The sequence below is a fragment of the Medicago sativa genome, chromosome 2 (genome assembly GCF_051527215.1).
Source record: "Medicago sativa cultivar Bolivia chromosome 2, Bolivia_mono, whole genome shotgun sequence".
Classification (NCBI taxonomy): Eukaryota; Viridiplantae; Streptophyta; class Magnoliopsida; order Fabales; family Fabaceae; genus Medicago; species Medicago sativa.
Genome location: NC_140750.1, coordinates 16,548,488 through 16,607,636, shown reverse-complemented (window position 1 = coordinate 16,607,636; position 59,149 = coordinate 16,548,488). Strand labels below are relative to the sequence as shown.

Genomic DNA, 59,149 nt, shown 5'->3' with positions numbered 1-59,149 from the left:
AAAGGACAATAAAGGAAAATAATGAGTTGTAATAATCAAAATATAAAATCTAATGGAGAATTGATTCTAGAAAAGCCAAAAGCTAAGAATTGTAGCTTTAAGGAGAATTACTTTTGAAGGATATAAGCAATTCTTAAGAGTTAAACCAAACACCATTGAAAACTCAATTTTTCACTTTTGAAGTTTGTAGAAGTGATTCTTGATTGTTAAAAGGCAAAACAAATAGGGGTAGCACTTTGTTTTTCTTCTCCTTTTCTTGCCACTCTTTTTCTCCACGTATCTTTTGTACCTAACAACAAGTCCTAAGTGGTGGAACCTGGCTATATAACTTAGATGCTAGAAAATGTGTTAAAATAATGCATTGACAATCAAGTAAGATATAATGCTAACCGGTGCGCTCCAAGGACATTGATTAAGAATCCAAAAGAAATAAATTTTAATGAAAAAATTGTGTGATCATTACTTGATCAAAAATAACCTCTTAAGACAAAATTTATACTCCATCCGTTTCAAAATGAGTGTCGTTTTAGGTGTTTACACATATATTAAGAAATGCAATGAGTAAAAGAAAGAGAATGGTTATTTTACCAAATTATCCTTATTAACTATTGATTAGTTTTAAAAGTAATATTTTGAAAGTAGTGTGCAGAGTATTAATTGGAGGGTACAATTGAAAAGAAAAAGTTATTATTGCATTGGAAACTGAAATTGACATTCATTTTGAAACAATTTTTTTTTACTAAAGCGACACTCATTTTGAAACGGAGAGAGTATTTGTAAATTCCTTAACCATTGTCCCGAGAGCATTTGTTAGCAACACCCTATAATTATTTATCTCGTAAACTATACATAAAAAATATGTATCCTATAAAATAGGGTTAATAGTGTTTGACCCCCTGTAAAATATATTTTTTTGGTTTACCCCTTGTAAAATATTTTTTTTCCAGAATACCTCCCTAATAGGCCATACAAAAACGAATTTATTTTTTTTTTCAGAAATTTTGGTTTTTGTATGGCCTATTAGGGGGGTATTCTGGAAAAAAATATTTTACAGGGGGTAAACCAAAAAAAATATTTTACAGGGGGTAAACCTGTAAATGATCTATATTACAGGGGATAAAACACCATTAACCCTATAAAATATTACCAAATTGTTACATTTATATAGAATATAGACTTCCATCAACGAAAGAAGAAAAAATATAGAATCTTGAAAGCAATATCTTAGCAGATAAACAGACATACAGTCCCATGGATATGCTTTAAAATAAGATAACTACACCACAAACATAAAGCAGATCTTAGTCAATTTATCTGTGAACCCAATATATTTTTCAAAGCAGATTAGTCAATATTAAACGACAATTGATACTTTATATAAGTAACATGTTCATAAGAAAAAGACAATAGAGACATATATCATACAACATGATAAGATTGAGATCACGTATCAATAAAAGAAAAGATAAAAGGATTTGTCCAAGCACTAAATCGGCGCAACAATGCAACCATTATCATAGTACTATTAAATTAAACAGCAATGATAACTCAAGTTGAGCTAGTTAATATGTTCTATGTATAAAATAATTAATGTATGAAATATTGGTAGCCATATATAGAAAGCCTCAGTGGCAAGTCAGAAACATATCATAACACATCACTAAAAAAACAATGAAATTTGTGGTGAGTGTTTACCTTATACTATGTTTTGCTTCTTCCATTTTCATTGTCATGGCCTTAGTACAAAGAACACATCATATTTTTGGCAGTGATGAATACTATGTTCGTGTGATTAATGGCTTCACAGATAATTCCTCAGTTCCTTTGGTCATTTGGTGTTCATCAGAGGAAATGGATCTTGGTGGTCGTGCTTTGCAAGAACATGATGAATTTAGCTGGACCAAGCAACTATATGAAGTGTACAATGAAATGGGATAGTATAAGGAAGATTTTTGATGCATTTGAGGCTTCTAGGGACATAGATCGTTGTGGCTTACATAAGTTGTGTTCTTGGAGGGTTACACAAGATGGGTTTTATTTTAGTAATGATGAAGTGAATTGGAGGAAGGATTTCATATGGTGAGTGAATGTGTGATGCCAAGGTTTTCTCCTATAGCTTGGATTCACCAAACCATGTTTGCTAGTTTTAGTAATATGTTTACAAGAGATGTGAGGAATTAATTTTGCATAATTATAAGCAGGGCCGTTCCTATGAAATAGGAGGCTCGGTTCTATTTTTAAAATAGGTCCCAGTAAAATAAAAATATAATTTTTTTTTGTGTAGTTAAACTTCATTAAAAAATTAGAATCAGAAGAACTTTTAAACATGAAACAAAACAAAATAAAATTAAGTGAAAGAGAGGTGAAATTTACCTAACAGTGTCGTTTGGAATGTCACTCCTACGTCGTAGGAAATGGGAAAACGAATGGTTTATGCGAAAAATAAATAATTGTTGTGATTCTTTCAATGAAATAGCTTTTTAAATTGACTGATTAAGTAATTATACAAATTGATGGTGGTTTGGTAGCATCAAATTTATGTTCAGAAAGTAGAACTAGAGTCCAGAAAAAACTCATACGTGTACTGAAGAAAAAAAAAAGTAACATGTGATTTTTTAATTTAACTGAGGGTGGGTATTATAATTCTTTTGAGGCCCATAGTTTTTAGAGACTCGGTTCAGTAGCGCTTCTTGCACTCCCTAAGATCCGGCCTTTATTATAAGAGAGTATATGCTTTTGTAAGATCACACTATGCACCTTTTATGTGTAGAATCATATAACATCTATTAAGGTGTATTTAGCGAAAGCAACTTAAATCAAGTTTTTGTTTGATAAATGCGTATTGTGCAGTTGCTTACACATAAACCAATATTGCTATCTATATAAAAAAAGAAGGCCAAATACCACTTTTGTTCCTTTTAGTTTGACAAAATTTTCAAATTAGTCCTTTAAGTTTTGAAAGTTTCAATTAGATCCTTTTAGTTTTACAGAATTCTCAAGTTAGTCCTTTAAGTTTCAAAAGTTTCAAATATGTCATTTTAGTTGATAAACTATTTCACTGTTACCCCTGCTGTCAGTCTCCGTTTAACTGATGTTGATGTAGCCGTTAAGTTGTTGACTTGGATCAAAATGCTGCCTTTTAAAAGCTCGAGAGTGTCAGAACATTACGTTTAATAGTCACAAATGATCATTTATAGTGCTAGAAAAACAACTATTTACAACAACAAATGTCATTCTAGCACTATTAAATGACATTTATAGTGCTAGAATGATCATTTGTGACGATTAAATGTAACATTTTGACACCCTGGAGCTTTTAAAAGGCAGCGTTTTGATCGTTTACAACTTAACATCTACATCAGCATCAGTTAATTATTAACTAACAGCAGGGGTAACGGTGAAATAGTTTATCAACTAAAAGGACCTATTAACTTTTGAAACTTAAAGGATTATCTTGGGAATTCTGTCAAACTAAAAGGACTTAATTGAAACTTTTGAAACTTAAATACTAACTTGGGAATTCTGTCAAATTAAAAAGACCAAACGTGGTATTTGGCCAAAAAGAAAACAAACCGCTTGCATTGCTCTAACTTTAGCCCAACTTTTCTCCCCCAAAATCAAAGGATCATCAACAAACTGAAGTTGAGAAATAATAATAGGGTCATTCCTACCAGCCTAATGGCCTCAAAAAATATTGTTCATAACCAGTGGCGGATCTTGAGTAAATTTGTAGGGGGTACCAAAATTGTATGTAATATAAATTAAATAGTTTCATGAAGAAACAGTGAGTAACCAACAGTCCAGTGGTTGTTCAATTTTGATTATGGTCTGAGGGAGCTGGTTTGATTCCCACGGGAATGCTTTTTTTGAATAAAAACATAAAAATTACAGTACCCACGGGAATGCTTTTTTTGAATAAAAACATAAAAATTACAGTAGAAATATTAAAAAACGACAGAGGCAGGACTCGAACCAGTGCAATTTCGCTGAAAGTATGGCACCCCCACCACTGCAACCAAGGGAAATTTGTGTTATAACTATCCCTAATATCATATATATAGCAATCTTGGGGGGTGCCATGGCACCTGGGGGTCTCCAAAGAGATCCGCCCCTGTTCATAACCATGGCCTCCATCATGACAAGCAAACCTTTATCTGTGAATCCAATATATTTTTCAAAGCAGATTAGTCAATATTAAACGACAATTGATACTTTATATAAGTAACATGTTCATAAGAAAAAGACAATAGGGACAAATATCATACAACATGATAAGATTGAGATCACGTATCAATAAAAGAAAAGATAAAAGGATTTGTCCAAGCACTAAATCGGCGCAACAATGCAACCATTATCATAGTACTATTAAATTAAACAGCAATGATAACTCAAGTTGAGCTAGTTAATATGTTCTATGTATAAAATAATTAATGTATGAAATATTGGTAGCCATATATAGAAAGCCTCAGTGGCAAGTCAGAAACATATCATATCATAACACATCACTAAAAAAAGAACAATGAAATTTGTGGTGAGTAGTGTTTATCTTATACTATGTTTTGCTTCTTCCATTTTCATTGTCATGGCCTTAGAACAAAGAACACATCATATTTTTGGCAGTGATGAATACTATGTTCGTGTGATTAATGGCTTCACAGATAATTCCTCAGTTCCTTTGGTCATTTGGTGTTCATCAAAGGAAATGGATCTTGGTGGTCGAGCTTTGCAAGTACATGATGAATTTAGCTGGACCATGAGACCTAATTTTTGGAGCAGCAACTATATGAAGTGTACAATGAAATGGGATAGTACAAGGAAGATTTTTGATGCATTTGAAACTTCTAGGGACATAGAACGTTGTGGCTTACATAGGTTGTGTTCTTGGAGGGTTACACAAGATGGGTTTCATTTTAGTAATGATGAAGTGAATTGGAGGAAGGATTTTATATGGTGAGTGAGTGTGTGATGCCAAGGTTTTCTCCTAGCTTGGATTCACCAAACCATGTTTGCTATTTTTAGTAATCTGTTTACAAGAGATGTGAGGAATTAATTTTACATAATTATAAGAGAGTATATTGCTTTTGTAAGATCACACTATGCACCTTTTATGTGTAGAATCATATAACATCTATTAAGGTGTATTTAGCGAAAACAACTTAATCAAGTGATTGTTTGATAAATGCGTATTGTGCAGGTGCTTACACATAAACCAATATTGCTATCTATATAAAAAAAAGGAAAAAAACAGCTCGCATTGCTCTAACATTAGCCCAACTTTTCTCCCCCAAAATCAAAGGATCATCGGCAAATTGAAGTTGGGAAATAATAATAGTGTCATTCCTACCAACTTGATAGCCTTAAAAAAATATTGTTCATAACCATGGCCTCCATCATGACAAGCAAACCTTTAGCAGCCAACAAGAACAAAAAAGGTGAGAGAGGGTCACCCTGCCTCAACCCTCTCTCCAACGGAAATTCTTCAGTAGGACTACCATTCACTAACATGGAAGTTGTTGACGTACTGATACTCTTCTTCATCCATTTCCGCACATTAACTAAATGATTTTGTGCCGAACTGTGATGACGAATGGAAGCCCTAAGGTTGCACAAATATTTGATATGTTAGAAGAAAGTAAACATTTTTACCTAAATTATGCGCATAGTGTCGGGTTTAGTTTGCGTTCATCATCGGAAACTATAGATAAAAATGGTGTGAAACGTTGGAAATACTTTGTTTGCTTGAAAGAAAGTTATTTACCAGATAAGAAGCGAAATGCTAACGACCACGTGTACGATTTTGTTCGCTATAGCAACACCACATATATTGGAAAATTAACAAAAAGCCTTGAACAATGTTTGTTTTGGCCAGTTTCGTGTGTCAGCTAAGGTGGCTCACTTCGATAGGTTTTCTAGTCATAGGCTTGGGGAGAGGGAGAGTGAGCCTCAGATGAGAGAGTTTGTGCAAGGAGAGAAAGGAGAACGTGGGAGGAAAAATTGTGAGCGTGGGGATTACCGTCGAGAAGGAGGAGAAGGGGTAATAGCAATAGGTGTTGGGAAGGAGGGGAACCGTGAAGGAGTTGATGAAGGGGGAAAGGTGGGTATAACGTCGGTGAGGGAAGAGGGAGTGGCGGATAAGAGATCTTAAGTCGATATGTTGGTTAATAATACGAGGAACTGAGTGTCAAATGAGAATCAACTTTTTAAGGAGGAGCAACCTTGTATGTTTGTTCGTAAATATCGGTTTGAGGAAAATGATTTAGCTTGGGCAAGAAATGGTTTAGTAGCAACATTGATTAATGTTGAGTCCATACCGTTACTGCAACAGTGCATCACTAATGTCAGGTTTGAGGAGCTGGATATTATTCCTATGGGAGAAGATAAGGTGTTCTTGTAGTGTTTAGTGAAATCAGATGTGACGACCGTTCTTAATGGCGCTAAGGATTTATTTTGTAATCTTTTCACTTCACCTGCATAATGGAATCATAAGGTTACAATTTTTGAAATAGGAGCTTGGGTTTGACTTTATGGTGTTACAATTTTTAAATTATGTGTTTTTGAATGTGGACCGTTTCTTAGAGAGGATAGTCGTACGGTGGACAAAGAAAAGTTAGATTACGCGCGTATTTTACTAGCTACTTCTTCTCTAAAGGTCGTTAATACGATTGATAATATTGTGGTTGATGGGGTTTTATTGGAAGTTAAAATTGTGGATGAGTGAGGTTTTCTCTAGGTGAAGATGAGTGTTTGTTTGATGATGAATCTGATTCGGTTTCCTCTCACTCGGAACTGGATGAGGTGTATGGCGAGAATGAAGACAGCCGTGATATTGATGCGTTGGTTTAAAAGATTAATGAGGATTGGGTCGAGGCAAAAAGGGGTAGGCAGCAACATGATGTCTTTTGTGAGCAGAGGGAGAGTGTAGTGTCCCCTCCTTCGAAGAAGGGTGTTAATAGTTCATCATCCTTTATACCGAGAGTGGATGAAGTGGATTTAAATGCAGCACATGAAATTAAATAATGTTGTTCAAGAATCACATTCATCTAGTAGAGTGGGAAGTGAGGAGTTACGGTCGGAACATGTTTCTCAAGAAGTGCCTTCGTTGAGTAGTTTTCCTCAAAAGGCTACTCCCAAAAAGGTTCAACGAACAAATTCATGTCCTCCAATTGTTACATATTTTCTGGTGTCCGTTTTCTGGTGTCCGACCTTTAAAGTCTAGAATGGTTGAATGACCATGTTGAATGACCATAATTATGGTAATTTCTGGTGTCCGTTTTCTGGTGTCCAGCCTTTAAAGTCTAGAATGGTTGAATGACCATAATTATGGTAATGTTGGTCCAATTGGATTCGAACTCAGGACCTTGGTTAAGCTAGAAGAGATCATCGCCATCTCATCTAATCGCTCTTGGTTTATTGATGTTCTATTACACTATCTTTTATGAGATTATCCATAGACATTTAAACAATAGAAATCTATATCATTAATTGTTATCTTTTATTTCTATCTTTCTTTCACTCCTTCATTAGTTAAGTCAATCAAAGATCTTTGAATAATTTTTAAAAATTAGGTAAAATTTTAGTTTTAGTCAATATTCTTTAATTATTTCCCCTAAAAAAGTATTCTTTAATTATTTATTTAGTTAATGTTTATTTTTTTTAAAAACAAACCAAAATGAAATATATTACCACCAAAAGGTATCCTACCTAGCATAAGATGTGCTAGAACATGACACAAAGTTTACAATTTACAAACACAGTGGTCCAAACTAACAAAATAATAAGAATCCATAAAATTAAGCAATGCGCAAACAGACAAGAGGGATAAGTCATTAGCTATGGTAACCACAAACAAAAGAAACATTTTTTTGCCTTAAGCCACCCAAAAAAAGGGGGCTTAATTTTGTTTATCAGAGAGTAGTGTTTTCCTTGTTCTTAAAAATCCTACTATTTTGTTCTTTCCATATAACCCAAGCGCAAGAAAATCAAATGAGAAGCATAATAGTGTGCCGCGCTTTAAACGTTCCTTCCAAGTTACCAAACTGAACAAATGATATGTAAAATAAACATAACAATTTATGATTGAGATAGAATAAAGACCCACTTTGATTGGTCTGGAGATGCTAGCTTGAGACTTTGGAGTATGCTTCTCTCAATATCTTAAATTTAATTTTTTTATAAAAACAATTTGGGTGAACTATTTTAACTTATTAAAAAAATATTGAGATAGAAGAAATTTATTTCTAGTGTTTTCGTAGCACTGCTTGTGTTTGTTCTTCTTAACATTCTACTAAGATAAATTTGCTAGCTTTCTAGTGTTTCTCGGTAGCACTACATGTGTTCCTTTCTAGATTTTATAATAAATTTTGCGATGTAGGAACAAAAAAGACAAGCCAATTTGGTAGGCCTAATGGTCAGTTATTATTAAAGGAAATATTAGCATATGCCACTCTATTGGCAAATATATTTACATGGAGATAAAAATCTAACACCAATAAGACATTAAATGAAATATTAGCATATGTCACTCTATTGGAAACTTTAATTTAACTATGCCACATGTCATTTTGTAAGAAACTTATGGTTGCCATGTGAAATGTTTTCTCATGTAAGAAACATACTATTTTAATCATTCATGTTAAATAATTTGAAAACCTTCTATCAAAAACATTATTATAGGATTTCTATAAAAAAAATATTTATAAATAACTTGAATAGACAACTATAGACGAAAACCAAATATATTTATATCTCGATAAAAATCTAACGCTAATAAGACAATATATGGGAATCCATAAAAAAAATACTATATTGGTGAAAAGATATTAATATCTCTATGAAAATGTATCCTAAAAAAAAAATCTTTATGAAAATGTATTATTGTTTAAATTTCAATCATATTTTGTCTTTATGAGAGGAATCATACCTTGTTTTTGTTAGATCAAACCTATATTGATCATTCTTTATTTTTGTATTTTTTCAAACGAATAAATACTTTTATTTTTTCAATAGGATATAATCATTATTAAAATAATAATGTTATAATAGAATTTCATATTGTAGCATAAAGTAATCTGTATCTCAATATATGATGAAAATTAACATGTGCTTGGAACAGGTCACCTATGCTAGTCTATGCCATTCACAATCAATATAATGTACCAAAATAAATTCCAAGTATTGTGACATGTCTTTTTAACATTCTCAACAAACTTTAAATGTGGTAGTATTGTCAATTGTTTAATCATGTGCAATACTTTAATAAAATTGTTTTAATTCATTGACGATTGTTACATTAACTCATTCATTTGTTTTAATTCATTCATTTAAAATGTTCATAAATTGATGTTGTGCGGCTGTGAGGCATGCTCTTCGTAGTGGCTGTGAAGTCATAATATATGCAATCCTATAACAGGGTTGGGAGAAAAATAAAATAAGGTTGGGTGTTGATCACACCAACCAACAAGGTTCATGGCTAGAAGTAATTTTATTATCATTTATTACTTTTGACTATATTTGTTCTTTGCGATTGTGAATTTGTGAAGACAAGAAATGAATTTTTGCTTGAAATCCATGCAAATTTATCTTTACTTCCAATAACTATCCGTGAACCTTGTTGTTGACATGTTGTGCGACGCGCTCTTCACAAGGGTAGTGAAGCCATAGTACATACAATCTAAAAATAAAGGTGGGAGAAAAATAAAATAGGGTTGGGTGTTGATCACACCAACCAACAAGGTTCACTGCTAGAAGTAATTTTCTTATCATTTTTTACTTTTGACTATATTTTCTCTTGTTCTTGTGAATTTGTGAAGCTTCCAAATTAATAGGGAGAGTTTTGTCATCTATTATAATTCTACCCAACTCAACAAATTAATTTGTGCAGCTGTGCGTAGAAGACACCAAATTTAAACACACATATTATTAGAGACACTAATCTATATCTCAAAAATGACTTTGGTGGAAGAAGATATTAATTAATGCAATTAAAAGTCTATTTTGGATGTGTTTTTGTAGTAAATAGTTGGGTCCTTGCTTTTTTTTGTGAATGGTTTACATTATCACAAAATTGTATACTTAAATTGTCTTGGTTGTCATTTTCATTATAGTTTATCATTCCTTGAAGAGGATATCAATCATTATAGCTATATGCATTACATAATCAAGACAAACACAAGCACGCACACACGTGTGCGCACCCACTCATAAAAAATAGAGCACTAAAATCATGATTTTCACATGACACTAAAAATCTATGGAATGGCTCAGAGTGCGACTATGTGTACCCTGCAAACATACCCAATTATGAACATTTTAAATGAATGAATTAAAACAAATGAATGAGTGAATGTAACATTTGTCAATGAATTAAAACAATTTTATCATAGTATTGCATGTAATCAAACAATTGTCAATGACTTCCATATGTAAAGTTTGTTGAGAATGTTAAAGAGACATGTCATGTATACTTAAAAAAATTGATGGTAGAAAAGACATTTTATTGATTGTGAATGGTATAGACTAGCATAGGTGATCTGTTCCAAGCACATGTTAATTTTCATCGTAGAGATGCAAATTACTTTATACTATGATATGAAATTCTATTTTTATAATTATTATTTTAATAATGATTATATTCTATTGCAAAAATAAAAGTATTTGTTTGTTTGTAAAAAACTACAAAAGAATGAATAGTTCAATATAGGTTTAATCTAACAAAAACAATGTATGATTGAAATTTAAACAATAATACATTTTTATATGGATATTAATCTCTTTTCATGTAAAAAAAAAAAAACCATTCTGGTGTATTGTCTTATTAGTCTTAGATTTTTATCTAGATATAAATATATTCAGGTCTTTCATAAATATATTTTTTTCATAGAAATCCTTTAATCATTTTTTTGATAGAAGGTCTTCAAATTATTTAACATGAATGCTTACGTAGTATGTTTCTTATACGAAGAAAACATTTAATTTGACATGTCAACCATAAGTTTCTTACAAAATGACATGTGACATAGTTTAAATAAAATTGCTAATAGAGTGACATATGCTAATATTTCCCTTAATGTCTTATCAATGCTAGATTTTTTATCTAGAAGACTAAGATGTATGACTTTTTTATGAGATGAAAATCAAAATTATGTAGGATAAAAAAATTTGCACCCCTTAACTCAGGGTCCTGGATATGTCACTGTTTAGGTATGCAGTTTTCAACTATTTAATAATTAGGTATGTTTAGGGGTATACATAGTCTTACTATCATATTCGTTCCTACAGTTTTGAGGGGGCCGTGCGAATTATGATTTTTGTGCCCTATTTTTATGAGCAAATGCGTGCGTGTGTGCGTGCGTGCAAGTGCGGTAATTTTTTTTGTAGATACAAGAATGGAAAGAGTGCAAGGCAGAGACATTATCACATGGATGAGTCTGCCAATGGTATGACTAACAATGTAAGACATCATGCTACTTTTTAGGTGAAAAATCCATTCTTAGATGTAGTAAACCCTGTTTTACAGTGATTCAATCTACATTTGATAATGGATCCACTTGGCAGCTTTGTGTAAATGTAAACACTGATTGAAATTAGCACTCATTGCACGAAGAATATTGCACCAATTGCATTAATAGAAATCAGTTTCCCAACACTACCTAATATATCTATAAATTATTTTGGAACAGACTCATCATAGAAATATGTGTAAAACAACAACACAAGAATAGAAAGCTACTCAAAGTTTACCTAAATATAGCTACCTATAGTTTAGTTTAACCAAGATATAATAATGCATTTGTTGAATTCATTTTACCTTTTATGTACATATTTACCCAATTGCATTAACAGAAATCAGTTCCCCAATTGTTCAGTCAATTAAGTTCAAAAGCAATTATGAAATCAAAATGAGATTTCAGCAACAAAAAACTAAAACTTAACAATTAAAAAGTGAACTTAAATCAACAAAAACTCACAAATATATGAAAAATGAAGAGTAGAATAGAACCTAAATGGATTTTGCTCTAATGATGGATCTACTTATTGGGGTCTGGGTATCATAGGAACCCCCAACGTCATCATCAGCCTGCATCTCATCAACGAATTCCTCATCCCTCATCCCGCGCCTTGTGGTCCAGATGATTCTCATAAGTGCAATTGATGCTGGTCGTCCATCAATAGAGCGACTTGAGTGATTGGTGTTGCTTTCGTGCATGCTTCCCATGCTTGACACTCCTAGTTCATCAGATGTTGATCTTTTCCTTGTTCCTGTGATCTGCAAAAGTTTTACAACCTTGAAATACTAGTAATGATGGTAAATAACTTCCAAAAACGAAAGTAATAGAAACGAAAGTGTGTACGGTACTTGTGTAACCAGAGCATACAAGGGCAGCGAAACGTAGCTGCAGATGAATATCTTGCCAAACCTTCAAAACATTCATCAAATTCATTTCAAGATTATAGTATAGATTTTGAAATGCATATTGCAGCATGCCATTTTATTGAAAAAAGAGAATTTGAAATCAAACATACCCCAAAGCTATTTTGAATATTGAAGGCGTAATACCAACATTAAGACAAGCAAGCCGACCGAATGAACTCTGCAAATTAAGATATCATCATTAATTATTAGCCAATTACCATACTACAAAATAACAAATTAACAATATTTAAGGTGTAAATATGGTCATTTACCCATAGCCATGTGCAATAAGCTATTTGAAAAGCACTCTGCAAGATTAGAGACTATTAGTTAGTTACAAATATTAACAACTCCAAAATTGAAAACGCCTCAAAATAATTTGCTCTCATTAATGCAAAGATTGAACTAGGAAATTTTCCCTACTTATTTGTCTGCATGTGCATTAGAATATTTTAAACCATGTAGCACTAACACATTATGTTGAAAGCATATCTTAAACTATGTAGCACACTAACAAAAGTAATACATATGGTTGCATTCAATTATTATGGTTTTTTGAAATTTATTATTTATGTCAATATATTAGTGTTAGTTTTGTGTTTTATCTTATTTTTAGATGAATTTAACAAATTGAATACCTCAAACAAGGAAAAATGGAGAAGATAAAGAACAAATCGAGGCTTCCCAAACCAAAAGTATTTGTCGGAGCCTTGAATGTGGGGATTCCTTTGGATTACTCCATGTCTCTGTGATTTCCAGAGACATGTTGGACAATATGGCTTGTCGAACGGGTGACAATTCATGGTCACGCGGTTCACAACTCTCTTTGATATGTGGTACAGGTTAGGGTATGCAACATGCAACTCTTTAATAAATAGGTATGTTTAGGGGTATACATAGTCGTACTCTCAAAGTCGTTCCTGAAAGTTTGAGTGCCTCTTGCGAATTATGATTTTGGTGCCCTCTTTTTTATGAGCGGGTTTGTGGGCACGTGCGTGCGTGCATGCTTGTATGTGTGCAAGTGTGTGTCTTTATTATTTAATGCATATATCTTAAGTATAAAACATGTGCAAGAAACTAATTATAAGTTGTTTTAATACAACTTCAAGTGAAATAAAATATTTTTAAAGACAATTTAATGGTCAAATCAATATCAATATTGAAAAGTTCACACCAAACCACAACTACAACATAGTTATAAATAACAAAAGTAAGTATACATGTATCTATCAATTCAAACATGTATTATTATTATCCAATAATCATAAATAATATATTTATGTGCTTTTTAAAAAACTTATTTTAATATAGTCTTTTTGTTTAGATATTCATATTTGGGCCAATATTGTTTTATTATTATGAGTCTAGCCTTTTTTTTTATTAGAATCTAAGACTAACCTAAAAAATATATTTATTGATTACATTATTTTTTATTTTAATATATATATAGACACAGCATAAGGTATAAAAAAAATAGCGCCACTTAAAATTTACGGCCTTGTGCGGTCGTTCCTCCCACACACCTTTGAAACCACCCATGAGCAATATCAAAGGTTCCTTTTGCTTATTTTACTTCCTAACCATATATATTAATTATAATAAAAAATATGAAATATAATTTATTTTTGAAATAAAAAAATATAAATATAATTTAAAAAACTAAAAAAAGAGAATACATAATGAAAGTAGTTATCACACTATTAACAGACAAATATTTGTCATCGATAAATATTAAAAAAAATTCGAGACAAATATTTTTCATTGATACATAAATAAAATACGCAACAAGCATTTATTAGGAAAGACTATAAAAAATTCATAAGACAAATATTTGTAATTTAAATAGGACCACAGTCTGTTGTTGGATTTAGCCAATAAACAATTGAATCGAGGACTTCAATATCAGGCACGGATCCAAGTAGTAAGAAATGGGGGCTCTTGACCCCACTTACTTCATTTTTTTTAAATTAATAATGTGCAATTTTTCTCTTTTTATCAACAATAATGAATATTCTTATACATCGACCCCACATGAAGTTTATTAATGACCCCACATTACATAAAAAAAAAAAAAAAAACTGTTTAATTTGGCTTAATTTTATCCTTCAATTTTTTTTTTGGAGTTTATGGGAACAATTTAGTGAACAATAAAATTTGCATGAAATTAGTGATATTACTAGAATGATAGTTGAAACTAAAAAACATTGCTTATGCAATGATGTGTTTACTTCTAAATTTAGCATTATTTTTTGCCTTGCATTAGTTGATTGGAGTTTTTTTCAAGTATGAATTTTGTGAAGAATCAAATGTGCAACCGTAAGAGGGATGAATTTTTGAATGATTGTTTAGTCATACTCGTAGAGAGTAATATGTTTGAAAACGAAAAAAAACCATACAACACTTTCAAAATATTTAAACATGTAGAGAACAAATACAATCCTTAGATATTAAGATGTTTTCAAGTTTTGGATATACAATGATATAATTTCGGTAATCTCTTATTTTGGATAATATTTGTAGATGCTTTTACTTTAAAGTTGAACGAAAAGTAAAAGAAAGAAGAAATTACTTGATTTAATTCTTCTGGGTGGCGCAACAATATTGTATTCTAGGAATTTTATTTTGCATGAATTTTTAGTTTAACTTTTTTTATATACAAAGTCATTTATGCATTTATATTTTTTTTATTAGTACTTGACCCCACTTATAGAAATTTCTGGATCCGTCCCTGTTCAATATATATTGCCTCATGACCGTGACTCACTAAATGAGTATGCATGCAATTTTTAGTGCTATTGTAGCTTACCAAGTTTTTTCTCATTTCCAAATATTCATAACATGAATTTTGTATAGGCCCTTGTATTACAATTATGAAAATGTTTGTTATTGGACTCGTGTGTAAGGGGATCAAAGGGAGTCCCATGGTATAAACTTAACTTACGTCAGTTAGTGTATGTATGTGCTTTGATGTGTGGTGAGTATTTAGTATTCAAAACTAGATGGCGAAGTACATGTTGGTTTTACTAAACATGTTTTTATTCTCCAAGGGAATTGCCACTAGGAATTGGTGTGTCATTGATTTTTCAGGTTTGGACCGACTGAGTCGCTCACTCAATGAGGATGAACACAATGCCGATAATTAAGAGCCTTTTTATTGGGTGTTGCAAACCAATTATACATTATCAACAAGTTTTTTTGTATGCATGTTTGTTACCTTGTAATTTTCTATTGGTTCATTTGTCTACAACCTAACAACCTGGTGGACAGGGCCGGCCTTGAGCCCACGCCGTTAGGGGCCCTAATTTTTTTTATGGAGGGGGTGTATATAGAAACATTTGGTTTTTGGGTGGTTTATATAGCAAAGTTCACTAAAAGGTCCGAAATACTGACACGGTGAAGGGCTGGGCTCAAATCTGTTAATGTTTTAGGCCCTTTAGGCGTGATTTGCTATATACACCCTCATATAACACAGATTCTTATATACACCCTCCCTATAAAAAATTTAATTTTTCTTAATAATGTGCCAAAAAAATTATTATCAAAGAAATTGACGATATTCTTACAGGTCCTTTGTTCGTAATAATGTGTCTCACTAATATTAAAAATATTGGTGATATTTATTATCCAAGAAATTGGGATAATTTTCATAACAAAACAAATTATATTTTAGTTGAAAATGAGCCGACGAAATTAATCTTAATCTTGTCTTTCTAAGGTTCCAAAAAAATTAATTATATAAATATCGTAATGTCAAATTTATTGAATTGATTGAAAGGATTGCAAAATTGAATTTAATATTGCAAGATCATGCGAGACGCATTCATGATCATGAAACCGATGTAAGACGTATTCATGATTTTTTTTGCAGGTGCTATTGTTCTCTTCTACGGTATTTTAGTTTGTTTTGGTGTCTATAAAGTATTTAATTTATTTATAGACGTTGCCTAAAAAATATTATTTGGTAGTGAAAAGCAGGAAAAAAAAATGAAGAGTTAATAAAATCACAACAACGAACTAAAAAAAACTTATGACGTGTTATATAAGGGGCCCTTTTTTCATATTATGCCTAAGACCCGTAAAACTCTAGGAACGACCCAGAAGACCATCTGAAGCAATCGAAGCTAAACCAAGCCACCCATGAACAAGTTGCCAAAGAGGGAAAAAACCTGACAATCCAAAAACGTGTTATGTTGATTCCAATCTACCACATCCGGCAATTACGGAGACATACACCATAGTAATATATTAGTATTTTTCTCATTAATATCCATATTGAGATTTAAAAAACAATTTTTGCATTAAAAAATCTTGAGGATTTTAAAAGAGTATGTAATATTATTTTATGTCATTTAAGATTTTAAAAGACTATCAAATTTTGCAATTCAAATGAAGGTATATATCCTAATAATATCGCTATTTGTCAACTGAACTAGGTCTTAGCGTAATCAACGTAATTTTTTTTTGACAAAAACCATCATAAAACTTTGACCACGTTAATTTAGTTCTTTAGGGGCAGAGTAAAAAATCAACTGCAAGACCACATTTAAAAATATGCATAATTTAGCATCACACAAAAGGTAAGGATCTCTTTCTTTCAACAAAAAAAAAGGTAAGGATCTCCTCATTAGGTGAAAAATTATAGCCCAATATATCTATCCAAAAGACAAGCGCCCAATAAATAAATATTCTAATATCTAACTCTAACATATAAGTGACACATTCAAACACATGTAACATATACAAATCACAAATTCACTTGAATTGTTGTCATAAGAAAAGACCATGAAATTTACAGCATGTGTTTTCCCTCTACTATGCTTTTCTGCCTCCATTATCATTGTAATGGTCGTAATGCAACGATCACAATATTTGTTTAGCAGTGATGAATATTATGTTCGTGTGATTAATGGCTTCACAAACAATTCATCTGTTCCTTTGGTCATTTGGTGTTCATCAGATGAAATGGATCTTGGTAGTCGAGCCATGCAAGAACATGATGATTTCAGCTGGATCATGAGGCCAAATTTGTGGAGTAGCAACCACATGAAGTGTACCATGAAATGGGACAACATAAGAAAGAAATTTGATGCTTTTAAGGCTTCTAGGGACGCAGAACGTTGTGGCACAAATAGGATATGTTCTTGGAGGGTTACACAAGATGGGTTTTATTTCAGTAATGATGAAGTGAATTGGAGGATGGACTTTACTTGGTGAGTGTGTTTTTTGTGTGTGTCATTTCAGATATATGATTAGACCGTTTAAAGAAAAGATTGTGATTTTTGAGTAGAAGATGCATATACAAATATATGTAATGTTATCAAAAACAAAAATCTTTAGTTAGTGATTTTAATGAGATTATTATTTTTATTTATTTATTTTTATCAAAAGAAAATGAGATTACTTTTATCGAATGGATGCATAGAAATTTATTTTTTATTACTAAAAGCATAACAGAATACTACGATATTTGGATAAAATGATAGAATTGACGAGTTGAAAGAATCGACAATAATCTTCGAGTCTAAAGAGAAGATAACATATTTGAAATTCAGCTCTTGCATCCATTCGATAGCTGAGAGCAAGCACATCGCCCACCAATACTAACATGCGTAATTGGCTGAAATCACAACGCATTTGCTCCCATAAACATTCCAAACTCATCTCTTAAGCACAACCCGATACCAACCTTGTTGAATTGCTCTAAAAACGGTGAGTCAATAACATTTGACATAATCAGTGGACGCGGCCATTCTAAATTCCATTTACTGTCTTGCATTGTATTCTAACGCACAAATCTCGACTCCTCCAACAAGCTCTTACATATATGAACAATATTAGCTTATCTTTCCCTCACATTAATCCAAATTGTTTCATTATGACTACGCCATAAACCCCAATAAACCACAGCAAAAACAATTTGTTGCTCCTGTGACAACATCTATAAAATGCTAAAGATTTATTGCCCACAATTAGCTACAACGATTGGAAAGAGTGAATATGATCCCACATGTTTATGTTTTGCCATGATTTCGCGCTTTTTCTGCAGAACAACAGCAAGTGATACACAGTTTCTTCACATCTTCCACACCACGAACAGCTGCTTTAATCATGATTCATTTGTCAAGCAGTCTAGCACGCGTTGGTAAGCAATTGCACGCCAATGTCCACATAACATTCCGAACCTTAGGTCGTACTGTCATTTTCCATACCATAAGACCTTCCAATTAGCTTCTACTCTCAATACTGCACTTTCTACAAGCTCATTCAAGCAGAGATTATAAGTTGAACGAACACTATACTCACCATGCATATCAGACCTCCAGTCCAGATAATTCATCATGCATTGCAGAAATATTAAAGATAGGTGTTCAAATAACCTCAATATAAATTGTGGGCTTAGTACAATTGCAACGTAACATCTCTATGTTCCATTCTTTGCGGTCATTTCTCAATAAAGCATGAAGATTCAAATTTGTACTCTACATATCTATTATTGAAGGTTGCACGAAAGCTCCATTTGCTAGCCATCTATCATGAAAAACTCGAATGTTCACCCTCAAACTAATCTTCCACATTGTTCCTTACCTTACCATAGGTATAGCCTCATAAATATGCTTTCACACAAAACATGAGTTGTTCCTTTTTTTCGCCATCGTACTTTGGAAAATAACGAGCGTTGTACAAACGAGCTACGAAACAATTTGGATTAGTTACCAATCTCCACACTTGGTTTCCCAATAATGCTAAGTTGGACATGTAGAGATCCCTAAAACCCATACCACCATCCTTCTCTTTCAAATCAAGCTTGCAGCTTGCTCCAAGATATATAACCTTGTGATTTCCTTATTTAGGCCTCCTCAGCTACCCCGCCAAAAAGAATTTCTAAATGTTTTGTCTCTATTCCATCCCCAAATGAAGAAGGGACTAAAAATACTTCTGAAATAAGTTGGAATAGCTTGAAGCACGGACTTGATTGTTACCTCTTTACTCGCTTGATGAATTTGAACATGTTATTCTTACTCTTACATATCAAAGATGGGAGACCAAAGTATTATTAACTTGGAAAATATTTTCTACATTTGATTTAGCCTCCATGGAGAAGATATCGGATTTTTGAAAGTTTACTTGTTGACCCAATGCTAATTCATAGATAGATAACATATGCTTCAAAGTAGTCTCTTTTCTAATAGTGTTCGTGCCCCTTACATACTCAGATATCATGCAAGTTTTCCCTCCCTTCCACCTTATCAATAAGAGTAGTTATTCGTTGTGCACACAAAGTAAACAAGTAGAACCCTTGTCTAAGAGATCCCTCCTCAAAGTCATTGTCCTCCTGGCTCTTGGTTAACCAACACTTTGTACTTCACTCACTCTACACAAATCATAATACACCTTACCATCTTTCAATAAATCTCAGCCTCGTCATACCCCCTTTAAGATAGGCCCAATCAAATTCTATCATAGGTCTTACTCAAATCAATTTGAGTATTACTTTTCACACCCTTTGACCTTCTCCCGCACCTTGTAAATTTCCAAAAATGCCCTTGTGCAGTTTGGATTTTAAAATCCGGATTCATGTTTACTATTTCGGATTTTATAATCCTGACAAATAATATCACAAAAGTTTCTGAATTTAAAATTCGGATTTTTTGTCAAATAAAATCATAAAAATATAAAAATACCACCAAAAAATTCTAAAAATCAAATAAAACTAATGCAAATTTGTTCGGATTTTTCTGAGAATATGAAAAATTAAAAAAAAATGGAAAATGGGTCTAAACGATGGAATTTTGGATTTTGAGGGGCGGAGTCCCGTAAGAAGTCCCTTCTATGGGAGTCATGATCCTTGAATTTTTTATGATTTTATGGGGAAGTTTCGGAGCAATCCGATCAAGTAGCCCGAAAACCCAATTTTTGACTAACAACAGGTAACAATGACTCAAAACATAAGGAAGATTAATATTGTTCTCTAAAATGACTATTCATGTTACAAGCATGTTTAAAATTTGTGCTGATACAGTTCGGATTATATCATCCGAACTGTTTTTCCTTGAAAAGGGGTGTTTGGATTATGTAATCCGGAAAAATCATGTAGCGCGCCCTATTTATTTGAAGTTTTCGGAGTACAAAATCCGAAAAAATTCTTAACTCATTTTTCACCCTTTAACAAAGGAAAACACCATTTCAGATTATTAAATCCGGAAACTTCAAGAGCATTTTTGAAAAAAATGCAGGGCACACTAGAATACCATAGGATGGAAAAAGTAATACTCAATCAATTTTGAGGGCCACATACCATACCCTTCCACTAGTCTTATCTTACTCTTCAAATAATGGCCACTAGTCTTATCTTACTCTTCAAATAATGGATAATTTCAAAAGCTATAAAGATATTTGTGTAAGCAACCCCTAAGTATATTAGCAAGAACTTAAGAGATTACCTTATAAAACACATTACACAAAGAGATAGGTCGTCACTCTCATAGATATTGGTGCTTCAAATTTGGAAATTAAAGAAATATTGGTATCATTCAACTCAGGTAGAAATAAACCATGATCTAACCAACAACAACCCGCCCCAAAAAATTCATCACCGCACTCCCTCCAGAAATGTTTGAAAAAACTTGGGTTGAAACCATCAAGTCTCAACGCTTTATCCAAAACCATTTCCTTCAAAACATTGATAAATTCTCCTCAGTATCAATTACAGCAGGTTTTTTTTTTTTAAACAAAGGTAGCTTAGCAGTGAGCTAAGACTACCCAAAATATATTAAAAAAACAGAAGAGAAAGACCAAATACAACGCAAAAAAGAGGGGGACCAAACCAAACCTCTTCAAAAGTTTACAAACCTAAAACTAGGTAACCCTAGCCTGTTTTGAACATAAAAACTTCTAATACTATCAGGTATCTCGAGCCAAACAGTTAGATGATTTATCGTGAGACCAATATTGGCTAAAGCATCAGCACAACAATTACCCTCTCTATACACATGTGTAACCAAAAAATTCATGGTACTAATAGTATGCAAGCAGTTCTTCCAACGTGTTCTCAGTCTCCAAGGAATGTGGGAATGATTTTTAAAAGCACTTACCACCAGGGCTGAGTCTGATTCTAGCCATAGAGATTTCCAGTGATGACTTGCGGCAATTTCAATTGCTCTCATTGCTCCAGAAAGTTCAGCATGATAAGCACTTCCAATACCAGTGTTTTCTGCAAAGCAAAGAAGAAACTTAGAGTCTTTATTCCTGAAAATTCCCCCACAAGAGGAGGTTGTATTTGTAGCTGCTCCGTCTGTGTTACATTTAATCCAATCAAAGATGGGTGGATGCCAGACAACTTCTATTATCTTTGGAGCCTTTGGAGGATGGATAGACACATTAAACTTCTTCAAGATGATAAAATCAGTAATAGATGATGAAGCTACTGTTTGAGAGAGATTACTAGACAGGGAAACATTTGAGATAATGGAGGTGATGGATGATTTCCAATGAATCTTCTTGTCTTGAAACCTTTGTTGATTCCTAGCAAACCAGATAGCATTGAGGATGTTGATAGTGGCTGCAGTAATAGTAAGTTTACATTGAGGGTTCCAGTTTCTGGAACAAATTTTCCAGATATCTTCAAAAGTCTGGAATTGCAAATTGATGTTCAATATCGAAGCAAACCATCTCCAGATATTAACTGCATAAGGACATTGTAAAAAAAGATGAAAAGATGTTTCCAAATTTGTCCTGCAAAGAGAGCACATGGAGGGAAGAGAGCAGCCTCTGAGGGACAAATTCTCATCTGTGGGAAGCTTGTCATGCATGAGTCTCCATGCAAGAAGGGATTTTGAAGGAGGGATGTCAATTGACCAAATTATTTTGGTCCAGTTGAGCTTTGGAAGATGCTTTCTTTTGAATTCAAAGGCATCCTTAAGAGATAAGTTTCCTGTTGAATTGTGTTTCCACACCAGACCATCAGCTTGTTCATTAAAAGGGAGGATGACTTGATTCACAATGTTTCTCAAATGAGGAAAAACATGGTTTAAAGAATGAGGAATGCTCCACTGTTTGTTAAATATGTAATTACTCAATGAAGAGGGGAAAGGAGCAATCAAATCAGTAGTAGCATTAAGTGTTTGGAATAAGGAATCTCCACACCAATTATCAAACCAAAAGTTGATTTTCTTTCCATCCCCCACTAGCCAAGACGAATTTTCTCTAATAACCTGGAACTCCATTTTGATACCACTCCAAATGGAAGAGTAGATATGATAATTGATACACTGTGTATCTCTAAGAACTCTACTCTTAAGAATTTTTGCCCATTGTTCTTCAGATTGCAAGAGGTCCCAACAAAGCTTTAGGTTGGTAGCTTCATTTAAACAAACCAGAGATCTTATATTTAATCCTCCTTCTTCATAAGGTGCATCAATTACAGCAGGTTAGTTTGTCTTCTTCAAAAAAAATGTTTTCAAATTGAAAAAATTGATATTCTGTCTAAATGGCTATGATTGGTGATGATGAAGAATAATAGATAAGTGATCTGACCTTGATACCTTCATATTAATTAGACGTATCTCCGAAGATAAGTGTAACCACTCCAAATTCGTCATTGCTTTGTTCAAATGCATATAGGACTATGTTACAAAATGTGTCACTCTTGAAAATTGTTTCTTTCCATTAGTGTGTTAAGAGAATCCTTAAAATTTATAAGTGAGTGGTTGGATGAGGATTTTTTTTAAGGAAGAACACTATAGAGAAGAATATGAAATGAAGGAGCCTTTGGATGAGGGAATTCAAAATACTAGCAAATTTAAAAATCTAGGCACTTCCAATGCTTTTTTTTTTCATTTGTAAAAGTTATTATTTGAATAAAATAATTTCATTTACAATTCCTTTTCGTTTTTTTTCATGTATCATTTTGTTTGTCATCTAAGCCTTTTAATATTTCTTATTACATAGAGATCTATCAAAACAATCTGACCAACCCAAAGACTAAAGGGAATGAACTTATTATACAAAATGATGAAATGTAATGGTTAATTAAACTCATAATTAAAATGAGGTTATGGGAGAATCCGATTCTCTAACTTCAAGTCAACATGAGATGAAAGCTGATGATTTTTCTTTAATCAAGTTATTCTTTGCATGTTCCATACTTTTGGACATGGTACCACACTACAGGAACCATTTACAACTTTTACCACAGGATTCATATCCACATCTATTTTCTTTTTTTATGAAAAACTTTTTGCATAATATGACTTGTCTTTTATGTTAAGGAATCTGCCTTTTTTACAATTTTTCCGTTTATCAATTCAAAAGATGAAGCTTTTGGTTGCACAGTCATTCAACTTTTACCAAGCCAAAAACATGAATTAAAGTTATACTAGTACATTTCTAAAACCGCCCAGTCACATGCCATATAAGTTATAACCATAAGATTTTTTGTGCTAATTTTTTTTTATGTCGGTAAACCACCAATCTTATAACACTTTCATTCCATGTTGTAATTATACTAGCTTTTGGTACCCAAAAAAAAAAAAAAAAAAAACTAGCTGTACGAAATAGTGGAAGTCCGACGAAATTGAAATTGAAAACTGAAATAGTGACATTCCTACTTATATAGGATTTAGTTACAAAGTGTCATGCAAGTACAAATTAGATGGTAGCCAGCCTGATGTAACATTTGATATGTCGGGTAGGAGTTTAAACACGTAATTTCTAATATCATACTACTAAATTTGTGTGTGTTTTGCCTCTAAACTCATTCGAAGAAAAAAGTAAGTAGCTAAAAAAGTTGAAGAAAAGTTTCAAGTGGTAAAATATTGACTACAGATCGTTATCAGACAATCCTAAAGCCCCTTAATAGATGGTTTAGGTCTCTTCCACTTAACCAAATGTTATGAATTCAAATACAACCTTATCCATAAAACTCTTGAGAGATAGCTTGTGGGACAAGCGAGAGAGTGAGATCGCGATATTTGATCATAGTATTTAAATTCAAGTACATGTGGGAGACTCACACTTGAATTCACTAAATGTTGGATATATAAGAGAGATGACTCATATTTTTTAAAAAATTATGTGTATTTTATAAAAATATATATGCTACATAAAATATTAGAAATCAATTAAAAAATAAAACAAGATATCAAGATGGTAGTATCAAATTAACATATATATTTTCGAGAGATTTGTCACTCATTATGTATTTATCCGGCTTAAAGGTTAGTCTCTATAGTTGCACGACGAGATATCCAATTCACAAAAAATAAAACAATTTTTATATAAATATTCAAATTAACATATATATATATATATATATATATATATATATATTGAAAGAATATTTATGCTAATAAATATTAAAATTTAATTTGAAATTTAAATAAAATATTTAGTGGATAAGATCAAAGTAATCTTTATATGTGTAGTTTGTTGAGATATTTATGCTAGATAAAATATTAAATTGTAATTAAAAGTTTAAATGAAATATTTAGGGGTTAAGATTAATATTTATGTGTAGTTTGTTAAGTTATTTACGATATTCTTCTATCCTATTATATACTATATACAAAGAGAAAGTATGAGTTCGGACTGACTTTCCTCTCAAAAAAATGAGTTTAGACTGACTTTTTTCTTACCTATTTTACCATTCATTTAAGCTATTTTATTTATTATTTTATCCTTAAAAAATAGTATTTAAAATATTAATATAAATAAATAAATCTCATTAAAATAAGACTACTCCACTATAATAGTCGATAGGAACAATTATATCTATATTATATATAAAGGAGATAAAAGATTTTGTGTTGACTTTTTTATTATTCCAATTATTATATATTTAAATAATTTTTTATTAATGTTATATTGTTTGTATTATTAAAAAAAATTAAATTATTGTTATCGTTAAAAAGGATAAACATAGTTTGTTTGTTTAGTTTTTTTGGTAGAAGGAGAAAAAGAAAAGAAAAAGAAAAAGAAAAAAAAAAACTAGGTTACAGCCTTAAGAACTGTACTCTAGAAGCATCAGCAAGAAGTAAATCTTCCAAGCCCGGGATGGGGTTCTCCAAGATGCACCAAGAAGAATCGTGAATGGCACCATGTTTAGCTAGAAAATCCGCACACGCATTAGCCTCTCGAAGGGTGTGAGTCAACTGCACATTCCAAGGGAGATTAAGGAGATCCTTAACATTTTTGATGATAGTGGCATAAACATGCCAAGCATTGAGGGGAGCTTGAATTAAGTTTATAGCGTGGAGGGAATCAGAATAACAAATCACATTTCGGTGCCCTTTCTCCCAAGTCAACTTCAAGCCGTGCATGATCGCAAGCAGTTCCACGTGCAAGTTATTCGAAATACCAAAAAAACCTGAGAATCCACAAAGCCAAGTCCCGTCCGAAGTACGAAGAACACCACCAAAGCCAGAACGCCCAGGGTTGCCGAAACTGCTTCCATCAACATTAAGAATTATAGCTTGCATACGGGAGGGGTGCCAAGAAGTCCAGCGTTGTTGCGATCGAGAAACAAGACCTTCACCCAAAGACGTTGAAAGAGAACTAAGATAGCTCCCAACATTGTGTCGCAATTGATGATAGCTAACATGTTCATTACCAAGACACATTGCATTCCGGGCTTTCCAAATACACCAGATGTCTGCCATAAAAATCAAAGGATCTGAGAGTCGGAGACCTTTTTTGAGCCACGCGTGAGTGTTTAACTCCTGGAAGAACGCAATACCATTGTACCCCAAGGATCTCCAAATACAAGCAGAAAGAGGGCAATCCCTGAGGCAATGTAAAACATCTTCCACATGATCATTACATCTATAACATATAGGAGACAAAACCATACCACGACGGTGTAAAAGTGATTTAGTGGGGAGTGAATCATGACTAACGGTCCAAAAGAGAAGCTTGATCTTCTCCGGGGCTTTCATTTTCCAAATCCAATTCCAAGAAACATATTCATCATGGTGGTCTTCAGAATGAGTATTTAGGAGCCAGGAGTATCCCGACCTAGCTGTATAAATACCATCCAGATGGTCGGCCCAAGTGATGCGATCTGGAACATCATTATGCAAGCAAGGGGGCATGGATTTCACATGATTTTGAATATTGTTGGGAAGAATAGTATACAACGGGTTAAAGTTCCAATTACCATCTATTATCAAGTCACGAATACACAAGGATATGTCATGAATATCAACCCACGGAACCATACTTGCAAAGTTCCCCAAGGTGGTCCAGGAGAAATACCAAAAGGAAGTGGTGCCATTACCTAGCCGAAACACAAAGCCATCTCGCAAAACCGACCTCGCCTTCAAAATTGAGTTCCAAGTGGTGGAACCATTCTTCTTTGGAACATCTAGAACACTAGAATTTCCAAGATACTTGTTGGACAAGATGTGCACCCAAGATTTGTTAGCATTAGTATGAATATCCCACACCAATTTTCCAAGTAAAGCGGTATTAGCATTGCGAGCCACACGAACACCAAGCCCCCCAAGAGATTTGGGTCGGGTGATTTTATCCCAACCCACCAAGTGAACTCCTTTACCATTAGTACCCTTCCAGATAAACTTCCTAGTCATTTTATCAAGTTGATTACAAATGCTTTGAGTGATCCAAGAGATTTGCATATAATAGGTAGGAATAGCATTAAGGACAGATTTGGCCAGAGTCAACCTGCCAGCTTTATTTAATAATTTATTTTTCCATGAAGCTAAACGGGATTGGACCTTGTCAATCAGAAACTCATAGTCGACCCTTTTCATTCTACCATGAAAAATAGGGAAACCTAAGTACTTATCAAGAGAAGAAGTGTTGCGAATCCCCGTGACAGATACCATGGTATTGATTTTTGAGCGCGTGACAACACTTGAGAAAAAAGCCCTTGACTTAGAAATACTAACCTTCAACCCTGAAGCACCAGTAAATTTAGTAAAAATGTCTTCCATCACCCGAGCTTGGGAAACCGTTGCTTTGGAAAAAAGCAACACATCATCCGCGAGTTTGTTTGTTTAGTTTGTTACAATTTTCTTTTTTAAAAAAGTAAATTTGGTACCGTTTGAAAGTCACACAAAGATCGTTCATTTTTTTTTTTTTTTGGTAATTGTTCATATTTTATTTTAAATAAATGTTAAAAATATAACAAAAATATTCCGGTTTAACGTGGAGCAGTCTCTTTATACCGTTGATTTTGGTTTTGACTGAGATTAATCAAATCAACTCAACTCAACTCAACTCAAAATTGTAACAAATAAAAAAGATAACATTATTATTTTGTCGTTATTCATTTATCAGTTTAATGTATCAAACAGAAACTATCGGAAACAAGTGCTTTATGTTTCCCACTACTCTCTCTTCCACACTCTTTCTATAAATACTTCACTCTTTTCCACGTTCAATCTCATAAAGTCACGGTTTTTTCACATTGGATCGCATCATTGCTGCTTTCATAGTGAGTCATCATCCCACACACACTTCTTGCACTTTGCTGCTGCATAACATTGATAAAAACGTGTGCTTGATTTTGTTGTCGTTGTTGTTTTTGTTCTTTATACTATATTCGTGTACCCTTTTGCTTGCTTAGTAAAAAAATTGCTTTTTTAAGTAATGGGGTTTCAGATTTCTGGTTACCCTTTTCATTGGATATGCTTTTCTTTTGCTTCTTTTTGATTTGCCTTTGATACCAAGTGGGGCATAACTCCAAAATTAAATCTTTATTTTTTTAATCTCTATTGGGTCTGTTTTGTTTGTTATGTTATATGTTATATTGTTATATATGTTGTGTTCTTACCTATGATGTTTTTTATTCTGAAGGTGATACAAGAGGTGGAAAATTTTCAATATGTCTAGGATTCGGTTGGTAGGTGTTGTTTTATGGCTATGCTGTTGGTTGGTGGTAACTGGTGATGCTCAAGTTGATGAGATGAAATACAAAGATCCAAAGCAACCGATTGCGGTTCGGGTTAAGGATTTGTTGAGTAGGATGACATTGGAGGAGAAGATTGGTCAGATGACTCAGATTGATAGGAGTGTTGCCAATGCCGGTGTTATGAAAAATAGTTTTATTGGTGAGAACTAAAAACTTCATTGTACCTTCATAGTTATTTTTTTTTGAATTGAAAATGTAATGTGTATACTTTCGTTTCCAGGCATAAAATTGATTAATGTTTAATCCATGTTAGTTTTATGTTATGTTTTTATTTTGACACACAAGCATTTGGTTTTTGCAAGTTTGATCAATCCAGTTTTGTCAACAGAATATGAACAGGTTGCTATTGTCAAAAATTTGAACAAACGTTATTTTCAGCGATCCACTATTGTCGGCACTAGATAAATCTTTTCAACTATGTGTTTTATTGGATAATAATTTTGTGTCTTTCAATAAAAAAAATGGCACGCTTATTGTGTTCTATGTATAAAGCTTCCTGTTTGAATCACGGATCTATTTTGGTAAGCATTAACTTGCATCTGTGCCACACTTACTCGACAACTCAAACCTTTTAAACTATATCCATTACCATCATTTTGGATCCCAACTTAGGATAGTAATTGAATGTTAACCTTAATTCTATTTGCACTTACTGATTCCTTTAAATGTGTGTAGGGAGTGTATTGAGTGGTGGCGGCAGCGAACCGCTTCCAAAAGCTACTGCTCAAGATTGGGTGAATATGATTAATGAATTTCAGAAAGGATCTCTGGCAAGTAGATTGGGCATTCCCATGATGTATGGTATTGATGCCGTTCATGGACACAATAATGTCTATAATGCAACCATATTTCCCCATAATGTTGGGCTTGGATGTACCAGGCAAGTTGATTTTTTTTTATTTTTTTTTTATTTGTTCGGCATAGGAATTACGGACAACATTAATGCCAAAATTTTCACGTAACTTGATATTTGTTTATCATTTTGTTTAAATTGCATGTATATTTATCAGATGCATCCAATATTTTCTTTGTTCTAATAATATTCGATAATCAGGGATCCTGATCTGGTACGAAGAATTGGTGCTGCAACTGCTCTTGAAGTCAGAGCGACAGGGATTCCTTATGCTTTTGCTCCATGCATTGCGGTAAATTATACACTAATGATAAACTTGTTAAAAACTAGTATTTGTTAGACAGGTTTGAGGTTGATAGATATGTACTATTTTTCTTTAAATTTTACTGATACTCCTAACTTGTTAATTATAGGTCTGTAGAGATCCTAGATGGGGTCGGTGTTATGAAAGCTATAGCGAGGATCCTAAAATTGTGCGAGAAATGACAGAGATCATACCTGGTCTGCAAGGAGATATCCCGCCGGGTGCCAGGAAGGGAGTTCCATATGTTGGCGGCAAGTATGACGTTATTAACATTACAAACATTAACCACAGTTGTTATGTTGCACATAAATGAACAAAAAGATCCTGATTGAATAATTCTCTTGTATTTTTATGTAGTTACTTATGTCACTTATTCACTAGGCTAATAAAGTTATTCTTTTCTTGTAGGACAAAGGTAGCGGCTTGTGCTAAGCACTTTGTTGAAGATGGTGGTACAACCAAGGGAGTAAATGAGAACAACGCGGTGGTTGATTGGCATGCATTGCTGAGCCTTCACATGCCTGCGTATACTGATTCTATTATTAAGGGGGTCTCTACGGTTATGGCTTCATACTCCAGTTGGAATGGTGTAAAGATGCATGCGAATCGTGATCTAATCACTGGTTACCTCAAGAATACTCTTAAGTTTAAGGTGATTGGTCTCTCTATATTCTTCCTTTTTCTTATACATAATTACATAATAAATGCGGAGATTCAGTTCTTTGTTAGGAAAGAAAATATTATTTGGCATCATCAACTAGTAGAACTATTGAATTCAGTATTAAGTCTAACTTCAATTTTATTCACTTATTTGTCAGGGATTTGTCATCTCAGATTGGCAAGGTATTGACAAAATCACAACACCTCCCGGTTCAAACTACACATATTCTGTCCAGGCTTCCATTGAAGCCGGTGTTGATATGGTTAGTACGTTCTTTATACTCAAATTGTCTGCAAGCTTGTAGTGAATGAAGTTCCTACTCGTGTGTAGCTTATGAAACAATGTAATTCTTACTGAACAAGAGATTGTAGAACTCAACTTTTTTTTTTTTTGTTAATTAACTTATAGGTGATGGTACCATACAAATTTGAAGATTTCATTCAGGACCTTACACTCTTGGTCAAGAATAATGTCATTCCGATGGATCGTATTGATGATGCTGTTGAGAGAATTTTGGTTGTAAAGTTCACCATGGGTCTTTTTGAGAATCCTCTAGCCGATTTCAGCTTGGTCAATGAGCTTGGAAGCCAGGTGATTCATTCAAACCATCCCAACCTTGAAATGGATATTCAGTAACAAATTTGACTTGTTTTTTAGTTCAATCTGAATAATAAAAGATGACAATTTCATTCTCGATGAAAACGGTATATTTGAATTCAATGAAAATGTCTTGACAATTCCTCGAACGATAATAAGCTTCTGCATATAGTTTTAGTTGACACCAGTTTTAGACAAACAAGAACGTCTGGAAACCTACTTTTTATTAAGAAACTAAACATTATAACTTGTTATTCTTTGTTAATTTACCTTCCTGTATAAAGTTTATCTAATTCCTACAAGTAGATCAAGGACAAAAATAGCATGCAACTTTATCAATATTTCTTGTTACTTGTACAATTTAGAATATATCCTATCACAATTAAGACATCAAGAGTTTTGAGATATTCAAATATGCTGTTTAATCAGGCACACAGAGACCTTGCAAGGGAAGCGGTAAGAAAATCACTTGTGCTACTTAAAAATGGGAAAAACCAAAGTGCTCAACTCCTTCCTCTTCCAAAGAAAGCCCGAAAAATCTTAGTTGCTGGTACTCATGCCGATAATTTGGGATACCAATGTGGTGGGTGGACAATCAAATGGCAAGGATTCATTGGCAATGGTGACACAAGCGGTAAGTGACTCTTAGACACTCGTAGCAAGTTGAGGTCTTTCCCTATGGAAGCATATGAGATTCTAGGCTTTACATAATTATTTTTCAATTTTACCCTTGAGTACATTATAATATAGAAAATGTTGACAAACAGACATGACATTGCCTGTCTTTCCGCTAGTAAGTTATAGTAGTAATTATGAAGCTATTTTTTCTCATGAGCAGGTACTACAATTCTCAGTGCTATAAATTCAACGGTTGATCCAAGCACACAAGTTGTATTTCGCGAGAACCCTGACGCCGATTTTGTTAAATCCAACAACTTTGAATATGCCATTGTTGTTGTTGGTGAACCTCCTTATGCTGAGACTGCCGGGGACAGCACAGCCCTTACAATCTTGGATCCTGGTCCAAATATCATCAACAATGTCTGTGGAGCTGTCAAGTGTGTGGTTGTCACCGTTACTGGCAGACCTGTTGTGATTGAACCATATCTTTCCTCCATAGATGCATTGGTTGCAGCATGGTTACCAGGATCTGAGGGACAAGGTGTGGCAGATGTTCTTTTTGGTGACTATGGTTTCAGTGGTAAACTTGCAAGGACATGGTTCAAATCTGTCGATCAACTCCCAATGAATGTTGGAGATCCTCACTATGATCCACTTTTTCCTTATGGTTTTGGACTAACTTCTGAATCTGTCAGAGACCTAGTAACAAGGTAATTTTCAATGTCATTTGTTATACAACATTTCCAAAGAAAATAAATACAACTCAATGGAACATGAGAATAGAATTAGAGTTTAATGAAGATCCACTATTAGTGTAAATTAGTTTTACACTGACATCTAATGAGAACTCGTCATATTGCCACATAATACTGGTTTCTCATTGGACATTGGTGTAAATTTAGTGTACACCGACAATGCATGTCTCACATTCTCGTATAATAAATTTCACTGAAAAACATATCTGAAAATTGTACCATCGCTTTCATTTACAATTTAAAGTTCTTGTTCAATGCCATTAGTCATTAATAACTTTTCATTTGACAAGAGTTGCTTCTGTTATATGCTGATGGAGCTATCAAATTATCAATTGTGCAGGTCAACCTCGACTGCTGAATTTGTTAGGGCTTGTATAGTTACCATTATGGCAACACTCCTCACCAGCTTATATTTAATTGGTATGTTTCTGATTGTTACTTCAGTCAAATTAAGTTTATTATTATTATTTTTCTTCAAGTGAAAGCAACATAATAATACTCTTAAGCCTAACACTAAGGAATGATTGTTTGTTCACTTTGATAGGTTAAGCAATGCGTTTATGGGAGGGACCTTATTGGAGCTGGTGGCTGGAGAACTAACTTAGGATACTTTCTAGATTATGCTTTTTTTAGTCCAATTCATTACATTATGACATTTTATTAATGAACTAGGACCTTTTTTTTTTATACATACACAGATAATTTATTTATTCCCTGGTATTTATTGATTTATTTTTCTTTAGATTATGCTTCAGGCATTGGTTTCCTTTCAATGAAAATTTAATTTGCATGACTTAAGAGAACATATAACCCAAAAAAAAAAAAAAAAAATAGTAATTGTGATACATGAATGGATTCAAGTTGGAACTAACATAGAGAATTTACAATGTGAGCAGTTTAATTTGTATCCAATTACTTAGAGTATTCAAGTTTTTTTTTTTTGGTCGAAGAGTATTCAAGTTTACAACAGCATGAAATTCTGGTCCTATTGGATTGTGTGTTAAAAATTTCATGACAAAGTTATGTGAAATTTCAATATGGGAGTATTCACAACAAATTACACAAACCAGTTTTTTATATCAGAGATTTTATTACTAGTCTGGGGTACTAGTTGAATGCAACTCAAAAAAAAAAAATTACAATTTTTTCAATCTTTTATTTCTTTTTTAAAGTTAAAAATAAAAGAAAAACAGTACTAACAATACTATATTTTAACACTTCAGATTTGTTCGATAAAATTAATCTACACACTAGTTCATAGCTAAAAAGCTAGTAACTTATATAAAATACAACTACATAACAATTTAATAAAGGAAAACATAAGATTCTGTAAAAGAAATCAACCATGTGCTCCTCTGTAAATCGTTAATTTTCCTTTCACTATTTTTTTCTTTTTAATCATTTCAACTTGCTCTTTAGTGGATTCATTGGTCCTGGTGTATTTGTTTTTTTGCCTAAAAATAATCAAGCACACTCATTCTGTCAGGAAAAAAAAAGTAGTAATCTCTCCGTCCCATATTACTTGACACAGTTGACTTTGACACATATATCAATGCACATTTTATATCTTTAATATCTTTAATTCTCTATTAGAAAAAATTATGAAAATTTAATATTTTAAAAATATTCATCGAGACGAATTCAACATCTTACATGATAATGTTTATCTTTGTATATTAGTAAAAAAATACGGTCAAAGTATGTTAAGTCAATATTATATATTGTCAACTAGGTCATCTATTGTAGGACGGAGGGAGTACTACACTACTTTTTTTTAGAGGAAAAAAAGTACTAGTAAATATTTAACTTTTTCTCACGTGCCAATTGCCAAGCTTAGAAAGAATTGAAAGTGGGGTAGAAACAATTGGTCGGCACAAAAATCTTGTTTAGGTTGATTGGATGTTGTGTTGAAGGGGCCTACTGGTACTTATCTTTTCCTTAAAAATGGAAACAAATAAACTGAGAGTACATATTTTGTTTGGCTAGAACAACAGTAGCTAGCTGCATGGAGATGTTGGATCTGTTTGACATCATCACATGGAAAGTACAAATGAAAGATACTATATTGGGAGAGCAAGAGGGTATCATATTTGTGATTTAATGTTGATTCATGATTGTTTTAGTCAAACTCAAGCTGTGCTAGACAATCGACAAAACGTAAAACTTAGTCGAAACTCTGACATGGATCAAATACGTTATAATGTGAATACTAGGTCGTTTCTAAATATTTTTGTTGGATAGAGTAATAAAAAAAAATCATTATTATCATTTTTAGGCACCAGGTTTCGAGCACCAATCTTATATACTTTCGCACGCGAGCGAAGCTTGTATTTAGCAGCGTAAGCTTTGCAATTGAGCCTCTAACGATATAAGAACAAAAGTTCACAATCTTCTTCCTATTGTCTGCAAACCCATACCACTCACCCATGGTTGACAAAAACTTATTCATTTGACAATTGGTATGAGCTTGAGTGGCATGAAACATCCTAAAACAAGGTTGTGGATCAGGATCCCTATCACCTGTTAGAAAACTCAACTTTCGAAATTGCCTAATGCTTGCTTTAAGCTCGCAGTGACCAACGAAAGGGTTCATACACTCTTTTCACTAATCATCTTACCACCAGCTGCAGTGTACCCAAGAGTTGGATAAACAACTTTTGTACATAGTACATGATCAAGAAACAATATACCTTTGGTTATATGTTATATGAGAATGCATTTATTTTCAACCTTGATCATCAACTTCTGATCACAAAACTCAATCAACTTCTAAGTCAAAATAGAGAAAACCACTTACATGAGTTGTAGAACTTGAAAATACCACTTATGGATTGATATTAATTATTAAATAGACCTTCATCCACATAAATCTCTAGATAGTGAAGCAAAAAGATGCCAGACAATACTAGTAAAAACACCATCCATAACTATTACACCCAAAAACCATCATCACGGTAAACATATAATTGAAAACTACTTTAATTAGTTACTACATAAGACATTGAACACCCCAGAAGCATTAAAAGAGCAAGTTTCGTATATGAATGACTTACTTCGACAACTTGCTTGGAAGCTTTTGTTAAGTGAATACAACCTATATAATTAATTTGTTTCTATCCGCCCAAACTTTATTCAATAATAATAACAGTTCTCAACACATTGCTTGCAGATTTAGACTATTTTGAGGAGTTCCAAAGCCTGCAGGAACAGTGTAACTAAATAATCAGCAAGAACATGCCAAACCCAATCAAGCATAGGACGGAAGTGACGGAAAATGAACTGTCAAGAACTCCAGGGTATTGAGTTCGATTCCTAATGATAAAAAAATATAGAATTTACAGTTCATCACAACCTTACAATGTTGTATACTTGAATATTCAAAACTATTTAAACTCCTAAGCAGAAAGTCAACCTCCCAAAAGTAGTACTTTATCCACCATAAAACACCATGGCGCTGCCACCCTTCACAAATTGGCCATGGCAGTTGTCAAAAAATCCGCCACCGCAATTCACCATGGAGCAGCCGTGGCCGATATTTGACAACACTGATGTCATGCCTTCACATGGATATGGTCTAGAGGGAGCAGCAGGTGGAGTTGTTCTCACAACAATAAAGAACTATTTTGAATTCCCTTGGATTGAAGATGAAGCAGGGGAAGGTATTGAAATCAAAATGGAATGTACTGGTGTGGACACAACTAGGCTTCTCTGAAACCCTCACTTTGGATGCCAAATCCATATTGCATTTTTTTTTTAACATCAGCGTGATCTCTAGTGGCTGGCTGTAGAAAATAAGACTTTCTCAGCAAGCCTATTTGAAATGCAGAACCTGAGATATTGTTTGCTGCTACCGCATCATCAGCAATTCGACTGAAAATTATATTCTACCACGTTGGTGAAACTGGACACAAGTTTCAATACTCAGCTTAAATACTACCACGTTGTTTGCTGCTAACATTTTATACTACTCAAAGCGTGACTTTGGCATCCCATAATACCCAAGTCCCTACCAGACATTAACAAGAAGAATGAAGGAATTGACTCATCATTTACTGCCCCAAGAAGATAGTAAGATAATTTAGCTTACAAATGAGTCTTTGGTACCTTCTTGGGGCAGTAAATGAGTCCTCCTGTCCATGGAGAAGTTCAACATAAGGATCCATTGAGGAGTCGACACTTTTACAGTCTAACATGCTGGTTTCCTTGAGAATGTTCAAAACATACTTTCTTTGAGAAACAACTACACCATAGCTTAATTGAATTTGTAACAAGCTTGACGGGAGTTTTAGACTTCTTAGTATTGGTTGGACCCATATGCCCATTAGTGTATATATACTCTTGTAATCTCTCATTTGTAAGCAACTAATGAATAATTTATACAATTTCTACGTTAAATATCCAAGTGTTTGAGAAAAAATGAATGGGAAACTAATATATATGGAGACCAAGGACCACTGAAAATACAACGAAAAAAGAGAGGGCAAGGACCAAAGAAACACGTCTGTCTTTGAACAACCGTATGCTGATAGAATGAGCAACAACCTGCGGATTGTTTACATGTTGAGTGTTGAGACAAAAGCTATAACAAGTGCAACCAGCCTATGTGTTTAACTTCGACAAACTCAAGTTGCACAGAGATTCAAGGAATTGAGTTAACAGAACTGAAAAAAGAATAAGCTTCTCTAGCAAATCAAGTACCAGTAATTCAAGCAGTCGACTCAATTTGCAGAAGCCATACCCCTAATTCCTATTTTCTCAGATTTCATAAGATAAATGTGATAAATATTCAATTGAATAAAATTACAGTGTTGGCTATTGAACCAAGCACGACCTCGGATATGGTTCATATTTGGTACCAAAGCTCCATTACACAATGAAATCCAACATGAGCATAGAAAAGCATTATAAAATAATCACAAATAAAAGAAATTCAGTGAGAAAGAAAGACAAGAAACATATTACCATTGCAATGGTGGAGGAATAATGAATAGTCTAGAATCACAATTTATTGTTTTTGGCAGAAATATGTCACGCCAGATATAGATAAAGAAACTTCATATTGCTTCAAACATCCCAGCAACAAGCGGTTTTGCAGCATGCATCATAAAATTTGTGTAACAGTCATCAAACATTTTAACATACACACAGGTGACAGCCAAAGGACATAGAACCTAATTCCAAATCACTAACCACATGATGAAGTGCGCAATTAAAGAACCAACAAAAAAACTCTTAACTATCAAATAAAATAAATCTAGCACAACAATTTCTCAGGCAACATATTTCATCGTATCATAATGAACAATAATCCATGAAATAACCAGCAAACAAAAGGTGCATAACGCAAATAAAAACTAACATACAAGTTGCAGTTAGGAAGTTGAAGAATCCAGTAAATAGGTTCTTCATAAACCTCATGCACAAGCGACATAAGTATCCATCTACACTGCTACATATATTCTACTATTGTTAAGATCATGGTGATATCAAACTCTCTTGGTAGACTTCAGGGACCATCCAACCTTTGATGTTTGGAAATTCAAGAGTTTTAAAAGTACCATCTCTAGAATTGTAAACGACCAACTCGAACTGATACTCCAGCAGCACCTGATCATCCTCGGTAACATAAAGTGCATTGGTATAAGGACAATGCCCAACATTCCCCATGTAAGGAACACGGAACAATTTAGTCCAAGTTTCTCTATTTCCATACTCCTCCATAAGCCAAACATCGAAAAAAGTATCACTATGAGCAAGAATGCACAAGCGATCCCTCAACACCGCTAAGGTCGTAGTAACCACATTTACCGCTCCAGCTCCATAATCAGGCTGCAACAGCTCTTGATAAGTTTCCTTCTCCAAATCAAGAGAAACAATAACCGATGAAGTATACGACGAATCTGTAGATGCCAACCAATTAACAGTTCCACTAACAAATTTTCCTGATTCATCAAAAGGGACACCAAAAGGGAAATCATGAATCCTTCTCCAAAAATTGGTACCCAAAGTATGGACCTTTACTTGAGTTTTGTAATCCCCGTTATCAGATTCAAAGCAATTAACAGCAACAACCTTGTAAATGTCATTGACATGATCATAGCCAAAACCATAAATTGTGTAACTCCCATCTCGTTTTGGATTATCCAAAGACGGTGATTTGGTAAATTTCTTAATGGAAGGGTTCCACAAAAGAGCGAAACGTTGATCGAGAGCAAAACAGAGGATACCATGGCAAGAACCAGCGATGAGATCGAAACGATTTCGAATTCGATTGTTCAGAGGGTAATCTAGCTGTGCGGCGGTGGAGGTTACGTCGGCGAAGAAGGAGGAGAGAGGATAAGCTGAGAGGGAGAATTTGCGAGAGGAATTGGTGAAGGCTAAGACGAGATGGAGGCGCGTGGTGGACACGTGAAGGTGTTTCTTGATGAATTTGGGATCGGAGATGAGAGATTTCCAGGACTTACAGACGGATTGGAGTTGCATGAGGTATTTGACTGGCAGCCTGGTGAGAATCTCTGCAATGATCTCGAAGGGAAGAGTCGGAATGATAGATGAGGAAGATGAAGATGGTGAGGTTAGGGACAGGGTTTCGGTGGAGGAGTTCAAACGCTGCCGCTTGGTGGCGGTTGTTTCCTCCGTAAGTGGATCAGACAAAGCAGCGTCGGCGTCGGCGTCTTCACTTGGCGCCATTTCCGAGTCTGGTTATGCACACAATCCAAATGAAGTTTGTTCCTACCAAAATGAGTAATCTTTGATCACTTGAATTAATGTATTGATCTCAAATAAGCTATTATAATCGAAAAGCTGATTTTATCTTCTCTAATCATAATTAAAAAAAATTACATAATTAAATATGGGGTTTGCTAGGATACACCCACTAGTTTTTATTAAGGTGTGTTTTAGCAAAGATATAACTAAAAAGTTGTTAAATACACCTTAAGGTGAATGTTGCTAAAACACACCTTCTAAAAAATAAGTGGGTGTATGTTAGCAACTCCTATAGGCATTTGCTAGGATACACCCACTTATTTTTTAGAAGGTGTGTTTTAGCAAGTTATAACTAAAAAGTAGTTAAATACACCTTAAGGTGTAGCTTGCTAAAACACTCCCACATAAAAACTAGTGGGTGTGTTCTAGCAAATCCCATTAAATATATATTTTTACATCATTTCATATTTATAAACTAGTCTAATTGTTAATTTTACCGAACAGTCTAACTTACTAAGTAATTCTATATTTTTTATTAAACGAAACATAAAAATTAAAATATTCTTAAATCATTTCTCCATCTAATTCTTTTATTTCATCTATTAATTGAATTGGCTCGTTTGATTAAACTATCAAACAAAACAACAGTATAGTCCCTCAACCTTATCATTCAAAATATTTTTGTTAAATACCTTAATTCTATCTTTCAATCCCTTCTTTAATTTTTTCTCGTCGAGTGGGTGCAAGACGCACTAAAAACTCGTGGAAAGACCGGAAAGTAAATACAACTTGATGTCGCATATATACGGAACACTAAAACCACCCCAGAAAACATATATGACAACAAGCAATGAGGCTGAATTAAACTTGCAAGAACCAAGCATACCTCTGCCTTACTCCTGAAGGCAGCCAAAACAGACATATCTCGTCCACTGCCTAGCAGCAACACGCAAAGGCAGCACCAGAATTCACGCCAAGGTAAACTGCAGAGCGCAAAACACAAAAACAACAACTATAACCAGCAACCCCAAAACAACAGCACAGAAGTTCTGTTGTTAAGCTGCTCACACCAACAACTGCTACCCCTACCTCCTCCCTTCTCTTCCGAGACACAAGATGGGATTCCGACTTCACTCATAAAAAAGGCAAACCAGAATTTGCGTCCTACTCAACATTCACCTCCAAGATAGCACCTTAATCTTCTCTGCTATTTCATCCACCTCAAAAATTATCCCGTTAAAAATCTTATCATTCTGCACTATCCATAACACCCATAGCGTTGCAAGCCAAATAATCCAACGACCCTTTCTAACATTCTTGTTTCTCCCCCTCCCCCCCCCCCCAAACATTCCCAATGAACGAATAGATTATGAGGGATAAGGAAAAAACCATCGAGCCACCTCATTAAATTCAACCACACTTTACTTGCCAAATCACAATGGAGAAAAAGGTGTATGGTGGATTCATCGCATGTATCACACCACACACACAAGATGGAACCTTTCGGAGGTATAACATTCCGCAAAGCACGGTTTACCTTAGTTGGTATACGGTTAAGGAGAACCCTCCAAGAAAACGCCACTACCTTTGATGGAGCCGGGTTTTTCCATAACTCTTCGAACACCCGTTGGTCATCATCCCTCCACTTATCTTCATGCAACACTAAATCCTCCAACATCTTATACGCCGACTTAACCGAAAAACTTCCCAAATCTTCTAAACTCCACCTCCACCCATCATCATCTTGAGACCACACCATCCCTTCCAAATCCTCCTTGAGACTGACAAGTAACTCCTCCTCCCATACAAAAAGATGTCTTCTCCAATTGAATCTCCAATCCACACCTAGATCAGCTACCACCCCACCTCCCCCACCAAAGTCTCCTTTTGATTTGAAATCGAATAAAGTCTTGGATACTTTAACCGAAAACATTTACCACCTCTCCACCTATCACTTCAAAATCTAGTTGACAATCCATTACTCACTTTCCTCTTCACTACCGAGTTAAACCAATTTTGAGCCCCAAAATCACCTGGTTTCGCCACTTTCTTCCACCAAAGTGATGTGTGCCTCGACCAAACATAATTGCCAACCTCCAACAAATTCTCTACACTCTATCCATACTTCTTCACCAAAACCCCTTTCCACAATGCTTATACCCCATCAAGCAACCTCCAACGCCATTTTGCCAACAAACTAATATTCATCACCAAGATATCCTTCACCCGGATATCTTTAACTTTACTAATATCTTCATTTCAAATTGTTGAACAAATCAAGTTGATTTTAGACGTGGTTGGTGGGTCATTCAATGAAACTAGTTTGAGCTAAATAGGAGAAAAATAATGATCAAATTGTAGAGAAGTTGTACAAGGATGAAGAAGTAAGAGAGATGATGATATCAAATTTGTGGCAAAAATGTTGTTTGTAGAGCAGCAAATACAAAGTGTGAATCCAAGAAGAAAGCTCTATACATGTATCGTGAGAATGAAACTTCAATGTGACTTCTTTTTTTTAAACGGATGAATATGAGAATTGATAAATATGAGAAATGAGATGAATGACAAAGATTTTTCTACCTTATGGAAGGAACACCGTACTGTTAAATTTTTCTACCTTTGATTTATTTTATGATATCTTGTTACCCATTGATGGGTATGTTGCGATGGAAACAAAAGTTCAAGTCTTTGTGAATTCAATTTCAACTTCATTAAGGAGATAGTTGGGATTTGTTAGAAGGTGATATTTGTAGGTTCATACCCTAGTTTCATGGAAACATGAATTTACCCAAGGTAGTAATTTCTTCTTTTATAGCTGTAATTCTTAAAAATCGAGCATCCGTGTTCCTTAAAGAATTGTAGGCCAACTTCTTTAATCGTTGGCATCTAAAATTTATTGCTCATATTGAAAAAGGTGTTTGAAAAGTTGATTTTAAAATGTTAAAATGTTTTTTTTTTCTTCTCCATCAAAGACAAATTCTATGACGATGCATTTGTTTTGTATGAAATCGTTGGTTTTGCCAAAGGGAAGAAAGATAGATGTGTGTTATTTACGTATTAGTGTGAATTTACAATAAAATACGACTAACTATTATTGAGTAAGAGTTTAATGTGATTGGTGCACAAGTTGTAATGTGAACTCGTCTTGGAAGAAAAGTTCACATCAAATTTTATGTCATTAGAGGTCAATGTCTCACTTAAATTTTCAATAACGTTGGTTTACTTTGTGTTCCTAAATGACTATCAATGATACCAAGATAATTTTTTACACATGTAAATTGGGGAAATACTTCCATGATATAGTTTTGGTGCCATTGGTGCCATTGGGGAAATCCTGGCCATTGATGTGTGTGGATGTGTGTGGGGATGTGTGTGTGATGTGTGTGTGTGGTGGAGATTCAAGCTATGGTACCAATGGCACCAAAGTGCTACTCTGTAAATTGTATGTCATTCTGTCTTGTTTTCAGTCAAATATTTAGACTAATATTATTAATACATTTATCTAAAAAATATTTTATATTATTAATTATCAACACTAATCTCTTCTACATCCTCATATCAACATAATCGACCAAATGATGACTATATTCACACATGATTTCTAATGTTTTATTTTTTTTCCTTTTAAAATTTTTGCGCCGATTTTTACCTTTGAATTATTAAATTCCAGTAAAAAAGTCTACCAAAAAACAATAAATTATTCAAAAAAAATTAATAAATTAAATATCTATTTTGACTGAATTAAATTTTAATATATTATATTTATATTACATTCAAATTTGAGAAAATATAAATACGATATTATGATACTGGTTGTAATTTTCTTGTACACTTGTAAACAATCTTTCTCCCGCGATTGAAGCTTCTCTTGTTCTCTCTCTCGATTGGATCTTAGGGTTTCACATCCAAATCCTTCAATTCTTCAATTCGCTTCGTTTCTAGGGTTTCTCCGCTACCAGATCCATCTTCAATTTCTTCTTCCTTCACCATAATTCATCATGTTTTGGCGAATGGCTGGTTTATCCACCGCTTCTCCGGTCAGTTCCGCAATCTCTATTTTCAATTTCGATCTCTCTTTGTTACGTTTAAGCTTCACTGAGACTGAATTTATACATGTTTTTGCTTGGATTTGATTTTCCGAGATTTCTTTTGAAATGAAGTGTTGTTGTATTTGATTTGCATCAAAAGTTACTATAGCGTCTTTTTTTGGATTAGGATTTTTTTTTTAATTGCTGCTTGTACCTCTCTGATTGATTATTCAGTTTGATTATACAGTTAAAATTTTCGTCTATGATTGATTGATACTTGCGTTTGAGATTTTTGAAAATCTAGCTGTAGTAATGGAAGTACAAGATTGTTAGTTGATTTTTGTGCAGGCTATTCAAGAAAATGATCAGTTGTGTTAATTTGAATAATAAAACGAGTTTCACTTACTAAAACACTCTTATTAAGTGTTGTTATAAGAGTAGTTTTTTTAGATAAGCATTGAGTAGTTAAGTGGGTTCATTTTTTAAATTTATTCAATAAATGATGTATCTGGTCTATATTAGGAATTAAATACATCATTTATTTAATGGAGACCGGAGGGAGCAAGTGTATATTAGCGGAAAAAAATAACTGATGCTTCGTTGGTATTTTAAACTGACAGTTAATTTGAGATTGAAAATATTGTAAATGAGACACTTATAATGAGACGAGGGGAGAATTTTATTTTTAATGAATGGAACAGTTCTATTTGAGATAAATAATCGTGGATACGAAATGGTGGACATAGATGATGAATGGAGCAGTGTGGAGGGTTTAGGATGCATTTTGTTTTTGGGGAGATGAATGACACTAATGAGTTTTGGAGGGTTTATGATATATGTTGTTTGTGGGTAGATGAATGACTGAAGTTCTACCATGATCCATGTTAGTAACGGTTTTTGCTGGTGTGAGGTCTGGATATAAATGAGGAGATTTGATTTGCTGTTGCCCATGACTTTGATTTTATCAATAATCTGTATAAATTTTCTAGTTTTAAAATTTAAAAACAATTTTTACTTCACCGTTCGTATTTCAAGTTTTTGGAAGATATTCAGGACTTTGGCTGGTGAATATTTTGTTCTTAGAAGCTTTTCCTTTCCTTAATCAGGACAGGTGGTCTGAGTCTGACCTGTCCCCTTTGAACATTTTCTCATGATGTATTTTGAGGTTTTTCCAGCCCAAGTATGGCTGAGGTTTTATGAACTTACGTGCATTTTTATGGACTCGTTTTTCTTTGCTTTTTGGCAGACAGGGTTGTTTTTGGCCTCAGTTGGTTGTTATGCTTTTTGTTACTGAGTTTTTTCATTCACTGATATGCGAAAGAGATTTGGATGGTTTATTTTAAGTCATGTTGATTCAATTATCTTTTATTTCTATTTGGGAGGATTTCTTATCCCCTGCCAGAGGTGCAGTAATACCTAACCTCAAAATTTCTAAGGAGGCATTTATGTCCCACACTCGAATTAAAATGTACGACTACCATGCACATTTCTAACGTTTCATTTGATATTCCAAATATCATTTACCTTGTTTTCTTTGTAATAGATGTGTTAGTTTTGATTGCTTTGTACTCTCTTTATTTTCCCCTCCCCTTAAATTAGTAATTACGTGCAAGCAAAATGTTCTTATGTAAAAAGGAATTTGGGAAAAAACTCTACTTAGAAGGTAAGATGTTTTATGAACAAATTGAAATAGACAAGCATATTTGAGAACCAGACAAACGTGTAAAGAATTCTATTTGCCCACAACACTCGATGCTATTTCACATAGTGAATGTTTGGTGTTCTGCTATTTTCCGCGACTCTGATTTTATTTATTGACATTTCTTTGGGGGATGGAATAACATTATATTGACTTGATTTAACTTTTTATATGAAATTTGGATGCCTCTTGGTTGGTTGATTTTACTCTTATTCTATAGATTATTGTCCTGCAGGTGGAGACCATTTTGGATAGGGACAATTTCACAATGGAGGAACTACTTGATGAGGACGAAATAATTCAAGAATGCAAAGCTCTTAATAGCCGCCTTATAAATTTGTAATGGTCTTCTTTTTCACTATCAAATTTATTTTTCGTTAAAGATTATTGTTTTGTTTTTGTGTTGAAGAAATTATCCTTATGAAGCGAATTGTAATATTATTCATCAGACCAGTTTGTTGACTGACTCGAGGGTAAATACTTTTGACTTCGTAGTATTGTTCAGGAATCAGGGGTGAGACCTAAGAATGATATAAATAAGATACTTGCATAAATCACTCAAGTGATCCCTTGTATTCTAACTAATCTTACTTTTCCATTGTTGATCACGAAAGTTGATCAGATTGTTAGGAAAAGTCTGATTTAGAAAAATTAAGATACTATAGTAATTCAAGGACCTAAGTTTTGCTTATCTTACTCAAGGACTTAACAAATTGTCATCTGGATTGTCGCCAAATTCTTCAGTGAAAACATCTATAAAAAAACTTAATTTAGCTTACATTTTACAACACCCTATTTCCATCTGTTAATCATGTAAGTGCATTTCAGTCTTCATTAATTGTTACAAAGGGTGAGGGTTGATCTTTTACTGTTGACCCGGCCTAATGGGAATATTCTTTTGTTGTAGCTCCGATTAATAATGTATTTCCTGAAGATTTAAATAAAATTTCTTCATTTCTGTACTAAAATATCTATGTTATGCTTAGGCGGACAGTTAATTCCTCCCTGTAAGAGATTGTTGGTGGAAAGAAGTTGTTATCATGTAATAAACTATGGGAATTTTTTTTTTTTTTTTTTTTTTTTTTCTGTTGCGAGATTTTTAGTTATATAGCTCTTTGACTTGGATACTGACAGCACACCTGTGTTTGGGATAACATTATCCCTAATTCCTCTTATCGGCTGACTACACCAGTATTGTTTTTATATATTGCACTTATTGCAGTTTTATATTATCTATTGTAGTTTGTCCGGAAAAGCACAGGTTGAACAATTGGTGCGATACATTGTTGAAGAGGCTCCTGAGGATGCTGAAAAGAAACGGACTTTTAAGTAGGTTGCTCAAATTGGTGATTGATTTAAATTCTTGTTTTGCTGTATATTTGCTGTGATGCATCTTAATTGCTATCGTTTTGTAACAGGTTTCCTTTTATTGCTTGTGAGATATTTACCTGTGAAGTTGATAGCATACTCAAAACTCTGGTGGAGGATGAGGAAGTAAGACACAAACTTATTTTCTTAACTCTTTTTACATGGCATTAATCCTTGAAAGAACTAATTGCATTACTCCTTGGCAGTTGATGAGTTTGCTGTTCTCTTTTTTGGAGCCAAATAACTCCCATGGTAACCTACTAGCTGGATATTTTAGCAAGGTACTGATTTAAATTTTTTTTAAGTACACTGCATATTTGGTTATGGTTTAGAATTCGTTTTGGCGTGGAGAGAGTTGGCCAATACTCATGCTTTCTGACACTTCAAATTATTTGAAATGAAAACAAATCCTGCTCGAGTTGGCCAATACTTACCCTTTGAAATCCGAACTCAGATTCTTTTGTAATTTTCTATCCTTCTCTTAATTATTTAAAAATAATCCCCGCTATTGTTTTTATTTAGTTCTATTGTAAATGATCCACGGCCTCGTTTTTATTAAGTTTTTATGCTGCTAGGTAGTTGTATGCCTGTTGTTACGCAAGACAGGTCCCTTCATGCAATATGTTCAAGTAAGTTCAGAACATCTTAACTTTTTTCATTCCTACATATTTTTTTCTTCCCGCAATGACATGCAGTTTCCACATTGAATTGTGCTGTGCAAATTATCACTGGAGAATAAAATATATATTCTTTTACATAATGCTAAATATGGAGAATAAAATGTATATTCTTTTACATAATGCTAAATAAATGTCTTGTAAAATTGCATAATTTGTGTTTGCTCTCCGCTCAAGGATAGGGAAATTTGATGTGGGTCCCACCTTGCTCTCACCCTTACCTTCATATTTTTTCTGCACAAGGAAACAAGTGAAAATGATGCATTCCTCTTTGTTGAGATTCTCACATTAGATGTGTTATGGTCGGAAAAAAGGTTATTTGTGGTAGGCATCCCTCACAATACAGTTCAATGTTGTGCGGATTGAGTTAGGTTCAATCCATATCTAAGATGGTATTATAATCTATTCTAGATCCGTTGGACCACCCTTTATTTGGCCGCGCGTTTGTCCAGTGTGTGTGTGTGTCGAGAGTCCCACATTGGATATGATACGACTTAAGGTTTTGTATCACTCACCTTACATGCTGGTTTGTTGAGTTAGACTTGATCCAAATTTTAAGATTTTTCCCTCTTGTTTTCTCTCAAAACAAACATAGCTTGTAGGTTGAACCAAGCCAAATATTGCTTGTCTATTTCTCCTATTCTCTATTGGACTACATGCATAGCAATTTGACTAGATGTTAAGCTTGTGAATAAAATTTATGTCACTCTTAACTTTATTTTTAAAATAGCACAACTACTAAGGCCGAAAGTGTAATATGTGTGTTGTGTGAATTTGAAACATACCCTACAGATTTCCCCACTTCTGTGGCATCTATAATATTAATAACATGTCTGAAGAAAAGGATGATAAGTGTGATATTGAAAAAGTTGCTAGATTGACACAACTTCAATACTTTTTCATAGTAATCTATATTCTGATAATGGACTGATGATTGCTTTTTTATTTTGTTTTAATCTTTCACTGAGTTGCAATTATCAATTTGCTAAATGTTTATCCAGGCTCACCAGGAAATCGTGAAGAAACTAGTTGAGTTGATTGGGATTACATCTATCATGGAGGTTGGTTTTTGTCAACATTTACTCCTTGCTTTGCTGTATATTATCTTTTTACTTGTATTCATTGTCTGGGATCAAGATCCTATCCATTTAATGGAAACTTCCATTTGGAGAGATTTAGACTCATAGAATAAAATAATATTATTTTTAAAATATTATTATTTTATTCCATGAGGCTATCTCTCTCCAAATGGAAGTGTCCATCAAATGAAGAACTCCATTGGCAGTACTTGCGTATTAGAATTGTTTTTCTTATTATTATAAATATTAGATGATTGTTTACTTTCATTGGTGACTGAATTTCTGTTACTCTTTGTATTATCTTATCATGTGAGTGAATGAGTGAGTGTGGTGCAAGACAATCCAATATTACTCCTTCGCAGTGCACTCATCAAATATGGCCGGTTGATTCTCTAGGGTAGTGTTTTAATGACTCTGACATTAGATACTGTTTGTGGGAGGAGAACTCTAGCACAATCAAATAAAAAAAAATGTCTAAATGTTTACATGAACTATTTATAGATTCAACGTAGAATAAAAATCCTAAATAGCAAACAACAATAAACAATCTCAAATCAAACACTCTGGATGAACGTGTGCCATAACATAATCAGCGAGTCACCCATATTTGACGATTGAGCAGCACAATGCACATTAAAGCTAGCTTATAGTCTTACAGTAGGTAAATAATATGGGAGCAAAAACTTGAGTCTAAGGTTTGAAAAGAAATGGGTAAAGGTACTAGAGCAATAGGCTGGTGAGGAGCAATAACTTGCTTCTTATATCTTTAGAATGTCACATTCGTTTCTAGTAGGAGTAAGTATGATCCTCCTCTAATTTTAAGTCTATTAGAATTCAAAAAACATTCACGTCTTTCATTAAAAAGTTTATGATAAAAGTTCTTCCTTCATCATTCTTAACTCATCTATTGGTTCAAATGTCTAGTTTCCCTTTCCCTACTTCCAGCAAGTCTGTTTTTCCCTAATTTGGTGCCTAAGGATTGATATAAACACATAATTATACAGGATTCCCAGTAATATATAATTAATTCTAATATTAACAATGATTTTTCGAATAAATAATAATGTTAATGTTATCATCCCTCGATTTAGGTAATTTACTAATTTCAAGAGGAGTATGCACAGTTGCAGCTCCTAACATATGTATTCCAGAAACAGTCTGACTTAACGACACTCCCCTTCAAGCTGTTTAATACATAGATACTCTCCATTTCATACTTGAATGCAATTGTTTCAGAAATCGGTCTGCTCAACCTTTAGCGAGAATATCCACAAATTTTCCTTGTGTGGGCATATATTATGATGTAGAAATCAAGCATGCACATATGGAGAACAAATCATTCGATCAAAAATGATTTGTCCCAAGTCAAAACCATAATTATTTTGAAATTAAGACCCTTATTAAATTAAATAAGAAAACTAGTCATCTTTATTTACATCTACGTGTGTGCCTGCGTCCTAATTCTAATGGTTATTTTTTTTCTTCCACAAACCAGGTTTTGATTCGCTTGATTGGTGCGGATGAGCATATGTATGCAAATCATGTGGATGCGATGCAGTGGATTGAAGAGACTGATGTGCTTGAGATGATTGTGGACAAGTTTAGTTCTTCTGTAAGTATTATTAATTGAAAAATGTCTTCATGATTTGGTATGTTAATATTTGTATATTAAGTTCTCATGCAATGCAAATAAGTAGTAAGTATGTGAATATGCATTGATGCTGTATAATTTTTATCTGCTGCCGCCTATTTTATACTTTATACGTTGTAATGAACAATAACAATTGTTCTATTACTGAATGGTTGAGTTATACACTCGTCTGTTTTTAATTTCACACACACACACACAGATATATATATATATATATATTCTATTCACGTGATTAAATTTCTATTTATAAAAATTCTGGATGACAAATAACAAGTTCAATAAAATCTGAATGAAGTATTAGAGATCAAGCAATGGAAGCTTTAAATAGTGAAAACGCCAGACGGGATTCTGAAAGTTTATACCTTAGTTGAGAGCAAATGATCATGCAGATTAAATTTAAAAGCATATTTGTGATACACATCTCATAGAACAGTGGGATTTTCATGAATCTTTGTCATTTGAGTTTGTGACTGTTCTTTGTATTAGTTTTAGTGGTTTTAGGATTGGATAACTGTATTGCCTGTGAAGAGGAGCATATTCACTTGCGCTGAAATTTTTTTCCCCCCTACTGGTGGATATCTTGTGTTACTTGTTTATGTACTATCACTTTCCCAGGATAAAACTTTTCCTTTAAACCCACTCCAATCTATAAAGACAAATGCAGATTGTAGTTGGTTTTGATAATTTCCTAGGATACATGAACAGATAAATGGTGTAAGGAATACTGTGTATAACCAGATTCTCTTTATTGAGAAGGCTAGTCGCAGAACATACTTTCACATTAACTGTACATTCCTTTGGTGTTACTTGCATAGGATTCTCCAGAAGTGCATACTAATACAGCAGAAACACTCTGTGCCATTACACGATTTGCTCCAGCAGGACTTTCTGCCAAAATTTGCAGCCCGAGGTAAATTGTTTTTTTTTTCCTTGCTGCCAATAAAATGCTACATCAGTTTCTCATGACTTGAAGTTAATGCATTTATTTCTCCGAGTGATAACTGATTTCATATTCTATTTGCAGCTTTATTGGAAGATTATTCTGTCATGCTCTAGAAGACTCTCGGCCAAAATCTGTTCTTGTTAACTCGTTATCTATATGCATATCTTTGCTAGACCCCAGTAGAATTTCTTTTGGAGCTTATCATTCCTATAACCGTCAAATGACTAACGGTTCCGCTGTAACTGCAAATCCTGAGACTGTTGAAGGCATGCTAGAAAGTCTAGGTAAGACTCCTCCTTATCAACCGCTGCCTTCAAATAACCTTTTATTTTTAGGTCTCAATTTACAAACTTTTATCATCGGGTTAGTATTATCATGTATGAGCTCTATTTTCTAAGTATCCCATATGCATAATAAAATGGGTACGACCCAATATTGATACATGGATATGAATTTTTTTATAAAATCAAGATACTACACAACCTTGATATCTTAAGACTCTGTTTGCAAATTTTGAGGGGAGGGGAAGGAAAGGCTTAGGAGGGGAAGGGAAGGGAAGGAAGGGAAGGGAGAAAGGAGGGAAAACCTTCCCCTTTTTTGGGAGTTAAAGAAACCAACAAGGAAAGGAGATGGAGGGCTATGTGATAATTTTACTATTTTACCATTTTTTTTTCTTAAAACCAATACATTGTGTTATACTTTGTAATTTATCTTGTAAATTATAATTGGAATTTTGAATTATTATGAGGACAAAATTGTCAATTTGTATGTTTAACCCCCCAATACCCCCCAATTTGGGGGAACTTTAAAATTGGACAAATGAAGCCCTTCAAAACCCCCCAAAACCCTTCCCAATTTTTTTAAAACTCCCAACAAGGGTTTACCTCTCCATAAGCCTTTCCTTCCCCTCCAAAACCCAACTCGCAAACAAAGCCTAAGACACATCCACACACCTATGGGCACACTCATGTAGGTTATTAACATAAATGCATTGCACAATTATGTTGGATTCAAATTTTTGTCAATTTACCACACAATCCAGATATGTTAACCAAAGGTTTCTTCCTCATCTAGAACCTTTTTTCTTCCTACCCACCCACTAACAGGGGAACCAACAAAGTTGTGATAACGAGTGAGAGAGGTGATAATCTTATCCTTAGTTGGGAAGTTGACCTTTGGATGTATTTGAAAAGTATCCAAAACAGGTGATAGTGCTATCTGTAGCTAGGAATCCATATTTATGGAAGTGTTTTTTTTAGGCAAGGTGGTCCAATCTCACCATAAATTTATTGAAAATAAAGAAAAATAAAAAAAATAAAATCATTGGTAGACATAAACCAAACACTAGAGTTGTGCTGCAGCCCAAATTGGCTAGCAGCAGCCATACCTGTTCCACACGTCCTGATTCACATGATTGATCACTCTGGATTTGAGTGCTCATTTTTAGGATTAGGTATATGCTCCAAAGAACCTTCGTTGGCATCACCCTCAGGTGTCGACCGGCAAGAATCACTCACAAGAAACTATCAAGAAACTAAATTCTTGTTAGAATCCTCAAGAGCCAACTCCTGAATTTGGTTATCGCAGTTATTGGGAGGGACATTGATGTTAATATGTCCTGTATTGGCCTTATGAAACTTACCACGAATTTCATGACAGCTTTGAACCGTAGCTTCGACACATGCCTTAGGAGCAGGTTCATTTATAGTTAGCAACTGTTTCAAGGTCCACCTCTGGAGCATGAATCATACTCGTTGTGACGGTGCAACCTCTGATGTCTCGGTTCCTTTTTAGAGCCTTTCCCTTATTTGAAGAAGTATCTGAGAAGTATTGGGATAAAAAAAATATAAAATAAACCAATAATTGGATATTTCCTTGGCACGTATCGGGAAGTATCAGATTCGTTTCGGTACTGGATACATGTTGGAATACTTTCCAATTTTTGGAGTATATGGGCTTCAGCATTAATATTGTCACCATGGCATATAATGGTGTCAGATTTCAGCCACATTGCCCATGGTAGGTTGATTTTACGATGTCAACTAATGATTGCCAAATAGCAGAGGGTTAAGAAGTGGGTGCCAATTTGCTCAGTTATTTTTTTGACTTTTTGGGTAATATGATCACTAGGGAATACGGAGTACAATATACCCTCTTAGGCATATGGTGTAAATGGAAAGTGGCTGTTCCTAGGCCATTGTAGCAAGTTTTCCTTTTTTACATGCATGTTTAGATGACCTATGCATATACGGAGTACAATATACCCTCTTGTGTTGAAGATGACTCTAATATGTGCACAATTGCTGATAATAGAACCATATCTGAGCAGCTTGACATTATGTAATAGGGGGAGGATAGTTTGTAAATGAACAAAATGCTATTTAACTTGCATCTTCATATGCATCTTTATATTGGTTGAATGTCTTCAGTAACGATAAAGATGTTTCTTCTGCAGGTGATCTACTAAAGCTTTTAGATGTTTCTTCCGCCGAAAATCTCTTGCCGACTACTTATGGCAAGTTACAACCGCCTCTTGGGAAACATCGTTTGAAGGTTAACAAATTAATTGGACTTATTGAATTTGACCATTTAATTATGTTGGTAATCGGTTGTTGAGTTCTGAATATGTTACGTCATAACACTTATAATTTATATATCTATTATTCATGATTTTATAGATTTTGGAAAGTTATATTGCAGCACTTCAATTGTATTAACTTAATATTTGTTATTTCAGATTGTAGAGTTCATATCGGTGTTATTAACTGTTGGTAGTGAAGCTGCTGAGAAGAAATTGATTGATTTTGGAGCTGTACAAAGAATTATAAACTTGTTTTTCGAGTACGTTCAACAATTCTGTTATCTTGTTCTGAAATCATTTGATGATCTCATGCCCTGATACACTTTTTGAATGTCGTAGGTATCCATACAATAACTTTCTGCATCACCATGTAGAAACCATTATAATATCATGCTTGGAGAGCAAGAGTTCTTCTCTTCGGGAACATATTCTTCGTGATTGTGATTTTGTTGGGAAAATTATTCAAGCAGAAAAGAATTTTACGTTGGAATCTGGTACAGACAAGGTCGAGATCTCTTCCATGCTCTCCCAAAAAATAAAATTTTATCAGCTTGAATGAGTGACTCAACTTCAATATATTTTGTTGATGATGATGTGTTTTTTTGCAAAATATTTTCATGCAGCCAACATCACCAGCTGAGGGTAAATCACCACCCAGAATAGGAAGCATAGGCCACTTGACCCGAATATCTAACAAACTTATCCAGTTAGGGAATAACAACAGTGTGATTCAGGAGCATCTGCAGGTCTGTAACTATTTTGTGTGAGGATGTTCAAATGTTTAAACTCAAATTTCTATACTATTTGCTACTTGGTATCAGTTGATCAATTCTGTTCTCTTCCCAAATCCCAATAAGTAGTTGCCATCTGTTTTGTTATTTTACATAAAATGTATGTTAGAAGTTAACTGTGTAGTCATGAAGCTCATTTTCAAACTTTCCAAATCTACAGGGAATTAGTGAATGGACAGATTGGTACATGAGTGTTCTATCAAATCGGAATGCTGTGGAAAATGTCTCTCAATGGGCTTGTGGGTATGTCATATTTCTTGACCTGCATCTTTTTCTATCCAATCACTTGATCTCCATTTGCACTATCTGAATGGGCTTAAATATTAAAAATTGCAATTCCTTTTGAATTGCATATGCATTTAAAAAAAATTGGTGAGCATATTTGGAAATATCGCTCGATAGTGAAAAGATATCCTCATTTCTTCAGCAAAATTTTGAAAATTAACATGATAGCAATTGATAGAACATTATACCTTGATGTTCTACAAGATAAATTGGGCTCCAAAATTTCTAATAGTGGTTTTATAGAGGGATGCATACATTTTCAAGAAAAAATTGTATGTGCCTGTTTTATTATGACTCTGAATTTTTATATTTTGGGGTAGCTTCATTGTGATTCTTTAATGAGCTTCTTCTGTATTGGTCATATCTCGGAAAATTATTTTTTGTTTTCTTTAGAAGATTCTTATGATGATTTTAAAATTATTGATCTTGTAGGAGACCGACAGCATTGCATGACAGAAATAGGGACAGTGATGAGGATGATTTCCAGGATCGGGACTATGACGTTGCAGCCTTGGCAAATAACTTAAGTCAGGCCTTCCGTTATGGCATCTATAATAATGACGATGACATGGAAGAGGTAAAATCAATTTTGTGAGCAGCTGTATGGCATTTTATGTGTCATTTTTTTATGGATCTTAATGGAAAAACTGAAACATTTGAAATTATCATTGAGATTTGTTGGAGGATTAGCTGTCCCATCTCAGTTGGAATTGATTATTGATGTGTCCTAGCAGTCACTTCATGTAAAGGCTCTCAATAGTTTTCTTCATAATAACCAAAGATACCTATTTGTGTGGAGTATCCTATCAGGATATTTTTCTGAAATGGGAACGACTCGGTCTGTGTTGAAGAAGACCGAAAAAAGTAATATCTTTGTTAGGAACAAGGATAAACAAATCAGAGTAATATCTTTGCTTGGTTTTAAGGTGCTTTTATAGGAATGATGTTATTTGTCTATAGTTGACACAATCAGCTCTCAAACTCTATTACATTAGCTGCTACTTTTTATGCTAATTTCTGGTGCAAATGTTGTCCAACAACAAACGGACAATATAATCTTTTGTGTAGCTTAGGAGTTTAGTTACTACTTCCTTAGTGGTTGAGTGTCACTTCACTCATTTTTCATAACTATTAATTTATTATAGAAAGATAAATTCCTGCTGGCGACCTAAGTGTTGGTTGTGTTGATTCTTCAATTGTGTTTTATTTTTTGGTTGGTTTGCTACTATTGTTTATCATGATTGTGTCATTAGCTTTGGATTTCTGATTTGTATGCCTGTGTTTCAGGTTCACGGGTCTCTTGAACGAGATGACGAGGTATACTTCTATTTTCCCATCAAATGGTAATTTGGAATGTTGGAATTGATGTGAGTGATCACGTGATTGAATCTGTAGTGGTTAATATACTTTGATATATTTTCTCATTTAAAGCAATTTTTCAAAGATTGCAAGAGCAGTACACTGTACGTACATAACTTGCCGTTGTTATGATCATCCAATTTCTAAATCTTATAAAATTATAGTAGCTTCTTGAATTATTACGAAGCTTTTGATAGAGCAATGTTTTTCTCAAGTACTCCCTCCGTTTCAATATGAGTGTCGCTTTAGCCAAAAAAATTTGTTTCAAAATGAATGTCGCTTTCAGTTTCCAATGCAATAATAACTTTTTATTTTCAATTGTACCCTCCAATGAATACTCTGCACGCTACTTCCAAAGTATTACTTTTAAAACTAACCAATAGTTAATAAGGATAATTTGGTAAAATAACCATTCTCTTTCTTTTAATCATTGCATTTCTTAATATGTGTGTAAACTCCTAAAACGACACTCATTTTGAAACGGAGGGAGTATATGAGAGGGATTTAAGCTTTTTCCTCCATGTTGAACCCATGGTTAAATACATTTTCTTTCTAGAAATAATTTCATTTTAGTTTGCAGTCATACATTAATGATTGTAATAGCCTGAACCTGATGGGAAGAAGGAGGAGCCCCAATTGAACCAATGATTATGGAAGTGGGAAAACCAGGAAAGTAATGATATAAAATAATGAAGATGGGTATTTATCCGGTGTCCATGAGCATAGGTGATATAGAGCGATGGAGTACAAGTGGAATGATTGAACTAAGGATTTATTTGGGTTTATTCTCTCAGCCTTTTAAGTTAATTTAGTAATATAAAATATTTTTTTAATATTTTTTTTAGATTATAAAATTTGAAGTAAATTGCAATATTTGAAGTAATATCTTTTTTAATTTAAATTCAAATAATTAGTTCTAGCCACAAGCTGTCATTAATAAGCTAATTTATTATTTATTGCTAGTTTATCTTCTACTTTTGTAAACCAAGCCTGCAGATGATCACACACTTAGGCATGTTTATTTGTTGTTGTTTGAGGTGATTTCTAATGTTACATAGGATCCCTATGCCCAAACCCCATGGGTTTAATAAAAAAAAAAATGTTACATAGGATATTTGGCTGAGATTTTCATTGGTGATTGTAAAACATCTGATATAGTATATATCTTGCAGGATGTCTATTTTGATGATGAATCTGCAGAAGTTGTTATATCTTCTTTGCGGTTGGGAGACGACCATGAAAGGTAAATGTTTTGTGCCTTTTTTGATCATTCACATGTCTGTTTACTTCAAATTGAGCTGTTAATCCTGGTACTGTTTATTTACATCTGTCATCATAAAAGCAGTGGGTCTTCTCTCTTCACAAATTCCAATTGGTTTGCTTTTGGGGAGGACAAAGATCGAGAAGCCAATGAACAGTCAACTGGCTCTCTTGCTTCTCCGTCGCCTAATGCTGAAGAGGATGTCAAAAACGCCGATGAAGATTATAACATGACTGCTAATGAAGATGAGGACTTGGTTGATACTGCGACGTCTTCTCCAGAAGCAGAGGCAGAACCAAAATTAGAACCTGTTGGAACCGAAAAACCTGTTGAGTGGGTTGAATGGAGGGAGTCTTTAGATGCCAGCGACCCTTCTGAGGTTCTTCCCAATGGAGAACTTGAGTCAGAATCAAGGAACAATGATCTTGATGCAGCCGAATCATCATCTCCGTCAACCAATGTTACAGTAACAAAGGATGAACATACGGATGCTGCACTATTAGCATCACTGGACGAGAATCTGAGCATTGGATCCTCTGTCCCAACTCAAACAGAAAGTGAAAATCCAAGTTCGCCTGCATCCATTTCTGTGGATGAGAAACTGGCTGAAGTTGGAGGAGACAGTAACAAGGACACAGCAGATGACAATAAAGGAATTGAACAAATGAGTAGCTAATGTAAATTCCTCTGAATTGGCATGGGTGACTATGCAACAACATTAACTAGGTGGGAAGATGAAATTTGGAGTCTGGCTGGGCAGGAGTATTTAGTACCCCTATGCACGCTGTGATATTTTTTTTCTTATAGGAATATCAATTTTTTTCCCACCTACTTCTAAAGCTAGAAATTCAATGTCTGATGATGTTTTAGCTCTTGCTATTTAGGTGCTACTGAATTCTTCACCTGTTCATATCAATATTTAGCTCGCCCAATTAGGTGATACTGAATTTTCCCCTTTATAATGTCTAGTTGTTCATATAAATACATCTCTTTTTAGTTTCATTCAAATGATTCCTTGGCACAATCTGTAATTAAGTTTTCAGATATTGTGACTAGAGATTTAAATGGGTATTGGACCGGTTGGCTATCTGTAGAAATTTTCACGACGGATACTAACACAACTATGTGCATTTGTCCACATAAGTGAGCTGGTATGAATGTGGATACGGGTACTAATGTACTCGCTCTGTATCAGCATACTAAATATTTATTTAGGTCCTTTAAAAAAATGTTCATTTAGGTGTTTTGAGAGTTGTTTTCGTATTTCATTTTATACCTCTTGTTTTGATTTGCAGGTTGATTTACTCTAACTGTGAAATATTCACTATGTTTCTTATAGAATCTTTTCTAACAATAACTTTTACTTTAGATCACTCATAATCTTACAACATGAAATCTACTAGCCTCGGCTACTTTACCAATTTTATTTCCGAACCATATTAAGCTTACACAAAATTCTTCAATATATATATATATATATATATATATATATATATATATATATATATATATATATATATATATATATATGATGAAATACTTCTGATTGTCATGCAGAATAAAGTCGTTCGCACAAAACAAGACATCATGCTACCTTTGATTCACGATCTTTCCATTTATGTATTGCAACTTATATCGACATTATCTATTGGATATGAACATTCCCACCTCTACAAGAGTGGGTGTCACAGCGCGATTTCTTTATATTGCCATCTAGAAATACTTCTAAAAAGTGTATGAGTTATTGTAAAAAGAGGAGTGTTATTTGAACAACCATTTGGTTGACAACCTTTGAGACAACCATAATTTATAAAGAAAAAATTGATGTTTGCACGAAAACCAAAGCAATAAAGAGATAAAGTAAAAAAGAATGTGAGTATGGGAGAAAAAGTTGTCACAAAAGTTGTCAAAAAATGGATGTTCAAATATCATTTCTCATGTAAAAAATGTATGAACCAGTTTTATACTTTACGAATACATTTTTGTCCTCTAGTGACTTCAAAACATGAGAAGGATGGGAAAGTTCTCCAAAAATAGGGAACACCCTTTCTTTCTCAATGGTAAAGTTGATATTTAGAGTTATTATTCACATTTAGGAGGATTGATATACAAGATTCAACCTATAAAGTTTAAGACTAGTCTATTTTAATCCATCAAGATGTATTAATTTAGTAAAAAACTTCTTAAGGTAATAAAGTATAACATAAGATAATTTGTATTACTTCCATGTATCAGTATATATAACTTTTGACTACAAAATAATACAAAGATTATGATTGTGGGTTAACATATAATGAAAATAGATTATTTTTTCAAGGTTTAACACATTAATATTGACTACGTAAAAAAAAAAGTTAAATTGAATATTGATGAGAAACATCATTGAACTTTTTATTATATTATATATTACCGGATTACTCTATATGTCAGTGGTGATATTTCATGGTAAAACTAAAAGTTACATTGAAAAGTTAAAAGAGTATATTTGGTTTGTTCATTAACCGTCTAATGTAAAAGTTTGTTTTACCATCTAATCAATGTCAGAGCCTAAGATTCGTAGATTTTTCTATATTTGTCAATTGGTC

At 33.7% G+C, this 59,149-nt stretch overlaps 7 protein-coding genes and 1 pseudogene across 10 annotated transcripts; 5 read left to right on the top strand and 3 right to left on the bottom strand.

The window, feature by feature from the left end:
• The first annotated feature begins 1,090 nt into the window (after positions 1-1,090).
• On the top strand, positions 1,091-2,372 carry LOC146945008 (S-protein homolog 24-like; annotated as a pseudogene).
• Positions 2,373-4,170: 1,798 nt separating this feature from the next.
• On the top strand, positions 4,171-5,177 carry LOC146945007 (S-protein homolog 5-like). The gene has a single exon (XM_085743386.1). The coding sequence runs from the start codon at positions 4,520-4,522 to the stop codon at positions 4,952-4,954; it is 435 nt and encodes a 144-aa protein (XP_085599512.1). The 5' UTR covers positions 4,171-4,519; the 3' UTR covers positions 4,955-5,177.
• Positions 5,178-11,998: 6,821 nt separating this feature from the next.
• LOC146945006 (MLO-like protein 8) lies at positions 11,999-13,215 on the bottom strand. Its single transcript, XM_085748014.1, has 5 exons — positions 13,051-13,215; positions 12,706-12,720; positions 12,523-12,590; positions 12,365-12,416; positions 11,999-12,265 (listed from the first exon to the last, which is right to left on the bottom strand). Exons 1-5 carry the CDS (start codon positions 13,213-13,215, stop codon positions 11,999-12,001), a joined length of 567 nt encoding a protein of 188 aa, XP_085604140.1.
• Positions 13,216-17,166: 3,951 nt separating this feature from the next.
• On the top strand, positions 17,167-17,626 carry LOC146945005 (S-protein homolog 5-like). Its single transcript, XM_085748811.1, has one exon. It carries the CDS (start codon positions 17,195-17,197, stop codon positions 17,624-17,626), a length of 432 nt encoding a protein of 143 aa, XP_085604937.1. The 5' UTR covers positions 17,167-17,194.
• Positions 17,627-20,827: 3,201 nt separating this feature from the next.
• Positions 20,828-32,874, top strand: LOC146945004 (uncharacterized). Of its 4 annotated transcripts, none has more exons than XM_085743382.1 (12): positions 20,828-21,125; positions 28,229-28,482; positions 29,019-29,223; positions 29,398-29,488; positions 29,610-29,755; positions 29,909-30,152; positions 30,319-30,423; positions 30,570-30,752; positions 31,188-31,392; positions 31,597-32,089; positions 32,475-32,554; positions 32,679-32,874. In XM_085743382.1, exons 2-12 carry the CDS (start codon positions 28,257-28,259, stop codon positions 32,681-32,683), a joined length of 1,983 nt encoding a protein of 660 aa, XP_085599508.1. In that variant the 5' UTR covers positions 20,828-21,125; positions 28,229-28,256; the 3' UTR covers positions 32,684-32,874. The 4 variants fall into 4 exon arrangements, with proteins under 4 accessions (XP_085599508.1, XP_085599507.1, XP_085599509.1 ...); XM_085743381.1 differs by lacking the exon at positions 20,828-21,125 and adding an exon at positions 27,741-27,866; XM_085743383.1 differs by lacking the exon at positions 20,828-21,125 and adding an exon at positions 27,741-27,926.
• Positions 32,875-37,400: 4,526 nt separating this feature from the next.
• Positions 37,401-38,876, bottom strand: LOC146945003 (F-box/kelch-repeat protein At3g23880-like). The gene has a single exon (XM_085743385.1). It carries the CDS (start codon positions 38,822-38,824, stop codon positions 37,610-37,612), a length of 1,215 nt encoding a protein of 404 aa, XP_085599511.1. The 5' UTR covers positions 38,825-38,876; the 3' UTR covers positions 37,401-37,609.
• A 902-nt stretch (positions 38,877-39,778) lies between these two features.
• LOC146945002 (uncharacterized) lies at positions 39,779-40,775 on the bottom strand. The gene is made up of 2 exons (XM_085748013.1): positions 40,343-40,775; positions 39,779-39,825 (listed from the first exon to the last, which is right to left on the bottom strand). Exons 1-2 carry the CDS (start codon positions 40,773-40,775, stop codon positions 39,779-39,781), a joined length of 480 nt encoding a protein of 159 aa, XP_085604139.1.
• A 1,893-nt stretch (positions 40,776-42,668) lies between these two features.
• Positions 42,669-57,572, top strand: LOC146945001 (SIT4 phosphatase-associated family protein). Its single transcript, XM_085743369.1, has 19 exons — positions 42,669-42,879; positions 44,805-44,908; positions 45,812-45,898; positions 45,988-46,063; positions 46,144-46,218; positions 46,513-46,566; positions 47,616-47,675; positions 49,189-49,305; positions 50,160-50,254; positions 50,369-50,571; positions 52,743-52,840; positions 53,025-53,128; positions 53,208-53,373; positions 53,492-53,614; positions 53,820-53,902; positions 54,377-54,521; positions 55,232-55,261; positions 56,476-56,546; positions 56,649-57,572. The coding sequence occupies exons 1-19, from the start codon at positions 42,841-42,843 to the stop codon at positions 57,238-57,240; spliced, it is 2,322 nt and encodes a 773-aa protein (XP_085599495.1). The 5' UTR covers positions 42,669-42,840; the 3' UTR covers positions 57,241-57,572.
• Positions 57,573-59,149: the final 1,577 nt, after the last annotated feature.

Coding starts and splice junctions, on each gene's coding strand:
- LOC146945002 (XM_085748013.1), bottom strand. CDS start 40,775: ATGTTTTCGGTTAAAGTATCCAAGACTTTATTCGATTTCAAATCAAAA. Junction 39,826..40,342: donor GAATGTTATACCTCCGAAAG/GTTCCATCTTGT, acceptor TGCGCTCTGCAG/TTTACCTTGGCGTGAATTCT.
- LOC146945001 (XM_085743369.1), top strand. CDS start 42,841: ATGTTTTGGCGAATGGCTGGTTTATCCACCGCTTCTCCG. Junction 50,255..50,368: donor GCCAAAATTTGCAGCCCGAG/GTAAATTGTTTT, acceptor TTCTATTTGCAG/CTTTATTGGAAGATTATTCT. Junction 53,615..53,819: donor TGATTCAGGAGCATCTGCAG/GTCTGTAACTAT, acceptor CCAAATCTACAG/GGAATTAGTGAATGGACAGA.
- LOC146945006 (XM_085748014.1), bottom strand. CDS start 13,215: ATGAATTGTCACCCGTTCGACAAGCCATATTGTCCAACATGTCTCTGG. Junction 12,417..12,522: donor ATATTCAAAATAGCTTTGGG/GTATGTTTGATT, acceptor AATGTTTTGAAG/GTTTGGCAAGATATTCATCT. Junction 12,266..12,364: donor CGCTGCCCTTGTATGCTCTG/GTTACACAAGTA, acceptor AAACTTTTGCAG/ATCACAGGAACAAGGAAAAG.
- LOC146945005 (XM_085748811.1), top strand. CDS start 17,195: ATGAAATTTACAGCATGTGTTTTCCCTCTACTATGCTTTTCTGCCTCC.
- LOC146945007 (XM_085743386.1), top strand. CDS start 4,520: ATGAAATTTGTGGTGAGTAGTGTTTATCTTATACTATGTTTTGCTTCT.
- LOC146945004 (XM_085743382.1), top strand. CDS start 28,257: ATGTCTAGGATTCGGTTGGTAGGTGTTGTTTTATGGCTATGCTGTTGG. Junction 28,483..29,018: donor TATGAAAAATAGTTTTATTG/GTGAGAACTAAA, acceptor AAATGTGTGTAG/GGAGTGTATTGAGTGGTGGC. Junction 29,224..29,397: donor GTTGGGCTTGGATGTACCAG/GCAAGTTGATTT, acceptor TTCGATAATCAG/GGATCCTGATCTGGTACGAA.
- LOC146945003 (XM_085743385.1), bottom strand. CDS start 38,824: ATGGCGCCAAGTGAAGACGCCGACGCCGACGCTGCTTTGTCTGATCCA.